The sequence below is a fragment of the Petaurus breviceps genome, unplaced genomic scaffold (assembly GCF_028583685.1).
Source record: "Petaurus breviceps papuanus isolate PSGF00001 unplaced genomic scaffold, PetGlider_PUasm1.0 179, whole genome shotgun sequence".
NCBI lineage: Eukaryota > Metazoa > Chordata > Mammalia > Diprotodontia > Petauridae > Petaurus > Petaurus breviceps.
Window position 1 is genome coordinate 12199467 of NW_027185779.1, and position 72089 is coordinate 12271555.

The window sequence follows — 72089 nt, forward strand, 5'->3', positions numbered from 1 at the left end:
AAACAGAACCACCATATATAAGGAGGAGCACAGCTAGGATAGAGAAGAACTGAGAAAGGGAACTATTATGGAGGCCAGGCACTCTGTCCATTCTGTTATGTTTGTGGTACTTTGTACAGATGCCTTGGGACCTTACTGGAAGCCCTGAAGAGGCTTTGTTTTTTTTTTTTATCTGTTTGCAGAAGTCCTGGGATTATACTAATGATTTGTGTTGAGTTCTCAGACCTTGTTTATGGGTTTGTATTGAGTTTTAAGACCTTTTTTGTGGGTCTGTGTTGATTTCACAGTCAGAGAGTGAATTGATGATGGTGCTAGCAATGTGTATGAATGTTATTTTGGCTCTGTTAAGCTTTGTCTGCCCAGAAACAGAAACAGCTAAGGACTTGAGGTGGACTGGACATTATGAGCTTCAATATGGAATGTGAAATGGGCAAGGAACTGCATGAGGAGCTCGATGAGGAGCTAGACAGACAAGGAGCTGGGTGAGGAGCTGAGAGCTGCCTGCCTGTGAATCCAGGGAGTTGGACTCATGGAAGGAGAACCATGGATTTTGGAAGTAGCATCATGCCAAGATAAAAAGACTTCTCCTTGGGTACTTAGTGCAGACTGAAAGATCACGATTTACTGTGATCTAGGAGTAGGAGAACTTTGTACTCAGCATCTTGTACCCCTTAAGGATGATTGAGTGAAGGATGATTGGAAACTAATCTCCAATCAGGAAGAAATAAGACTTTTTGACTGCGAGATTAACTCACTGTGATCCAAGGATGGGAAAACTTAGGCATCTGTACTTTGTGTCCCTTAAGAAGGACTCTCCTTAAGAATGACTGGGTTAAGGACTTACTGAATGATGTATGAAAACTATGTGGCCACTTTAGTGATGAGTTGTTATGTTATATCATTGTGAATGCTTTATTTTGGTTTCTGTGAATGTTTTGCTTTAGTTTACTGCTGAATAAATAGAGAGTTCACTATATTATGTGATCAGAAACTTAGAGCTATTCACAGCAGCAGTGCTCTGGAGAGCCACTCATGATTGGCTTTACAACACCCCAAAAATCATAGATGTTTCCCAAATATCTATATATTGCTTAATGGATGAAAAAACTTTGTTTCCAACAATATCTTTACAGAAACAAAAACTTGAAAAGCAATTTGTGTTTTGCAAATTGTACATTTATAACATGCAAAAGAGTGGCAAAGATGAGAGATTTAGAGTTAAAAGAGTTCTTCCAGATTATTTGGTTCAATCCCCTAATTTTACAATGAAGAAACTAATAGAAGTTAAGTGACTTGCTCAAAGTCATATTGATGGTACTGGTTAGTAGGAGAATTAAGGTCTCATCCTGATTACTCTGACTCAAAATCCACTTCTTATTTTGCTACATGATGTCAAATTATTGCTAGATATCTTTATGATAATTAACTGCAATGAAAATATTTTCACTCTTTATAACTATGAAAAATAACTTACTAGAGCTGTCTTCTCGTACTTCAATGCTGGCTTTCTTTGTGGCACGCATCTGAATATTATAACTATAGTCTGGCCATTTTTATATGTTCTTTTTCAACTTCATATCCTTAATTTTTTTTTTTTTTTGCTTTTTGAAAGGGGGAAGGTAGGGCAATTGGAGTTAAGTGACTTGTTCAAGGTCACATGGATAGCTTTTTTGTGTTAAGTTTCTGAGGCTGGATTTGAACTCAGGTACTCCTGACTCCAAGGCCGGTACTCTATTCACTGTGTCACCTAGCTGCCCCCTATCCTTAATTTTTTAAATTCATTTTATGTAACTTTGTTCTCTGGACTAATAAGGTTGATTTCTTTCTTCCTCATTTGATTGAGTGAACATGGATTTTATGTTATGTTCTTTCTAATTAGGCAAAGTTGAGACTCTTTCTTCATATGCCAAAATGCTCATAAGAAGTTATATACTATGAACTTAATTTTCTTTCTGTTCTGAGTAGCCAAAAATATGCATCATTATATTCATTTATCCTTTTTCTTTTTGGCAAATGTCCCAAATACCATCCATAAACTAAATCAAATTTGCATATGGAGTAACATGTTTATTTCTTTCTCAGATTTTAGAATTCTAAGTATAAATATGCTTTTTTGGATCACCATTAAGAATTCCTACTAAGTCAGATATGAATAATCAGAGCAATTCTAACTGCCAGCAAATCTCAAGTACCCTGTGGCCCTGTGGTGAGTAAAAAAAAATATGACAAAAATAATTTTTTTTAGAGAAATTATCTCTATATGCCTCCTAAATAGTATTCCTGTTACAATAGATGAAAATAAATGTAACAGTGTTATTAGGTACAGCAGAGGAAGAAGAATATATTCTAAGAGGAATAGAAACTCACAGTATGTAATAGCCAAGAAAAATCAGCAATAAAATCCTTGTCTGTACATAACTACATAAAACATTGGTAGTTACTTAAAATAACTAAGAAGGTAAAATCAACATTATATGTATAACTGATACTTGAAGGGTGGGAATTGTAAGAAATGTGAATATAATATTCCCATGAAAATATCATATTTAAAGGAACAGAATAAATTCTAAAAAAAGGAAGTGAAAGAACATCGGACATTGAGACATTCTTATGTGAGGAAATCCAAACCTTGAAATAAAGATTAGTGGGGACTATTTTGGACCAATGGAGGGAGAAACAAAAATAATGATATGGGGGAGGAAATTAGAGAAAACTCAGCAAGAATGCTCTTTCTTAAGATGAAGAAAAGCAGCATGGTATAGTATAAAAGTGTACTAGTCTTAGAGTCAGGAAGAATGATGTTCAAAGCCCATATCATGTGTGTAATAGTTCTTTGTCTCTGAGCTTTACTTCTCTGGTCTTCGGTATTATCATCAAAGTGAGGTGTTTGAAGTTTATGACCTCTAAGGTTTTTTCTAACTCTAAATCTTTGATATTCCTTTCTTTTTTAAGCAATTGGGGTTAAGTAACTTGTTCAAGGTTACATGGCCAGTTATTTCTGGGTGTGGTGCTAAGTATCAGAGCCCGGATTTGATTCCAGGTCATTCCGACTCTGGGGACGGTACTCTTACTCACTAAGCCACCTGGACACCCCTAAGCAATTGGGGTTAAGTAACTTGCTCAAGGTTACACAGCAAGGTGTTTCTGGGTGGGTGCTAAGTGTCTGAGCCCAAATTCAATCCCAGGTCATTCCGATTCTGGGGCCGGTGCTCTTACTCGCTGTGCTACCTGGCCGCCCCAAATCTCTGATATTCTGAAGGCTCTATGAATAAAGCAGATGCTTATTCTCTAAGAAATGATGTCAAAGGTTCCAGGTGTTATTATGTGGGAGACATTCATTAAGGCTTACAGTAAGAAGAAAAGAACACTAGTGGTTGATGACTTCATGTTATGGGGAACCAACATAGCTTTCTCAATTTGATGACAAATATTAAGAGGTCAACTGTCTTCCTAGAATTTATATCCAAAATATAACAGAGTACCTTCCAAGACCTTATGATGGATAATTACTGTGTACTTCTGGTAAATGACATAGGCAGAAAAGTGATACAAAAAGAATCATAGAAAACATTAGCAAAGATTATTTGAAAGGTCACAAAGAATAAAAGAACTTTCCCTCAGAGTGAGGAATTAATACCCCAATTTTCAAAAAAAAAGTTGGGGAAGAACAAAATCTGAATATTATAAGTCAATCAACTTAACTTCATATAATATATTGTTGTAAATGTTTAGCAAACATCTAGACCTCCACCTGGATCACTGCCTTGTCATAGCAGAGGGGTTTGTGTAGCTCAATGAAACTATGAGCTATACCATGCAGGGTTACGCAAGATGGATAGGTTATAGAGAAAGATCTTAATATCACCAATAACCATGATGGTCTAGTTACTGATCTAATTAAACATCTTAAAAATGAAATAAAATCATTCCTTCCTAACACAATCTCCAAAATATTTCCAAGGTTCCAGACTGAATTTGTCATGCCTTCCTCAAAACAAAACAAACAAAACTCTTATAACTCTTTTTGTTCTAGGATAAAACAGAAAATTTTCCAATTAACATTTTTTAAAATTTAATTTTTTCAATGAATAATAATCCATTTCCTCTTTCTCCCACCGTCAATGAAGTGAAGTCAAGAAGCCCTGCTGATAATAATGCTAGGGTAGATGATGGAATTTCAGCTGAGCTATTTAAAACTCTGAAGGACAATTCTGTTAAATTGTTGCACTCAATATGACAACAAGTTTGGAAAATTCAGCAGCGGCCACTGAGTCGTAAAAGATCAGTTTATGTCCTAGTCCTAAAGAAGCACAATGCTAAACACTGTTAAAGTTACCAATCAATTGCACTCATTTCATATGACAGCAAGGTTATGCTTAAGATTCTTTAAGCTAGGCTTCAACAATATAAGAATTGAGAATTACCGAAAGAGCAGACTGATTTTCAAAGAGGCTTAGTAACTAGAGACCAAATTGTCAACATTAGCTGGATTTTGTAGAAAACAAGGGAATTGGAGGGAAAAATACTATTTCATTGACTACACTAAAATCTTTGACTGGGTAGATCACAAAAAAATGTGGCAAGTCCTCAGAGATGGAATGACCAGGGCATCTTCTCCCCTGTGGAATCTGTATATGAGCCAAGAAGCAACAGTTAGAACCAAACATGGAACAACTGGTCAATTTCAGATGGAAAAGGAATAGAATGAGGCTGTATACTGTCACGTTGATTTAACTTATATTTGGAATACATCATATCAATTGCAAGACTGGATGGATCAAAAGCTAGAATTAAGGTTGCTAAAGGAAATATCAACAATCTTAGGTATGTAAATGATAAAAGAGTGTAAAAGCTGTCTTGAAGCTTAACATAAAACAACAACAACAAAAAAGGTATCTTGGCAACTGGTCCCATTGATTCCTGGTAAAAAGAGGGAGAAGAAATGGAAGCTGTTTTAGATTTTATATTCTTGGACTCAAAGATCGTTGTAGATGGAGACTGCAGCCATGAAACTAAAAGACACGTGTTCCTTGCAAAGAAAGTTATGAAAAATCTTCACAGCATACTAAAAAGCAAAGACATCACCTTGCTGACAAAAATCTATACAGTCAAAGCCATGGTTTTTCTAGTAATAATGTATAGTTATGAGAATTGGACTATAAGGGAAACTGAGCACCACAGAAGAGATGCTTTCAAATTGTGGTGCAGGAAAAGCCCTTTGAGAGTATTCTTGGACAGCAAGGAGATCAAATTAGTTGATACTTGATGTTGGGGAAGATTGAAGGCAAAAGGAAAAGGGAATGGCAGAATATGAGATGGATAAATAGTGTCATGGAAACAATGATCATGAACTTGGATAGAATTTGAGAGATAGTGGAGCATAGAAAGACATAGTGTGCTATGGTTCAGGGGGTCATGAAGAGTAGGACATAACTAAGGACTGAATAACTGCAAGGACCTAGAAAAAAGAAGTGGTGATCACAAAAAACCTGCTGGGTTTCACCATGATCAAGTCATTCCAGGTGAACTTTATTTGTGAAAGTGGTATTTCAGGGAATTCAGAAATGATTACCCCTAGATTACATAGTCAGTTGTATTCTCTCTCCTGTTTTCCTCCTACTGCATCATGAACTACTTATTAAATATTTTAAAATGGATGTTCCATAGGTGCTTCAAACTTAATATTTCTAAAGCAAAATTCATTTGTCATACAAAATTCTTTTTTAAAACTTGTTACTGTCTCTCTTTTTAGCATATACAGCTAATCATTTGCCACATCTTACTGATTCTCCCTCCACAAAATCTGCCATTATTCCTCTTCTCTAATAACATGGCAACCATCCAGGTTAAGATTCACATCATGTCTTACCTGAACTATTAGCATGAGCTCATAATTCATCTGTCCATTTCTGTTTTTTTTCTCCTTTTAAATCCATTTTCACAGTCTCCAAGATAATATTTCCCAAGTTCCAGAGTGAGTTTGTCATCCCTTCCTCAAAACAAAACAAAATAACCAAACAAAAAACTCTGGTAATTCTTTTAGTTCTAGGATAAAATGGAGATTTTTCATATTGACTTTTTAAAATATAATTTTTTCAATGAATAACAATACATTTTCTCCCTCCCAGCCTTTAAACTCTACTCACCTAGGGAAAGAAAAATAAAATCATTGTAAAAATATGTATAATTAAGCAATATGAATTCCCATATTGGTCATGTTCAAAAAATATATATAGTCTCATTTTGATCCCTGAGTCCATAATCTGTGTCTCAGAAAGTGGATATAATGCTTCCTCATGAGTCATATGGAGTCATGATTAGTTAGTGTGTGGATCAGAGTTCTTAAATGTTTCAAAGTTGCTTTCCTAAGACTGATATTTAAGGCCCCCTATGAACAGCTTCAACCTACTTTTCTAGTGCTATCTCACATTAAAATCTTTTACACACTCAATAACGTGGTGAATTGGTGGTCCTGCAATTTTGTATTCTGTTTCTTAGTTTTGCAGTTTCATCATCTCAAAAACCTTCTTCACTAGTAATAATTGTAATAGGATCATAGGACCATACATTTGGAATGTGAAAGGACCTTAAAGACCTTTGAGTCCACACTTTTTTTTAAGATGAGGAGACTGAGGCCCAGAGTGGTAAAATGATTCCCTAATGATTTCCCTAAGGATTCCCTGGAAGTGCTGGAAGCAGGATTCAAACCCTTATCTTCAAGTGCAACACCTTATCTATTGAACTATCTAACTGCCTATAATGATGGCTTTCATATGTAATTTCATTTATAAAAAATAAGTTCAGGGGAGGAGGGGAGGGAGGGAGAGAAAATTGGAAACTCAAGGAATTGTGAAATTGAATCTTGTAAACTAAAAGTAAACAAACAAATTAATAAAGAGCAAAAAATTTAAAAAAAAGAAAGTTCTATTTTCCATTTTAAATTTAAATAAGTATTCCCTGAACTTCTACTAAACTCCATTTTCAATGCTTGTTATATTCTATGAAGAAGAGGAAAAGAGAACAGAGGAAAATATAAATGTTTCAAGGGCAGGTACCATTTCATTTTTGTCATCATATCCCCAGTACCCATCAAATCTATCTTGTACATAGAGATAAGACTAGGAACTGGATTTGTGCTTTTATTGATCTAAGTAATTCCTATGTGAGGAAATTTCTTCTACTAATTCATTTCAGCATATTCTCTGCAATTTGTAGTCTTTGAGAGTTGAGTGAAGCATTGAGAGGCTACCCATGTTATACAAGCAGTATGATAGAGTTTTTAACACAAGTATTTGAAGCATTCCTTTCTTGAATTTTAGAATCTAACTTCAAGCCAGCTATACTTAATTTCAAGGACATCTCTCTACTACACCACACTGCTTCTTACATAGTAGGCCATTAATCAAAACTTATTGAATTGAAAGAAGACCTGTGTGGGATGAAAATTTTACCCAAATTTTTCTATTTCAACTGAATTATCTTCTAGGTAGGGCAGCTAACTAGTGCAGTGGATAGAGTGCCAGACTTAGAATCAGGAAGACTTCTCTTCATGTGTTCAAATCTGACTTTATAGACTTATTAACTATGTGACCTCGGGCAAGTTACTTAACGCTTTTTGTCTCAGTTCCTCTTCTGTAAAAATGAGCTGGAGAAGGAAATGACAAAGCACTGCATTATCTTTGCCAAGAAAATCTCAGATGAGGTCATGAAGAGTCAGAAGTGACTGAAAGAACTGAAAAACAACTACAAATCTCTTAAGAAAATCTCAGTGGGCATGAATTACTCAGCGTGTGTGTGTGTGAATGTGTTTCCAAAATATGTTTTATTCTGCTCTTGTCAGAAAATATCTGGAATATTGTGTCAAGTTCTAGGTTTCAAAGTTCAAGAACAATACTGATTAGCTGGAGAGTATACAGAAGAGAGAAACCAAGATGTTGATAGGATGAATATTAGTTGAAGGAACTGGTTATGTTTAGCCTGAAGAAGATAAGATTCCTGGGGAATGAGATGATTGTCTTCAAATATTTGAAGGGTCACTGTATGGAAGAGGGATTAGACTTGTTCTCTTTTGCCTCACAGATTAAGATCAGGAATAATGAAGGTAACTTTCAAAGAGGCCAGTTTAATATTGATGTCTGAAAAACTTCCTAACAATTGTTGTTTTTCAGTCATTTCCATTATGTCTGACTCCTCATGATCCCAATTTGAGATTTTCTTGGCAAAGATACAGGAGTTTGATATTTCCTTCTCCAGGTCATTTTTCAGAAGAAGAAAACAGAGGCAAACAAGGTTAAGTGACTTGCCCAGGTCACATAGCTAGTAAATGTCTGAGGTCAAATTTGAAGTCAGGAAGATAAGTCTTCCTAACTCCAGGCCTGGCACTCCATACACTGCACCACCTAGCTGCCCTTCTAACCATTACAATTGTTCACATATGATTGTTCACATATGGAATGGGATATCTCAAGAGTGGATGAATTCCCCCTTTGGAACTCTTCAAGTAGAGATCTGAGGTATTCAGAGATTATTAGAGATCTTCAAGTAGAGATACTTAGAGACCTAAGTATTTCAAGTGAGGATATCTTTCAGGTGTATATTAAGCTAAGATAGTGATCTCCAAAGTAGGTAGTATGAAACGCAAGAGAACCATGGTCTTCCCCCAAAGGATCACATACTCCAAGTGGTATGTGATTAACCAATTGAGGATGAGAAGATGGATTACATCCCACCCTTTCTTTGATAGCCAGTTGTAGAACTGGTTCCAAAACAACCACAGCCTCCAATATTCTCACACTTTACCCCTTCCTTCTATGAGAGAAGCCTCAAAACCTGGATTATTACAATAGCCTCTTATTTGGTCTCTCAACCTCAACACTCCCTCTATTTTGATCCACCCTCCACTTAATAGCAAAAATCATTTTCTTAAAGCACAGATCTGAAGTTTCTTAAAAGAGATAATGGCTGATATATCATTGTAAATAAATAATATGATTTTGGTAAAAAAAAATATTATGTAGGCAATTCCTCATCAAAGGTATTCACCACTATCATGAAAGATATCTAGTAGAGACTCTAAAGAATATGTGTTTATGCTATAATTGTTGACATATTTTAGACATTCCTGAATGATGACATTGGTTGATGACACTGTGCTGAATACAGTTTCCTAAATGAAATATAAAAGCCCTCCAAAGAATTTTGCTTAATTATTCACATAAAAACATCAATAATAAGTATATTAACAACATCTACTGTCTATTACCATCTATTAACACCAAACTGTTACATGCAATTGAATGGACAACCTATAGAACTTGTTTTATACACATACCCACAACCACCCACCGCCCCCCCACACACACAAACATACACATCTTGGTCAAAGACTATAAATGTATAATTTGGTCACAGAGTAAAGCAAGAGGAGGGAAATGGCCTAAATTGCCTTTGGCAAATTAACCTTTTAATGACCTCAGACCAGGGGTGGGGAACCTATGGCTTTGAGGCTACATGTAGTCCTCTAGGTCCTTAATTGCAGCACTTTGACTGAATCTAAACCTCAGGGAACAAATCCCCTTAAATGTGGCCTCAAGGCCACAGGTTCCCCACCCCTGCCCCAGAATTTTCTTTGAAATAAAGACCATTAAAATATGTCCAGTGTCTGGGGTGGCTAGGTGGCGCAGTGAGTAAAGCCCTGGTTTTGGAGTCAGGAAGACCTCAGAGTTCTGTTCCGGCCTCAGACACTTAACACCCACATGCACAAAAAACAACAACAAAAAAACAAAAACAAAAAAAAAAAAACAACTAGCCGTGTAACCTTCGGCAAGTTACTTAACCCCAACTGCCCTTCAAAAAAAAAAAGTAAAAAAAAAATATGTCCAGTGTCATTGTATTGTTTCAAGTTATGGAATAACAGATACTTTGAATAATTAAAATTGAAAATAACCTAAGTGCAATTGAAAGGAATAAAGTTAGTGTGAATAGGATATGAATAGGAATGGAGAAAGGATGGTATCACTTGAATGTACTATTTAAAAAAAAATTACCCTAGTTACATGACAATAGTGAGGACTAATCAGTGAACAACACTTATGCTTCATTGGTATCATTGCAATGTCAAGAGAAATGAACAAAGTTTCAAAGAATATTCAGTGGTCCCCCTTTTGTAAGGAAATAGACAAGAATTGCACAAGATGGACAGGCCTGGATGATTGATGATCTTTATTGCTGAAGCAACTACCACATTGATGAGATCACTGACCAATTTTAAAATTTAAGCAATTATAAATAGCCTTTCCAATCCATGAAGGAAAAACAAAAACATCCATATATATTTGAGATAGAAGAAATAACATTTTTGACTATGCCATTGATTAAAGGAATATTTAAAACTATATAGAATAGATTGTAATATATATTGAATAGGAATGAAAAAATTAATTGAAATTATCATAATAATCATTGTTGCACACTGGTTCACAAGGAAGTCTCATCAGTCTTTATAAGAAAAGACTAAGAAATGTTGAAGGGATAAGGTTTCTAATGTAGCTATGATATCCAGAAATCTGACAACCCAAAAACGTAATATTTATGAATTTGTGAGCTATCTTTCAACATTGGTTTTACTACCACAATCGTGTCAAATAGTATCTAGATATTCATCTGAAATAAACACTATGTCCCTCATCCTGTCTTGCTTTCATTTAATACTGACGTTTCATGAAGCAAAAAAGAAAGAATACAAATGTGAAAATGAAATTGGAAAGGAAGGATAGACAGAAAAGCAGCAGGGTATAATGACTTCCCATTTTAGAGACCATTTTCTATAATATATCTGGCTTCTTGGTAAACAGAAGTAACCACTCTTGCTGATGTCATGAGTTAATGTAGCATTTGAAGAGCATATTACAGAAGATTTCAGAATAAATTTCTGATTAGCTTGACAGAACAGGAGAGTGGTTTGATTTGTATGAGGTAGTGAACACCACTCAACCCCTCTCAGTTAAATTTCTCCATCTGTGAAATGGTGATGATAATAATTTTCACTTATCTTAGAGCCGTGTGAAGATTCGGGGCATTTTTTTTTCTTTTTGCCTCTGACTTGTACCAGTAGGTATGAGAGACTGGGCTAATAATCACATCAGATGACTCCCCTTCCCATGCCTTAGTAATCTTCTCAAATCGACTTCCTAGGAATTCCCTGAGTTTTCTTTCTGATTTTAAAACTTGGCTAAAAGGAGCAGCTAAGAATGTTATCTTTTCCTGACTTCTGTAAGAGTTGAAAATGTCTTCAAAGGGTGCAGTACAAACAGTTGTTTGTATTGAGAAAACATGATTCCAACTAAATATTCTATGTTGAAACCCAAACAAGATACTAGAGCATTATCTTCTTTAGTACAGACAAATAACCCAACTGGAGCCTGACTAGTCTCCCTTAAAGCTCTTTCCCTTTGGTCATTACACCATTCGGTGTTCCTTTCTTTTTGTTCTAGTGAAATAAGAGGTTTTTTATAAAAACGGCTTCATAACCACTCAGGGAAAATAAAAGCATCTTTGGATTATTGATCTTACTTGTCCAAAAAGGAAATTATCAATTCCCTGAAATACCTTATCTGAGACAGATTAGTGATCCTCAAAATAGTCATCTAGTAGTGAATAGCAAATATTTACTTTTTTGAAAGGTATAACATAAAGAGCATTGTGCTTTACAAAAATAAACAGATTAGTGCCCCCACACAGCCAATGTGTACAGGCTGGGCACTGACATAATAAGCTTATAAAGTTGGGGCCAAGCTCCAGGAACAGTACAAGAGATTGATTAAAGTGACTTTTCTACCATCTGTGGTCAGGTTCTGCCTGTGATAGTTCATATATCTGCAAGGGCAGCAGTAAAAGTTGCCAGTGCAGGGAGGTGGAGTCAAGATGGAGGAGTAGAAGCAGGAACTCTGCAAGGCTCCAGCTTCCACCTTCCCCAATTCATGTAAAAGGGGACTCTGAACAAACTCTGGAGCTGCAAAACCCACAAAATGACAGAGAGAAGCTAACGTTCCACTGAGGACAGCCTGGAAGTCCAGCAGGAATCAGCCAGTGCAGGGCTCTGGGAGCCAAGCCCAGGCCCTCTTGAGCCAGAGGTTTTGGCCCCAGGCTGGGCCTGACCAAACACCATCTGGAGGGATTCCAGATCACCAGCAGCTGTAGCCATTTCCGGATTTATCAACACATATATGTGAAGGACAAAGGGAGAGGTCAGTGCAGTGTGGATTTGGGAACAGTAGTTGGGAGTGTGTCGGCTTCTGCCCCCAGGGTGAGAAGCTGCTGAGGGCTGCCAGGCAGCCGGAGCCACATTACAGCTTCAGCTACTGGCCTGCAGACTGTAGGGGAACCAAGGGACCAGTCTGAGGGATAATTGCTCTTGCTTTAACCTGCTTTTCAGGTTAAAAAATTTTAAATCCTTTAACGTTGATTGCTGTATAAGGTGGAGGTCCTAGGGTGTGTGACCAGCCTGCCAGAGCATGTGGAGGCTTCAGAGAGGGCACTTAACTAATACCTCCAGCAGCTGAGAAAACCCCAGAGTTTGGGAGGGAAGCTCCCCTGTCTGGTGGCCAAGTCCTATTGTGGCAAAAAGACCAGGGGTCAAGAGACTGAGGGGTGACATGACTAGGCAAAGGAAACAAAGCAGACAGAAGATTCCAACATTAGACTCCTATTTTGGGGACAAAAATGAGCAAAGCATGGAACAGGAGGAAAACAGTGAAGTCAGAACTCCTGCACCAAAAGCTTCAAAGGAAAATACAAGGTGGTTACAGGCCATAGAGGACCTTAAGAAGCAGATAGGAGAAGTGGAGGAAAAATTGGGAAGTGAAATGAGAACAATACAAGAAAATTACAAAATAAGAGTATAGAGCCTTACTGAGGAAAATCACACCTTAAAAAACAGACTAACTCAAATGGCAAAAGAGGCTCAAAAAGGCAATGAGGAGAGGAATGCCTTAAAAAGCCAAATATGCCACATGCAAAAAGAATCTAAAAAGCTCACTGAGGAGAATCATTCCCTCAGATTTAGAAGGGACCAAAGGGAAGCTAGTGCCATTAAGAGAAATCAAGATGCTGTTAAACAGATCCAAAAAAATGAAAGAATAAAAGGCAATGTGAAATATCTCATGGGGAAAACCACTGACCTGGAAAATAGATCCAGGAGAGATAATTTTAAAATTATTGGACTATTTGAAAGCCATGATGAAAGAAAGAACCTAGAAATCATCCTCCAAAAAATTCTCAAGGAAAATTGCCCTGATCTTTTAGAACCAGAAGCCAAAATAGAGGTTGAAAGAATCCAGTGATCACCTTCTGAAAAAGATCCCAAAAAGCAAAGTCTTAGGAATATTATAGCCAGGTTCTGGAATTGCCAGATTAAGGAGAGAATATTACAAGCAGCCAGAAAGAAATAATTTGAATATTGTGGAAACACAATCAGGAAAACACAGGATCAGGCAGCTTCTACACTGAGGGATCAAATGGCCTGGAATATGATATTCCAGAGGTCAAAGGAGCTGGGATTAAAACCAAGAGTCACCTACCCAGCCAAACTGAGAATCATGTTTCAGGGGAAAATTGGTCATTCCATGGAATAGAGGACATTCAAGTATTCTTGATGAAAAAAACAGAGTTGAATAGAAAATTTTTCATTCAGATACAAGAAGGAAGAAAAGCTTGAGAAGGCAAACAGGGAAAAGAAATCAGAAGCCACTTATCAAAGTTGAACTATTAACATTCCTCCATGGAAAAATAATTGTAACTGATGAAACATTTCTTAGTATGAAAATAGTTGAAGGTAATATATATATATATATATATATGTATGTATATTTATATATATGTATATTTATATAGGAGGGTACACAGGTATATGAATACATATGTGAATATGTGTATATATGTTTACAGATATACATAGACAGAGGGCACAGGTCCAATTTAATAGGAAGGGGTGATACTTAAAAGGTGAAATTAAGAGGTGAGAGAGGAATACAATGAGAGGAGATGGGGAGAGAGAGAGTGGGGTAAACTATCTCATGTAGAAGAGGCAAGGGAAAATTGTTACAATGGAGGGGAAGAATAGGAAGGCAAAAGGGAATGGGTCTGCCTTATTCTCATTGAATTTGGCTTGGGGAGGGAATGAAATACATACTAAATAGGGTATCTCATAGCACAGGTGAGTAGTGGGGCAGGGGATGAGAGGGGGGTTGATGGAAGTGAGCGCAGGCTGGTTGGGAGGGAAGTTGGAAGCACCTACTTTGAAAAGGCACAGGATCAAGGGTGGCCAGGTGGCCCAGTGAGTAAGAGTGCTAGCCCCAGAGTCGGGAGATCTGGGATTGGTTCTGGGTTCAGATACTTAACACCCATACAAAGTAACTGGCCATGTAACCTTGAGCAAGTAACTTAACCCTTATTGCTTTAAAAAAAAAAAGGAAAGAAAAGGCATGGGATCAAAGTAGAGAATAGAACATGTGGGAGATGGGATAGGAGGGAGGGAAATATAGTCAGTCTTTTACTATGTATCTATTATGGTAATGTTTTGCATTAGCTACATGTGTACAACCTATACTGAATTGCTTATCTTCCCAGTAAAGGTGGGTGACAAGGGAGGAAGGGAATGAATCTCAAATTGAAAGTTTTAAAATCAAATGTTTAAAATTATATATATATATATGTGTGTGTGTGTGTGTGTGTGTATACTATTATTAATACTATTTTAAATGTAATTGTGAAATAAGATATACAGGCACTGGGGCATAGAGATCCACTGGAAAATTCGAAGGCAGTATGGGAGAAGATATGGGAGACAGCAGATTGGAGGAGGGGATATCCTGTGGGACTGCTATTTTGGGGTGGTGGGTAGGGGAACAATGGGGAGAAAATTTGTAATTCAAAATCTGGTGGAAATGAATGATGTAAACCAGAAGTTAATAAAGCATTTGAAAAATGACAAAAAAAAGTTTCCAGTGCAGCCAACAGGTTTGTTGGAGGCAGAAGAGAAGGTGAAGTCAATCAGGCTAAAGCTATAAGTTACCTTGATAGCAGAGGATTCATACAAAACAGCTGACTTGGGCATTCTGTGAGAAAAGGCCATCTAGAAGAGTTATGCTAGAAAGACACTTCTTATCTGGAAGATTAATGATCACAACTTGAATTCATTGTAATATTTGTCCAATTAAAACCGTCATAGACATTTTGGCTGAAAATCAACCTTTACATTAGCAAGGCAATATTTAAAAATGTGTTTGGCTGGAAACTGTGGTGTCTACTTGAATCTATTTCATTAGGTTGAGATAAAAAGGAAAAGGAAAATTTGGGAATACAAACATGAATGTATATATGTGTGTATACATACAGTGTATGTGTATAAAATATAACAATCAGAATGGTACATATTTATCTATCTTTGTTTTGTGCATGCTACATATGTGCTTACGTGTATGTGCACATCAACATACATGCCTGTTTTATGTATGTTGTTTCTGCAGACATGTGTATATACAGTGCATACACATGTAAACATAGACACATATGTATATAGATATTGATGTAGTAACTTGATAGGATCATTCTAGGATATTGGGACAAAGACAGGAGAAAGAATGATTCCTCCTCTCTCTTTCAATTTACAGACAAAGAAACTGTGACTCAGAGAGGTCAAATGATTTGCCCAAGACCTCACATATAGTAATCAGTAGAGCTGATATTTGAAACTAGATCTTCTGACTCCAAATCCAATGTTCTTCCCAGTGTACCATATTGAATCCTAGATAACGCTTTAGGATAGAGCAGCAAAAATGGCTTTTCTACTTAATTTGGAGATAAATCATCCCTCTGCTTCACAACTAGCACCTCAAATTCATCCTTATTGACAACTCCAAAACCATTTGACTTAAATATGTAAAAGGAACCATTGTTGGGCTATTCTGTCTAAGCTTAGTAGAGTACATTGATTTACAGAAGCTTAAGACCAATATTTTTATTAGCCATTGCCATACCAAATACTGCCAATTTTCCAACTGCATAGCATGGAAAGTTTTCAAACTATAGAGACATAGCAGAAGAAATCAAAATCATTTGGGAACAGGATAATGTTATTCCAATCATTTGTCCTCTACTGGATTTGTACCAGGTATGTTTTCATTGAGCCTAGAAAGTTGAACTTTCTTACCAGTTATTTAATTAAAAAAAAAAACCAGTTATCTTATACTGGCTAATTCTTCCAGTGGTCCCTGTTTTCCTTCACAACTAAACTCAATCTGTCTTTTGTATAAGGCCTTTCTTTATTCTTCTGCTCCCAATCCTTCTTTCCCTGGTAATTTCTGAAATTTCCTTCCATTTATCTCTTTATGTCATATATATATATATATATATATATATATATATATATATATATAACTCTATAACTATTTGTATGTTCTTTCTTTCATTAGAATGTATTCTTTCTGAAGATGAGGACTGTTTTTGCCTTTCTATTCTCATTACTTGGCAAAGATCCTTGCATACAGTAAGCAGTTAATAAATACTTCTTGATTGTTCAATTACATTAAGTATAAGTATTGCTTTAATCTTACAGCAGTACAATAAGATGATAACAATTATATAATATTACATATACCATTATAAACATTAAGATAGTATTAAATATAAGTAACAGCAATGCAAAATTTATTTTAGAATATCTATTTGAACTTCATCAGAAAAAGTGAATTATTTTAACAATAATAACACACTACCATCAATAATAATGAGTGCCCTTATTGTCCAATTGATCTTCTATGTCATGGGTTGGAAAGGTAATACTGAAGTAAGGCAGTGACACCCAGGATGATGAATAACGGGACTCTGATCAGAAAGTCAGGTGCAAAAATAGTGGAGACTTGGCAGGATCCTTGAGATGCATATTGGTCTCTGGCTATTCCACTGAGAGTTATTATGATGTTTACCATTCCTATCAATAGGCAGCTAGAAGGTGCAGTGGACAGAGAATTGGACTTAGAGTCAGGGAGACTTGAATCCACATTCAACCTCAGACTTAAGTTATTTAACCTTTCTGTGCTTCAGTTTTTACCACTGCAATATGAGAATAATAATAACACTTACCACCAAGGGTTGTTGTGAGGATCAAATGACATAAAAACAGCAAAATGTCAACCAGAGAACTTGATGTATAATAGGTGATAAATAAGTATTTATTCTTCCCCACACCCCACATGAAGTTAAGTAATAGTCAATATATTAACATTACAAGTTGTCTATATTTAGAACCATTGTGATAAATTGCTTGACAGAGAGGGTAGCATGGACTGTGATGTTCTTTTGTGTTCTGGTATCTAAAGGAGGTAAGATACATAGAATCTGAATGGAAGATGAGTTCTACAACCAGTGGGCTCTGGGGATTTAGACCACCAGTGTAAATTGCATTTGAGGAAGCAGCTCAAAGGAAAGTGCCATGTATCCATTCATTAATGCTGCAGATATTTATTAAATTTCTACTGGGCATAGAGTATAGGGATATGTGCTAGGGAAGATACAAAAGTTGGATAAGACACAGTCCTGGTGGTTTTAAAACTTACAGTCTAGTAAGTTATAAGCCACAATCACAGATAATTATAAAATATGCAAAAAAAATAAAATAAAATATTACACCATACCTTTAATATATAAGTACAAGAAAAAATATGATGTGACATGTGAAGGGGGTAAGTATATAATAAAAAACTAGTTTTGCCATGTGGTGGATTATTTGTTTTCATTATGTTACTCTAATCCTGGATGGATGTTAATTGAGAGATAGAACCAAATAGAACCTGAGGAAGTTTTGGGTAAGTGAATAACTGGGAAATTTAAACATCCATAGGAACTTGGGCAACATTTACAAAAATGCAAAATTAATAATATAGTTAGATCAGTCAGGAAAATGAACAATGGTCCATATCAATACAATGGAGGTGAATATAGAGCTTTCCAAGAAATAAACAGGGGACCTTTAGATGACACAGTGGATAGAGTGCTGGGCTTAAAATCATGAAGACTCATCTTCATGAGTTCAGATCTGGTCTCAGACACTTATTAGCTGTGTGACCCTGGAGAAGTCACCTGATTCTGTTTGCCTTAGTTTTTCATCTATAAAATGAACTGGAGAAGGAAATGGCAAGCAATTCTTCTATCTTGGTACAGAAAACCCCAAATGGGGTCACAAAAAGTTGGACACAACTGAAATGACTCAACAACAGAAATAAACAGATATCAAATGTAATAATATTTACTTTTATACAGTTTTCACTTTTATTTTTTTTAATAGAATTCTTTGATGGGAACATAGGAGTAATTGTGATGGAGTGGATAAACATTCAGTTGATAGTTGGAAGTAATGCTAGATAGCTAAAAGATGATCATAAAACTTAGATGGTAAATGTGAGCTGTGTGTTATAGACCTTTGTTTCTACTATTGAAATTGTATATTGTTTTCTTTTTATTTTTTTTTTATTAAATTTAACATTGTGGTACCAGTGTGGTGGATGGTGGTTAGAATTCAGAAGATAAAGAGAAGCTTTATGGTTTTCAATAATTTTTTTAGAACAAAAAGAAAACATTTTATGTTAGGTGAAAGTGAATTTCCATTTATTGGAAAGAGCTGAATATATGAAATTATAGCATAAAATATTTTATTTTCTGTGCAGATTTGTCTAAGCTTAAAATTTTCTTAGAATCTAACTTCTCATGTACTTAATGGACATAATTTGGCTAAAAAATTTTTCACATTATTTAGAGAATAATTTATTAGATTCTTTAATCAAATCTATGTAAATAAGACCAAATATGTTTCATACAGTAAACTGTTTCTGTAAAGTTGAAAAAAAGTTAATATATCTAGACCAATATGGCTGTTAATTTATCTACAATGCCAACTCAACACAGTCCAAGTGTAATTCTTTAAAATCTGTTTTAATAATTATCTTAAAATGTACAACATTCTATAAACTTTTGAAAATTTCAAAAATTTTACAATATTTTACAAGACAAAGTGATTTGTTAAACTTATAAAATGTCTAGAACATGTTTGTGTAAGATGAGAGTGTCAGTCTCCTTATGTTCTCCACCTTTCAGAAACCATATTATAGGAAGATTTTCTGGCAAAATTTTGTACAACTAGTATTATCTTGACCCTACCTGATACTGTGAAAAATCTCCTTAATTGAATGTCAGTTTTTCTACTTTTCCTCTGGTCTTTCCAAGTTTGTCCAAGGTCTAACAACATATTGAGAAAGTTGCTGCTAATCCTATTGGGTTTTATTTTATTTTACTAATGCTTTTAAAATTATCCTTATCAAACCGGCATAAGATAAAGGGAGATATGGTGAATAAAAGGAACAGCATGTGAGTTTTAAAGATTGTGGCATATAAAGAAAATGGGTAGGTGGAGATTTCAGTAGAAGAGAAATCATAATAATAGCTAACAAAAGGTAACATTTACATAGCACTTTCAATGTGCCAGGCACTGTGTTAAGCATTTTACTTTTATTAAGTCAGTGGGAGTGAAAGAATGAAACATGGATGAATGGGACAGCAAAGATATGTTGATATGAAAGAAGAGGGAATATGACACAGAAGCAATCAAATCCCTGTTGAAATTCTACCATCCCACTGTGGTAGGTGAAAGATGAAATGACTGAGGAAACAAAGGTCCAAAATTTTGAGCATAAAACTTTTTTAAGTAATATATGCCAATTGCTCAACAAATTGGGACCAGGCCTTCCTCAGCTTTGGCACTGTACCCCCAGAACAAGGGAAGACAAACTTTTATACATCAAAACCAATAAATGACACAAGACCAATTAATAAAAAGAAAACAGAATTAGATAATCTGATTTCTAATTGGAGGAAAGATTAAGGACTTTCAATGTTGGGAGGGGGAGAGCAAATAGGTGCAACTCCCTGAAATCAGAAAAAGAGTTGTCCCATTCCCCCCAAGTGTCTGTACACAGTCAAAGGAACATGGAAATAATAACTAGTTGATCAATATGGGGTCAGTTTTCAGATATGAAAAATGGGTTTCTTGAAATTTATAATTATGACAAAACTCCTTGCATCAATATTTGGATAGGAATGGGTTTCTGGTTGGCATAATCTAGGTTCTTAGGGGGATTTAAGCAGCAGGTAGAGATGGTCCAGCTTTCTACCTATGGTAGGTTAAAAAATGCAATAAACTTTTCTCCCAATTCCCATAATTGAATAAAGTTTTCTCACAAGACAGGAATTGAATTAGACTCAGAAGAGAAAAGGAACTGAGCTAGATCCAGAACTAAGTCAAAAGATGGTCAGTGTGGTTCTTTCAATTCTCACTATCATTTGGTGTACTAATCCCTCAGTTTCCTCAATTCCTCCTTTTGATTCATGGGAGGAGTGTAGAATGAACTACTCCCAAGGAACACTTATTTGTAAGCCAAGTCTGTAAGACTTTTCACAAATTCACAATCAGAATTACGTAAATCAAGTTACAGATCAATCTATTTAGAAGTCTCACACTGGACTAATTTTGAGAAAGGAGATTTATATGTAACCGAGGTAACCATGAGAACTTAAACATAAACACCATGAAACAAATAGACAAAGTGACGTAATAATTATCATTAATATTAACATCAAGTCTCCTTTTATCCTAGTAACCTACTCCCAATATCCATTTAGTCATTACACTTTATCCTTAGTCATGGATGTACCATGTAGTCCTTTGGTCCTTGAATATCTTCTCTTGGACTTTCTAGAATAGGTCTTATTCTCAGGACATCTCTGAAAGGGACTTTACTTCTCTGGTTCCAAATCACTTGTAGAGATTCCTAGGAAATTCTATTAAAATCTTAAAATTTAACTCAGTCTCTAATATTTGATTTTCCAATCCTACATCTTTGAAAATTTCATTTTCTATATACTTTTTTGTCTTTATCTAAGCCTTTTATCTTACATAAGAATCTTTTTATTAATATTAAGCAAGGAATCTTCAACTGTTCATTAAGATAGGCAGCCTGTCCCTGTATCTTAATTATAGATACATCACAGAATATTTCCTGCAGTATTGATGTTACAGTATATACACTGGGGCTTCTTTTTCCAATGGAGTTGGCCAATTCTATAAGAATCTTTAAAAAAATGATTGTCTAACTTGTAAAACAAAATTTTCACCTTTTTAAATATCAGACACTAAAAATGCTTAAATAATTTTACTTTCTTTACAATAATCAATATAATTTGGAGAACTTGTTACTAAAATATACTCAAAGTCAAAACTGAGGAAGGCTAGTGGTCATGATCTGTTGGGCAAATGGCATGAATTGTTTAATAAATCAGTATCCTCAGGAGCTTGAATCATTATTTCCTTAGTCATTTCATCATTTACCTGCCACACTGCTTAGCCCCTGAAGCTCTGACCAGCATACTGAAAAGTTTTGGGTTTATTGGGATTTTTTTTGTATATTTCCTGAGGAGATAAAACTATTTTAGTTGCAGTCCAATTATTTTATTTCCAAAGGATGATTTATTCAAATTTTATGCCCTATTCAAAAGTCTGAGTAATCTATTTACTTCCATTAACAAGGCAAACATTTGAGTTCCTTTTTTACTACCTCAAGTCCAGCTAAATTTCCATGGTTTATATTTGTAGATTTTCATCTTTTCGTGTTTTGGTTCCTTTTATCTACCTATTTCTGAGTCTCTTGTCCTTTTTCATTCCTTGTCTTCTTCCAAAATGTAGTGGGATCTCTTACTGCTGAGGCAAAAGTTAAATATTAAATTCCATTCTTGACATAAATATTTATCATCCCTGTTATTCCTTTAAGTCATTGTCCTTCAGCCTCCTTTTTTCCAAACTAGAAAAAATTGTCTTTACTTCTTGCCTCTACTTCCTCACTATACCAGGCTTCTTAACCCATCACGTTCTTCTCACTTCAATGAGAATCCCATCTTCAAGGTTGACATTAATCTTCTAATTAATCTTCTAAACTGAAGGGCTTTTTCCCAGTCTGTGCCTTTATTTAGCAAAGTGGACTATCCTCCTTTCCAATATGCCTATTTTCCCAGGATTTTCATAATACAGCACTTTTAAAAATTCTCTCCTACCTCTGTTTCAAATTATTTCATAATTGTGCATGGGTTCAATTGTAATCTTTGCATAGAAGACACCCAAATCTATATATTTAGTCCTAGTTTCCTTCTAGAGGTCAAGTCATTCATTGCAAACTGTTTTCTTGGTTCTTCTACCTGGATCATAGGTTCATAGGGCATAAGTAGAAAACTGAAATGCACTTTGGGGGTAAGTATCTCATAGACAGCTCAAAATCATCCTGCCCAAAATGGAAATAATTATCTTATCCTGAAAGCTGCTCTTCTTCCTAACTTCCCATTTACCTTTGAGAGAATCAACCTTTCTCTGGTCACCCAGATTTGCAACTCTGCACTTTTCCTTGACTCTTCACTCTGTCATTTGTTTCATCAGTTCTATCCATGAGGAATCTCTTACATCTATCTCCTCTTCAGTCATCAATACCCTAGAACAGACCGTCATCACTTCTTGTTTCTTTTTTTTAATCCTATTTAGTTCCCTTGCATCCACTCATTCTCCTCTCCAATTCATCTTCCACAGAGCTCTTAAGGTGGTTTTTCTAATGCATAAATCAGACAATGTCATTCCCCCTGCACAAGAGGTTTTAGTGATTTCTTATGATTTCTCCTCATTGTTTTAATGATTTTAAGGATAAAATACAAACTCTTTGACATTTAACATCTTCTACCTTCCAGCCCTAACTTTTCTTTCAAGACTAATGGAACATAGTCAATGTTCATGTAGCTGTTATTTTTCCTGTTAGCATGTAAGTCCCTTAAAGGAAAAACTGTTGAATTTTTGTTTTTGTATCCCCTCTGGAGGATACTAGGTGGCTCAGGGGCTAGATCATTGGACCTGGAGTCAAAACACCTAAGTTCAATTTCAGTCTCAGATATTTAATAGCTGGACAAGTCACTTAAGCTTTGTTTGCCTGTTTCCTTATCTGTAAAATGGGGATAATACCACCTACAATCATAAAGTTGTTGTTAGGATCAAACAAGATAATATCTGTAAAGCATTTAGCACCATGCCTGGCATAAAGTAAAATAAAATATTTTTCATTTTATTTCATTTCTTCTTCATTCCTTTCTCTCTCTCTCTCTCTCTCTTTCTCTCTCTCTCTCTCTCTCTCTCTCTCTCTCTCTCTCTCTCTCTCTCTCTCTTTCTTTTTCTTTTCTTCTTTCTTTCTTTTTCTAAATCTGTATTTATTACAATGTCCAACATATAGTAGATCAATGCTTGGTGCTTGCTTGCCTGACTCATGCTAAGATAGGTTACTTGCTCTTCCTTTTACAGGAAATTCTATCTCTAGGTCATTGCACAGGCTGAATACTACACCTAGACCTAGACCTCTCCTCAGCTCTTCTCCTTGGACTCCTTAGTCCTTCAAGACTACATTAAAATATTTCCGCCTGTAAGAGCTCTTTCTTGATTCTCCCAGTTGTAAGTACTTGCATATATTACCAGTTTATTTTACACATATTTTATATATAATCATCTGTGTACTTACCATCCCCCACCAGAAGAACGGAAGCTCCTAGAGGGAAAGGATTGTCCTATTTTCATTTTTTTTAAGCCAGTCATTGAGACTAGTGCCTAGTACATAGAATAGTTATCCTTTCTACATTGCAGGGGTTAGGGGTGCCCCTGTAATCTGAAAATCCGTGTAAAATTTTTTGGCCCTCCTTTCATACCTATGAAGTCAGAATTTTATTCTTTTTCATTTATGGCATGTTTGTAGTACCTTATATAAAAATTTGAGTTAAGTATTTGGTCATAGACTCTGTGTCATCTTCTGCCCTTCATTGTGATCTGTGGCTTTCACAAAACTACCCCAAATTTCCCATTTAATTTCTTACACCAACCCCCGCTATAGATATATAGAAAACTTCTTCCTTTTGCTATTTACCATATTCTTATGTAAAGAAAACATGGGCATCTACTGACCTTTATAAATATTAATTAAAAGGGAATTATAAAAGAGAGGTGAAATATAATAAATTAGTCTTAAGCCTTTACACCCTTTCTTATTGGTCTCACTATCCAGGCCTAGACTTTTTTTTTTTTTTAAGCAATCAGGGTTAAGTAACTTGCTCAAGGTTACATGGCCAGTTATTTCTGGGTGTGGTGCTGAGTGTCTGAGCCCAGGATTCGATCTCCAGGTCATCCAAACACTGGAGCCGGTACTCTTACTCGCTGAGCCACCTGGCTGCCCCTAAGCAATTGGGGTTAAGTAACTTGCTCAAGGTTACACGGCCAGGTGTTTCTGGGTGGGTGCTAAGTGTCTGAGCCTGGGATTCGATTTCCAGGTCTTCTCAACACTGGAGCCAGTGCTCTTACTTGCTGTGCTACCTGGCCGCCCCCCTAGACTTTATTAAACTAGCTCCTCAGTGATATTAGCAATTCCTCAATAGATGGACCTAATGGGCAGTTATATTATACCGTATACAGGGAAAAAATGAATTTCTATATTTCGTGCAAAAAAAATTTCCCTATCTCTGTCTAAACTCCACATATCAGAGGTTTCAATTTGCCAACATCTATTAATTACCTACCTGATCATTTCTTTACTACCTAGAATTCTGGCTTAGTTTATGTTGAATTATGAATACAAAAAAATGTCCCAAAAAATCTTATTTAGTATATAGTATATGAGGCGTTCTTTAAGTCTTTCTTGTTCCATGACGAAGTCCAAAATACTTTTAATTCCTTCTGTAAATGTTAATACCCTGTCTTAAGTGGCATGTCCTTACACACTCCACTTCTCCTCCTCTCCAAAGGAAGGTAAATTTTGGTGACCAGAAGCTGCCCACTTAACTTGGAGTTTACTGGTTGGATTTCTTCCTTCCTTCCCCCCTTTCTTTCTTTTCATTCTTTCTTTCTTCCTTCTTTCTTTCTTTTTTTCTTTCTTTCTCTTCCTTCCTTCCTTCATACCTCTCTCTTTCTTTTGTTCTTCTTTCACAAAACCTTAAACCCAGTTCACTCTGAAGCTCATAAATTGCACCACAGAAGGTCTCTGTCCAAGATACATTTAACGACTGTATTTTGGACCATCCTGGCTTTGTCAGTTGTCACTGTTTCTCCTCAGAACAGCATCCCTGAGGGTCATCCCCTCCCAGTTTGATTTGTTTTCTTTTTTTTTCTAATTAAACAAGCCATCTCTGGACTCACTTCTTAAAGAGGCCTATTTGCTGAATGGGCATTACTTCACTCTGAGTATGTGAAAACGCCTTGGCCTAAATGCCAAGGTCTCCCATTATATCTTGGGTCATCTCTAGTCATCCTGATGAATATCTGGTCATTGGATCCAGATGGCTCTGGAGGAGAAAGTGAGGTTGATGACCTTGTACAGCCCTCCCTCACTCAAATCACAGTCAACTGAAACTCCTGATGCCATCTTCAAAAATGAAGGACAAACACAAATTTATTCAACTCTTTACATACACACACACACACACATCTGTAGCCTACCCAAGGACTTATAGTTTTCACTGATGATGTTTATAAATGCAAAATAAGTTATCATAATTCAATTAACTTTCATTTTTACATGTCTCAGCAAGGTTCTACTTAACTTTTATGCTAAAGGTCTACATTCCAAAGCCAAAATAATTAACACATGAATATTCTTGTTTTATATTCTTCTTTTCTAATTAAATAGGTCATCAAAGCTTATTAATGATGATTTCTAAAAGGTACATTAACTCTTTCAGAACAATAATATCTGGTATTATTATGTTACTCTCTTAATGCACTGGTGATAACCTTGTCACATCAAATAGTTAATATAACTAGAAATGATTATTTTAGGTTCTTTGATTATTTAGTTTAAATTTAAGTAATGGTCTCAATGGTTCTTATGTCCTTCTTTGACCTTAATCATGAGATAGAGATCTGTATGAGGATCTCAAAAAATAATAATAGTAGCAATCTGATTGATTTCCTTAACTTTAGGTAAGTTGCATTTAAATCAAAGGAAATAGTGTTTTCTTCTGTTTGTTTTGTTGTAAAGAAAAAAAAAACCTACCAATCTCTAGAAGAGTTCATCAATAACTTTCTCTGGTAATGTTATTTAAGTCAAGACATTTTTTTTCTGGTATCTTAAATTTTTCCTATGCTTCTTTTAGTATATTAGTCAATGCCAGTTTAGTTTTCTGTGCTAGTTTTAGTTAATTCCCCCTTGTGAAAGGTTCAATAGAAATGAACAACTAGTGTCAGCAGAAGTTCAAGAATATTTGATATGGATTAAAAAAACCCAGTTCCCTTATAAAACCTATTTCCCATGGTGTGTGTGTGTGTGTGTGTGTGTATGTGTGTCCTTATGCAAACATATACACACATATAGATCATCATTCATATATATAATATAAATGCATATATGTATATACACATATTATGCATATATACCATAATATATTCAGTTTTAGATACAATAAATAAATACAATAAATCCAGGTGCTCTCTCCAAGTTACCTAACCTTTTGGGGGTAGCTAGGTGGTTCCACTGATAGAATACTGGCCCTGGAATTAGGAAGCTCTTGTTATTGCTGTGAGAGACATCCTTAGTCTAGGAATAAACAATATTAGCTGGAAAGCCAGGAAGGCTTTCATTACATTTATTGTTTCTGAATAAATAGGTGACTCCCTTAATGGAGTACAGGGACTCAAATAAACGCTGCCCTAATTCCAATTTTCCACCTTGTTCTTCATTGGCTAGGCACGTTACATACCCCCTACCCCCCACACCCCAAACACTCATTAAGCATGCTTACAAGCTTCTAACCTTTCACCTCACCAGGAGCCTGGTTCTGCTAGATCGCAGCTCTGATTAGAACCAGTCACCTTTGACTTATATTCTGACTATCACTCAGAGATAGGAGAAGTGCTTTTAATCCTGTGGAAACAAAATTCCTCCCATTTTTTCCCCATATTACTAAGTTGGTTTCAGTCATGTCTGACTCTTTGTGACTCCATTTAGGATTTTCAAGCAAGGATATTGGAATGATTTGCCATTTCCTTCTCCAACTCATTTTACAGATGAGGAAACTGAGACGAAGAAAGTTAATTACTTGCCCAGGGTCACATAGCTTGTGAGTGTCTGGGACTAGATCATGTAATTTCTATTTGTCTCAATTCCTCATCTGTAAAATGGGGACACACTGGAAAAGAAAATGGTAAACTACTTCAGTATCTTTGCCAAGAAAATCCCATAGACAAACTCCATGGGGCTATACAAAATTGGACTAACTGAACAACAACAAATGTATATACAGTTTATGAAAGTATACACACACATATATAATATGTATGTATATATATACACAAATCTCTATAATATGCATATCTAAGTGTGGATACAAATATATGTATATATGTATGTGTGTGTAGGCTTGGTATTATATATAAATATGTATATCTGTATGCTTGTATGCAGATATACACTATATAGATATAGATATATAGATATATCGATATATATGCACACAATACACATCTGTGTGTGCATACTTGTCAGTATAGTGGCTGGATCTGTGATTTCATTGGTAATAGGGAGCTCCCATCAAAAACCCCACTAATGCAGATGAGCAACTTCTCTTTCACCTATAATCTTAGAACATTGCCTAGAGCACTGAGATATTCAATAACTTGGCCAAGGTCACACAACTTGTATGTCTCAGAAGTAGAAGTTGAAATTATCTCTAGTAATTAGGTCTTCCTGGCTTAGGGGACAGCTTTCTATACACTAACTCTGTTATGCTGCCTTTCACTGAATTTAAAACTGAATATATTATTTCAATTAAAACCTTACCAAAGTTAAGTTTAGAAGAAAAGATTATCTTTTGATGTTTCATTCTAGTTATGTATTTTAGCAACATGATTATCTAATAGGTGTTTGGATAATGACTGACATGGGATTTATAGTTCAAAGGAACAAATGTTGCCCCTCCTTACTATTAATGATTTTGACTGGTCAGCTCTCCCTCCCTTGAGACACCTCTCATTGTTGCTCATAGAATCTTTCAACATGGGTTTATTGTGTATTTTGATTGCCAACTTTTTTTTTAAATGATCGTGAAAAGCTTTTAAATTTGTCAAGTTTTTTTTAACTTTAAAATTTTAGGGATCCATGTTTTCATGGTGAGGATTCCTTCTAACAAGAGATCATAACACTCCCAGGACCCTAGGACCCTAAAAGTGTCTCCTGAATGAGAGAATGGAGAAGATACATTGCCCAGTCTACAAAAGAGGACATAGATGATAAGGGTTCAGAACCATCCAATTATCACATCCTTCAGTTCCTATAATTTCCCCAGGAGATTTTTCCCCCTGGGGAAGAGTTCACCCAATGCATGCCAGCTTTCAAGGGTGAACTAGAAGTTAATATGAATAACAGCATCCAGTTTGTGAACAGAGTCCAGGAGTAGGATCCCAGGATAGAGGGGGCCTTCACAGAAAACCTTTTTTTGATCTTTAAATACCTAAGAGCAACCTACAGCTTCAAAGAGCAACAGAAAATATTGTTGCTGCTTTATCAGTTTTGTGGGATGGTCCTGAAAGCTGGATAACTAGCCAGGATAATATTTTTTCAGTTGTCCATCAGTCAGAAAGTCACTGATTCATTGTATGTCACCACATCTAGGCATCTGCATTCTTCTTCACATAGGAATTGGTGCATTTTTACATATTCTCCTCTAATCAGTTTTTTTTCACATAACTTGTCTTTGAAGGCTTAAGTTCCTTGAATTCCTTGAATTTCTTTATCAGATGAGGTAGGGTGTCTTGGAGTTTCTCCTTGCAGTTCAGATCAGACTCTTCAATGGGAGAAGGCTGTGGGCCACATCCTCCTGAACTTTAATATAGGGTGTACAGAGGGAGGTCTGATGCTGGTGCTTCTGACAGGGGCTTTGTCCCACAGGGTCCTGCAAATTTGGGGGGCTGAGCTTCGTGCAGATGACAACCAGCCTTGACAGGTGCACTTTGAGGTCAAAGAAATTCTGGGAGACTTCTCTGCATTCAAGGCAAAAGAAATGTGTGGCCCCAGCTTCCTTGCTACTGGTCAGACAAAATTGGCAAAAATTGTGTCCACAGTTGAGGGTGATAGGATTTGAGAAGAATGTCAAAAAGATGCTGCAGGGTGTCTCTTGCTAGAGACTTTGGACTCATGTGACAACATCTATGTTCTTTTTCTTGAGGATTTTGTTCAGCTTGGAACTCCTTAACTTGGAGCCAAGGACTATCTTCAGGAAACAGTTCCTTTCTCTGGAGATCTCAAAGTCCTTTCATGGGTTCTGGTTTGCTCCAACACCATAAATCCAGAAGCTCAGAATTTTTCTTGTTGCCAGTGTTTCTAATGCATAAGATGATCCATAAACTTTAAAGAGCAAAAAAAGTTATCATTATTGTTATTGTTTTTATTTGCCCAATATGGAAGAACTAGGACTTTTGTGTAGAGCTCATAATGATGCAAATTAGAGGAGAAAATTGCTAACAATGAATATTATCCAGGACTGGAATTGAACATCTCATTTGATATCAAGTCTCTTTTAAGTGAATGTTTTCATGTAGAATCTAGATCCCTTCCTTTTAGCCATTATAGTGGAGAGGTTATAATAGATCACCTCTGAGATCTCTTGCAACTCTACAATTCAAAGATGCTATTATTGATTAAAGGACCAACCTGTGCCAAGCTGCTCAACATTATTGGCAAAATTTAGCCAAAAGAGAATACAAAAATCACCTTCTTTGTCATCAGTGTATTGATATCCTAACCTTGTACTAACTTGTAATTAACTTCAATATTACTTGAAAATGAGAATTTTTGTGTTAGACACAGCAAGATCTTGCTTTTTTGCTTGAAATGAATAATTCCCTTCAGTCTTGATAGTTATGCATGGACTAAAATGCAACTGATGCTTCACTTGCCTACTGGATTAACTTTAGAAAAATATTTAATTGAAAGATCTTTGAGTTCCAGAAATGTGTTAATTTTCGTTTTGTATAATCATGATACATAGGAAGCATTTAATCAATATTTGTTGAATTTTTATTTACAAATTAGACTTTTAACCTTTATTCTAGGTATTTAAAAAAGGAGTCAAAATGTAAAATGATGTAAATTATAGCTACTTAAAGGACATTAATTCAGAAATTAAATCATATACTGTTGTGACCTTCAGGGAACAGAACATATTTCTATTTTTTGATTAGGACAAATGTTCATAATAAATGCATATGTGTGTGTTTGTTTTGAAGGTGTAAAGCCATGCGTGAACAGCTTTCCAGAGGACTGTTGCTATGAACAGCTTTCAAGGTTCTGATTACATAATATAGTGAGCTCTCTATTCAATAACAAATCAGAGCAAAACATTCATAGAAAATCAAAATACAGCATTCACAATGTTACAACTTATCACAGAAAATCAAAATACAGCATTCACCATTTCACAACTCAACTTATCACTAAAATGGTGACAAAGTTTTCACTAAAGTGGTCACATAGTTTTCAACAAAGTATATTCATTTAGTTGATCACAAAATCCTTAATTCAATGACAAAGTACAAGCAAATAATAATCTTCTCAGTCAGTACACAATATCAAGTAAATTCTTCTTTCAGTTTAACTCGAGGCTGGTCTCAGCTACCATGGTTCCTTTTCCATGGTCCCAGCTCCAACTGTCAGCTGGGTTCAAATTTAGGCACCCTCCAATTCCTTGTCCAGTTCTTTGCTCAGTTCCCATTCCATATTGAAGTTCACAGTATCTAATCCACCTCAAGTCCTTCACAGTTCCTGTTTCTGGGAAGACAAAGATTGACAGACCCACAATGATATTCATAGACATTGCCAGCACCATCAACAATTCACTATCTGCCTATGAAATCAACTCAGACCCACCAACAAGGTCTAAGAACTTAACACAAATCATCAATACAGAAATCAATACAGACCCACAAACAAGGTCCAAGAGGTCAGCAAAAATCATCAATATAGAAATCAACACAGACCCACAAACATGGTCCAAGAAGTCAGCCCAAATCATCAGTAAAGTCCCAGGACCTCCAAAACCCTACTCCAGGACTTCTATAAACATACAACCAGAAAATCCTCTTTCAGAGCTTCCAGTAAGGTCCCAGGACTTCTGTACAAAGTATCACAAACAAATATCAACACAAACAGAATAGACAAACAGAGTGCTGGGATACCACAAATTTTCTCCTTCTTGACTCTCCCACCACAAGAGTCCTCTTCTCAGTTCTGCTGTCTCTAGACTGGGCGTCTCCTTACATGTGGTCATTAGCTCCTCTCCTTCCTATTGCAGGAGTTCATGAGTTCTAGGGTTCACAATTTTGGGGTTCACATGTTCTGTTTCTTAACAGACTGGATAAAAAGCTCAAAAGAAACTTGAACTAAAACAAATTGTTATTTCAATAGCTGAAACAAGGTGTGAACTACTTCTGTGCTTTCCATTGTAGAAGGATATTGATACCCCACAAACCTTAGATAATTAGTTATTTTCCTCTGTCCTCAGTTTCCTCATGTATTAAAGTAAAATATTCTAGATGGTTTTCCAATTTCTCTGCAACTCTAAAATTCTATAATTCTTTAATATTTTTTGAATAAATAAACAAATGTGGGTTGGGGTATCACTACAAGGCTTATTTCTACTCCTCATCTTTCAAAAAATCAGTCAGTAAAACTTTAATAAGTGCCTACTATGTGACAGGACATGTGCTGAGTCCCATAGATACAAAATGAAGCAAAAAAAATCACTGTATTCAAGGAGTTCATAATCTAATGGGAGGGTCAAGTGAACAAATCTGGGCAAACATGGCATATACAGGATAAATGGGGGTGGGAGGGAGAAGAAGGAAAGGAATTAAATTAAAAAGAGTTGGGAGAAACTTCTAAGAGAAGATAGGATTTTAACTGGACTTGAAGGAAGACAGGAAGTTGGTAGGTCAGATAAGGTGGGAGATTATTCCAGGCATGGGGGTCAGCCAGTGAAAATGCCCTGGCCAAGAGTTAGAGTATCTTGTAAATGGAACAGTGAAGAGCTTAGTATCTTGGATCCAACAGAAGATGGTGAGGAGCAAGGTTTGTGTTTGTGTGTGTGTGTGTGTGTGTGTGTGTGTGTGTGTGTGTGTGTGTATTACAAAAGACTTTGAATTCTAAATAGAAACTTTTGTATTTGATCCTGGTGGTAATTGGGAATCAATTTTATTGATTTTTTTGAGTTTATTGAATAGGAGGGTGACATGATGATACCTGTACTTTTGAAAAATCACTTTGGTGGCCGAATGGAAGATGAATTGGAGTGGGAAGAGACCTGAGGCAGGAAGATCTACCAATCAGCAAGCTATTGCAATAGTCCAAGTGGGTGGTGATGAAGACTGGTATTAGGGTTATGACAGTGTCAAAGGGAGGAAAGATATGTGTATAAAGTGAAATCAATAGGTTTGGGAAATAGATTAAGTGATACATAGTGAAGAGGCAAGGATGACAGTGAGGTTGTGAGTTTGAGGAATCAGGATAGTGGTTTTTTTTTTTACAATATTATGAAAGTTAAGAAGTGGAAAGTGTTTAGGGGAGAAGATAAGAAGTTTAGTTTTGGACATTTTGAATTCAAGAAGTCTTCTGGATATTCAAATTGAGATGTCTGAAAGGCAGTAGGAGATGGGATATGTAAGGTCAGTGGATAGATTTTGGCAGAGGAGGTAGATTTGAGAATCATCATCACAGAGATGCTAAATATATAGGGGTTGAAGAGGTTACCAAGTGAAGTAGTATGAAGGAAGAAGAGAAACCATAATAGAATTCTGAGAAGTACTTTTGGTGAGTATGACATGATGGAGGATCCAACAAAGGAAATTGAGAAAGAGCTTTAAGAGGTAGGAGAGCTAGAAGAGAATGGTATTTAAAAAACAAACTATGGAACACTAATTCATTGTTGGTGGAACTGTGAGCTGATCCAACCATTCTGGAGATTAATTTGGAACTATGCCCAAAGAGGTATAAAAATGTGCCTACCCTTTGATCCAGCAATACCATTTCTAGGGCTGAATCCCAAAGAGATCATAAAAATGGTAAGAGGGTCCACATGTACAAAAACATTTATAGCAGTTCTTTTTGTGGTGGCCAAGAATTAGAAATTGAGGGTATACCCATCAATTGGGTAATGGCTAAACAAGTTGTGGTATATGAATCTAATGGAATACTGTTGTGCTATGAGAAAAGATGAACAGACAGACTTCAGAAAAACATGGAAAAACTTATATGAACTGACACTGAGTGAAGTGAGCAGAACCAGGAGACCATTGTACACAGTAACAATCACAGTGGGCAATGACTGATTTTGATAGACTTAGCCCTTCTCAGCAATGCAAGGACTCAAAACAATACCAAAGAACTCATGATGGAAATTCCATTCACATGCAGAGAAAGAATTATGAAGTCAGAATGCAGAGGAAAGCAGACTATTTTCTTTTATAAAACATGACTAATATGAAAATATGTTTAATAGGAATTTATATGTAGACCATATATCAGATTGCAAGCTGTCTTGGGGAGGGAAGAGGGAAGGAGGGGGAGAAAATTTAAAACTTATGGAAATGAATGTTGAAAACTAAAAATAAATAAACTAAAAAAAAAACCTAGAGAGAAGAGGGTATCAAGGAAATGGTTATCAACACTGTCAAAGGCCAAAGAAAAGTCAAGAAGGATGAGGATTGAGAAAAGATCATTGAATTTGGTGATCAAATCATTAGTGATTGAAAAAATCAGTTTCAGTGGAATAATGAGTTTGGAAGCTGTATTGAAGGGGATTAAGAAGGGAGTGAGAGAAGAAGAGGAGAAAAGAATCCTAGATGGTCTTTTCAAGTTTAGTCCTTCTGCACTTTAGGAAAATCACTTTGGTGGCTGAATGGAAGATGAATTGGAATGGAAAGACACCTGAAGGAGGAATGTCTAAAACCAGCAGGCTATTTCAATAATCCAAGTGGGTGGTGATGAAGACTTTTATTAGGGTTATGACAGTATTAGAGGGGGGAAGGATATGGAAATTGAGGTGATACCCATCAATTGAGGAATGACTTAACAAGTTGTGGTAGATGAAGGGCAGAAAATATACAAGATGATAGCAGAGATGGAAGAATAAAGTGAGGAATTTTTGAGAATAAAAGAGGCATGGGCATGTTTGTAGGCAATAGAGAGTCAATTGAAAGAGAGAGAATGAAGATGCATAATAAAGGAGTAATGATAGAGGGAGCATTCTGTTGGGAGAGATGAGATGAAATGAAATTGCTTTTGCAGGGAAAGAGGTAAAGAGTCAGGCTTCTTCACATGATACAGGGATAAAGGAGGTGGCAGAAGGCACCTAACAGATATGAGATGAGAAAGAGGGGAGAATAGGGAACTTACAAGGAATGAGTGGCTTTGATGTAACAATGTCTGCAACAAATGTGGCAAGGATCTTAGCTGAGCAGGTGGGGGAAAGAGCCATGGGAGATTTGAGGAGAAATAAAAAAAATTTGGAACAGCCAATATGGAGAATGGGACACTGACAAGAGAACTATAGAAGGATTGCCTAGAATCACTGGGCTGTAAAACATAAATTTGTAATGGACCCAATAAGAATGGTCGCATAATTTCCCTCACCTTATTTCAGATGTAAGTGTATAGAAAATACTGGAAAGGTATTTTACCTTATGTATTTATCTATTCATTCATTCTTTATTTATTTGTTCATTCATTCATTTATTTGTCCAAAACAGGATTCAATACAGTTATTAAAATGGATCTGAAAACACACATTAATGGGAAGTAATGAGAAACAGTACAGTGTGGTTGTGAATCACCTCAGTTCAGTTTTAACTTTGCAGAAAGCTTAGGGGAATCTCTAACCTAAGAAGCAGATCCAAGCTCTTGTTTTCACTCCATCAGGCCTTTGTTCTTATACCTCTGGTCACTTTCACAGAGGACGTTATTCTGGATAGCTCATTCTGAATAGAGTACCTAATAGTTAAGGCTTAAAATAAGAACTACAAATAACAGTTAATCAGCTAAAATTATTTTAAAGAAGGTCAATAGGTATCAGGTGATAACACCCTAAAACAATAATCCTTTTGAAGTTGCAAAATCGTAACTTATGTATTCTAACTAACCATGTCTGCTGCTCTCTCTTACTTTATCTTCTTAACTTTGATTCTCTCTTTTTATGCCACTTCATCCTTACCTTTTTTTTCCTTTCTCTATAAGCATGTGTCCCCACATCTGTTTTTCTTTATTTTAGTCACTGATAAAAATGTTTAATAGCTCAGGGCTAAGGACATATCCCTAAGTAAGTTCACTAGGCACCTTGACCCAACTTTACATTGACCCATTATTAATGACTACTCTCTAGCTTTGATCATTAAATCATTGAACCAACATAATCTATATGCCTCTCTTCAACTTATCTTCATGGTTACTATTAAAGAAGTTGTTCAGTGTTCTGCTGACCCCTAAATATACTATGGTCTATAAAATTCCTCTAATTCAGGGCTTCTTAAACTGTTTTCCAATTGAGATCCCGTTTTGCCCAAGAAATTTTTATTCAGCCTCTGGTATATAAGTATATTAAGTAGTATGCAAATAAAATATTTACTGATAATAATTCAAAAAGAAATTTATATTAAAACAATTCCTTGGTATACATAATTTTACCATATATTAAAAACAAGACCAAATTTGCATACTAATGAGATGAATGTGCTTATTTATTTTTACATGAAAAATAAATTTTGGTGGAATATTTGATTCTACAGGATGTAGAACATCTTCAACATTTTTTAGAGTTGATTGATATTTTGATTTTATAATTGTCAATGCTGAGAATGTCATTTCATATAAATACACAGCACAAAATGGCAGAAGTATATTTAGGACCATTTCAGAAATTGTTGGAAATTCTGTCCTAATCCCAAGCCAAAATTCATTTAACAATTTTTTTTTAGGAAACTCAAGTTATAAGGCTTGAACTTTTAATGGCACATTACTGACATTTTTAAAAATTTCAGCTGAGTATGGTTTATGAACCCAATGTAGTTGTTTAGAATCAAGATTTGAAGGAAAATATTTCTGAAACTGTGTCCCAAGGCACTTCAGATGGTCAATTATAACTCAAATATAACTCTTACAATTAAATCTTTGGGAAGGTTATTTTCAATTATGAAATCATCTGTAGTTGCAACATTCCTAAAGAATCATTTTCCACCCTATACTTCCATATGTCAATTTTTTAGTAAAACTATCAATTTCATCTTTTAACAAAAATGTCACTTTTTTTTGCTTGAAGCAATGTACTTAAGTCACTGAAATTTTTGACAATAACCAACAAATACCAGAGTTTTGAAAGCCATAAGTCATTATGAAAAAAAAAAAAACTGGATTTCTGCTCAGTAAAAAATATTCCAACTTAATGTTTCAGTTTCAATAATCTGTTTAAACTTCTCCTGCTTGAGAGCCACCTTACCTCTGCATGTAGTAATAGGCTTTGGTTTGAAAGGAAAAGACCATTAAATGCATGACTTTTAATGAAGTTAATTATTTTAATATTTTCTCTAAGTACAACATTTAACTCTAGTGACATTTTAAGTGTTCCCCAGTGTATTGCACAGTGAGAAAAAGTGAAATGTTCATTGTCACCAGCTTTACCTTTCGCTACAAATCAACATTCTACCCCATCATTGCTGCAATACTGTCTGTACAGAATCCAATGCAATTTTTCCACTTTAAACCTTCATGTGGGAAAATTTTTCCTATTTTAATATATCTCTCCCTCTTGTATGCCCTCCCAAATGGTGACAAAAGACTAATTCCACATGTATGCTTCCTTCATAAGCATATCTTACATAAAGCAACAAGTGTGATATGTTAGAAATGTCTTTTGTTTCACCAAACTGAATTGCAAAATTTGAGTTGCCCTTAAGCCTGGTAATAAACTTCTGGAATTGGTCCATTACTAATTTCAAAAATTCTTTTGGGAACAGTATCATTTGATAAAGGAATTTTATGAATTTCATTCCCATACTTTTTCTCATGAACTATTTCTGACGTGTTAATAGCAGTAGGTAACATGAAATCTTCTATATCATAGGTATACATAAACTTTTTAGTTGTTACAATTAAATAAGAAGTTTCATAAGATGCAAGTAAATACATTTTGCTGACAGTAACAAATTTCTCAAAACATTGCTTTTCCTTATTTGAAGATTTTAAAAGTTGATCAAAATTATACCTTTAATTTAGTGCAGTATGATGCATACTTGCTATTAAGATATTATTTTAGTTTGACTGGTTCCATGCTCTATACAACCAAAATTTCATTACAAATTAAGCAAAGATGTTTTTTCCACACCCTCATCAATATTAGAAGTAAACTCAGACTGCAAAAATCATTCAACATATTTTCTTTTTCTCATCAATTTAGGTGTACTACAATCTGGTAGTGAAGACTCCACCATATTGCCATTAGTATTTCTACTCTTTTGTCTAAATTTAACAGCTTATCAATAACCAAAAAGAATATTTTTGTTCTAAATATAAATAAATATCACTAACAATTTCTCAAATAGTTACTAGTTTTAGTTAAAGAAATTACATTTGTTTGTGCTTAATTTTTAAAAAATCCTGTTGATGCTTTGTAATGCCAAGGAAAGGCAACTTCCCAAGGTTAAAAATACCAGCATAGGTGCTCTCCATTTTATTCAGTGACAAATTAAGAACACAGAGAAACAAAATATAGCATAATTCAAAATATAGCATTTACCAAGTGTAATTCAATCAAGTACTACCCCACCCCTGGACATTACATTCATTTAATCAATCACAAAATCCCTCTTCTAAATACTTCTCCACCTCTAGGCTGTACATTCATTTAGTCCATCACAAAGACCCTTTTCTCAAATGGAGATTAGTTTCCCATCATAAGTAAAGTACATTCATTTGTTCAATCACAGAGCACAAAAAAGTAAAAAGTTCCCCACCCTTTGATTACAACTGAATAGGCCATCTACCCCAGAGTTACAATAAGCTTAAGCACAGCATTTAATACCCAAAGAGAGGTCTTTTCTTCATCTTGACCAAGTTCTCAGCAATCTTTGTTCCTGGGGAAACAAAGCTTAGCAAGGCCACAAGATACATTTCCAGTGTCTTCTTTAATTCATTGTCTGTCTGCAGAACAGTCTCAGGAGCTCTGAACCAACAGCCAGGTTCCGAGACTTCTGCAACAATAGCACTGTCCTTCACCAGTGAATAGAATTCACTCTCTGTCTGCAGAACAGTCTCAGGAGCTCTGAAGCAACAGCAAGGCTCCAGAACCTCTGCAACAACAGGACTGTCTTTCAACAGTGGACAAATTTGGCAAAACAACATCAAAACAGACAGACAAAGTATATAACAGCCATGTCTCCTCAGTCCTTGGCAGCTCTGGCTGGCAGCTCTCAAAAGTCCTGGGCAATTCAAACTGGCCCTCAGCAATCCTCTCTGTCTCTCTCTGCCTCCAAGATGCTGCTTCCAAAAAGTTCTTCTGCCTCTCTCTTTTCTTGTGTCTCTCTAAATTTATGTCACCAGCTCCTCCCAGTTCAGCACTCTCTTTTCACATCAACAAGTGCATACCACAAGTGGGATTTACAAGCTCTGGGTTTTAACGCAATCAATCAGAAAACCAAGCCAATACAGGGAGATCTTTAAATTCCATTACTATTACATGCTTAGATACACATGCAGCAATGATGATGGAAAAATATTGCTAAAGGACTTTTGTCTTTACTTGCTACAATTAAACACGTACGTCTATGTAAAAGAAGTAGAAAACAGTAATTTAAAAATCAAAGATTGTAACACCATGTAATCCAAAGATATGCTAATTTTATGCTTATATGAGGAATGATGGTAGGAAATATTAAAATTCTTCATTTTCTTCAATTAAGCTATTATGTTTCTATGAAAGATGAAAACGTTGTATGTACAGTAAAAAGAAAGAGATTCAGAACATACAAGAGTCTTGAATCTGAGCAGAGGTGTTTCTGACAGCATTCCTTGGAGGTGCAAGGTGTGATGGCAAACACAGTACAAAGTCTGCATAGTGTGTGTTCAGAACCAATGGTACAGTAAAGTTGTGCAATGCAACATGGGCAAGTGCTGCCAGAAACACCTCATATTAATTATGCATTTGATTTTGAATAAATTTTTAGTTGTGTATTCAGAAACCTTTTACTGATGCCAAAATTTTTGCAAACCTCACATTCAGTTACATGATTTCATATGGGGTCAAGACCCATAGTTTAAAAAGCATCACTTTAATCTACCAGTTTAGTTACCTTACCAAAAAAATGAAGGGAATTGATATGAACTGGTTTTGATGAGATCATTCTGATGTTTATTGATGATTGTACCCCTTTTATAAGGGTTTACAAACATTTGTGTTGTATTCCAGAATTTTGTCAGTTGTAGAAGGCAGGATCATCAGTATTTAGGTATCGCTTTGAGTTGAAGAATCAAGACTATTTTAGGTGAGGTTGGGGATTATGGGCTTTGCCTAGGTGGAAATTAGGGACATCAGTACAAAGTTCTTCCTTTTGCTGGGAGAGAAGGGAATAAATATTTATACAGCACCTAATATGTTCTGGGCACTACACTAAACACTATTTATAAATCTCATCTCACTTGATCCCTACAACAGTCCTGCAAGGTGGGTGTTATCATTATCACTATTTTATAGTTGAGGAAACTGAGAAAAATAGGATGAGTGATTGCCCAGAGTCACACAGCTAGTAAATGGATAAGACCATATTTGAACTCAGGTCTTCCTTTGTCAAGGCACAGTGCTCTATCCATTGTACCACCAGCTTCCTCAATACTGTAACTGTAGATTTGCCAAAGAAATATAATGTCACCATAGAGCTAGAGAGAATATCATTCAGACTAGCCTGAAAGTGGGACACCTGTTGAGCCAATGCACCTCAAGGACAAACTACCAATGGAGATACTGATTGTTATGGAGTGTCAGTGGGTCACCAAACAAGTTCCTAAATTTCTTAGTCAGAGATGAGACTGACATATGATGCAGCCTTGTGGTACACAGTCATATACATGATCTTTGGGGAAGGACAACACATGGTTAAAAATGAAGATAATATCTATTGTGCGTAACACTGATACGTCATGCTTCATAATAGGTACTTATATGGGATCACATGTCTGATGAACTGCTTGTAACTGTGATGTACAATGTGAACCTATATATGGCATATGAATATTTCATGCAATTTATCACTGTGCTATGGTGTTATGTGTAACTTAATATATACAATAGGTTGTCAGTTTTCTTGTTATAGATGATATTGGAACCATTAAAGAAAATGAGATAATCAGAGCAGAGAGTGGAGTGAAGAAAAAATAAAAAAGAAGAAAAATTAGAATAGAAAGAACCTTGCCCATACCCATAATTATGAGCTGGGATAAGTACAGTAAAAAAAAAAAAGGGAAACTGAGGACATGTCAGGTATGTAAGAGAAGCTTCAGAAAAGAAGAGTTCCATGAATGCCATGAGGTGAGTATTCCAGGAGATGGAAATGATGGGAAACAGTGGTAAATATTTCAGAAAAATCAAATATGATAAAGATTCAGTAAAGACTCTTGAGTCTAACAATGCTTCTCTATGTAGCTAAAATGTTATAATTTGCTAGGTTAGCTAAGTTTATTCTCTTTACTTTAATTAATGAGTATAGTTATCTATGAATTGATGAATTAATAGGTACCTCTTTCTGACTTCTAGCACATAACTGAAAAGACTCATCTGTCAACATTCAGCAGGAATTATGAAGCACAGCAGTGTGTATCAATGGTCATTTTTTTGTCTACAATTTCTGTGCTTTGCCTAGCTTATCCTTTACCTGCCTGGAAGTGGTGAAATCGGAAAAGTACTATCTTTGGAGGGAAAAGAATTGAACTTAAATTCTGTCTCTGCTACTTAATAGATATGTGACTTTAGCCAAGTCACTTAACGTCTCACACTTAGGGCCATGGTAACCTTATCTATAAAATGATGGAGTTAAACTAGAAGAGAATACAGGTTTTACCCAGATCTAAATCTATGATCCTTTGACTTTCATGCTTATTTGATATCTTTTCTGAATGATGATAATTCATTTTTACATTTTAAAGGTTTATGGCAACTTTGCTCTAAACAAGTCTTTCAGTGCTATTTTTCCAACAGCATTTGTTCACGTCATGTCTCTGTGGCACATTTTGGTGATTCTCAAAATATTTTAAATATTTTTATATTATTATTATTATAAAATCTGTTTTGGTGGTCAATGACCAGTGATTTTAGATGTTTCTATTGTAATTATTTTGGTTCACCATGTACCACACCTATATAAGAAGGTAAAGTTAATTGATAAATGTCGTGTGTGCTCTGATTGCTCTACCAACCAGCTGTTCTCCTGTCTCTCTCCCTCTTCTCAGGTCTCCCTATTCCCTGACTCACAGCAACATTGAAATTATGTGAATGAATAACGTACAATGGTCTTCAAGAATTCAAGTGAAAGGAAAAATTAATTGATAAGTCAAACTTCATTGTTGCCTTATTTTTAAAAATTGCCACAGTCACTAGAACCTTCAGAAAACACTGCCCTGATCAGTCAGCAGTCATTAACATCAAGGCAAGACCCTCAATCAACAAAAAGATTATGACTTGCTAAACGTTAAGATAATGGTTAGCAATTTTTATCACTAAAATATTTTTAACTAAGGTATATACAGTTTTTTTTAAGACTTCATAGTATTGTTGTTGTTTGTCCTTTGTTCTAAAAGAGAACCATAATGCCAGAGAGGGGCTGCCATGGCATGCAAGTGAAGTGGATTTAAGTGAGGGAGAGCTATGCAGAGTCACCAGCCTCACTTTCTCCTGCTAAGTTATTTGGAATCAGTGGTGAGAAATAGAGCAGAATGACTAGAAATAACCCTGGATCCAGTGGGAGATCTTGACCTTTTTAAGGTAAAGCCTTTAACAGGTCTTAGTTTGACTGAGGCAATGCCCTTTCAATAATTAAGTTTAGGTAAGAAATGAGGCAGAGAATGGTCTCTACCTAGTCAAAAAAAATTAATCTGGCAGGTAAGGGCCCTCAGGTTTTCTGGCTAAAACGGAAACAATGACTATTTACATTCACTCTGAGTGAGTCAGGGCCCAAACAGTGACCAAGTGGGGCTTGGTCTGGGATCCATTATTGATGGATCAATCAATGAGATTCAGAATGGTTTGATTTTAAGGTGGTATCCTTAAGCAAAATAAAGGACTTTAAAAATAAAAATTTACACTCCTTTGTGTACAGCACCTGAAGGTAAGGAATCTAGACAGTAAACCCCAAGTTAAATGGGCAGCTTCTTGATATCAAAATTTATCTTCCTTTGGAGAGGAGGAGACGGAGAGGGAGAAGAGGAAGAGGATGAGTTGAGTTACCCAACAAGCTGGGTTCCCATTCGGGCAGCCTGGTCTACTCACAGGTTGTGTTTGCCCTTTGTTTTGGAAGAGGACCATGGGACCAAGGAAATGATGACATGACTTGCACTTGACTTTGATTTGAGTGAGGGAGGGCTTTGCAAGGTTACCAGCTTCACCTTCTCCTCCAGAGCCATCTGGATACAGTGACCAGATATTCTTCAAGATGGCTGGAGATGACGCAGGATGCAATGGGAGACCCTGACCCTTTTAGGCCAAGGCCTTTTCAAGTACTCACTTAGAGTGAGGTAACTGCCATTCATTGAATAATCCTGGCCCCCTTAATTAGAAAAAAAGAAAAAAAATCAAGCTGAGAGAGGAAGACCCTCAGGGTTGCTGTTCCTAAGTGAAACGGTTACCTTTGACATTCACTGTAATCCAGGAGGACCCAAAATACAGTCATTAAATGGATCTTGGGCAGGGGCTTATTGTTATCCTATCTGTGAGCTTCAGAGTGAACTGTGTGTAAGGTTTTGTGAAAGAAAATGAAAGAAATAAAGGAAGAAAAAAGAAAGAAGGAAAGAATGAAAGAAAGAAGGAAAGAAAGGAAGAAAGAAAGAAGGAAAAAAAGGAAGAAAGAAAGAAAGAAAGAAAGAAAGAAAGAAAGAAAGAAAGAAAGAAAGAAAGAAAGAAAGAAAGGAAGGAAGGAAGGAAGGAAGGAAGGAAGGAAGGAAGGAAGGAAGAGAAAGAAAGAAACCTTACACCCAGTTCACTCTGAAGCTTATAGATGGGATCACAATAGGCTCCTGCCGAAGCTCCATCTAACTGCCATATTTTGGACCCTCCTGGGTTACAGTGAATGTCAAAGGTAACTGTTTCTCTAGGGAACAGCAACCCTGAGGGTCTTCCTCTCCCAGCTTGATTTTTTTTCTTTTTTTCTAATTAAGGAGGCCAGGCTCATTCAATGAATGGGGGCTACCTCACTCTAAGTGAGCACTTGAAAAGGCCTTAGCCTAAAATGGCCAGGGACTCCCATTGCATTCTGGCTCATCTTCAGTCATCCTGATGAATATCTGGTCACTGGATCCAGACGGCTCTGGAGGAGAAAATCAGGCAGGTGACCTTCCACAGCCCTCCCTCACTCAAATCAAAGTCCACTGCAAGTCATGTCATCATTTCCCTAATTGCCATGGTTCTTTTCGAGAACAAGGGACAAAAAACAACCTGCAGGTAAGGGTATGATACCATATGTGGACACTCAATAGACTACTATATAATTGTAAACATAATTTTCATATGCATTGGGGAGCCAAAAAATTTGTGTCACTTGCTTTCTTGTGATATTCATTTTATTTTGGTAGTCTGAAACAGATTCCACAATATATCTGAGGTATTCCTGTATTTTGAACCTACTTTAAAGGAATTCTCTCTTGATTTAATGTTATTTTTTACATGTCCTGTCTGTATTACAAATCACAACTTGAAATTCATCATACCTGCTGCCTATCCAGTCCTTTTGTACTTCCACACAGAAGTCAGACTTGAAAATATCCGTAGGAAAAAAAGAAAATTAGACCCCATGGCAATATTAGGTATATCAATAATACAAAGTAATGTGATAAAATTACATAATTGCTTAGGATGAAAACATTCTTTTCTCTCACATATTAGCTTTAAGTGAAAATAAAGCAAAATGTCCTCAGTTATAGGTCCCTGTAAAGCCAAGCGCTAGCAGCTTTCCAGAAGAATGCTATTGTGAACAGATTTTTAAGTTTCTGATTACACAGTATAGTGAACACTCTATTCCATAACAAATACGAGCAAAACATTCACAGAAATCAAGGTAAAGCATTTACAATATTACAACTTATCACAGATAATCAAAATATAGCATTCACAACAACTTATCACAGAAAATGGTCACATAGTTTACACTACAGTGGTCACAAAGTTTTGAACAAAGAACAATCATTTAGTAACTCTATCATTCAATCATCTTAACCGTTCAATCATCCTTAGGGAGGTTTGCCTCCTCAAAGATCACAAAGTACAATAGTCAAAGTCCTCCACTCATGGGGCACACTAAGTTAACTCAGTCAATTATTCAGTCATCTCTAAGTACAATCATTTAGTCAATCAATTATCCTTCATCATTCACTATTTAATTATCAGAAAATACACAGACCCTCCACCACTAGGTCACTAGTAAATTACAATTCCTCAGTCAGTACTGAGTATCCAAGTAAAATCTTCTTTCAGCTTGACTCAGGGTGGTTTCTCAGATTCCCTGGATCCCCTTTCAAGGTCCCAGATCCTACCTGAATTCACCAAACTGTCCCCTGGGTTCAAAGGCAGACAGTTCCCAGGTCCTTGTCCAGCTCTCCATGCAGTCTCTGTTCCCTGCTGAAGCCACAGCACCCAGTCCATGTTAAATCCTCCACAGTCTCTGCTCCTGGAAAGTCAAGGCTCCACAAAGCCACAAACAAGCTCATTCAAAATACTGGCATCACAGTCATGCTTCCTCAGTCCCCTGGCAGCTCTGGCTGGTCCTCAGACTCAGCAGAAGTCTCAGCTGGCTGCCTGAATCAAAACCACTCCATCCAGGTTTTCAAAATCAAAATCATTCTCTTCAGCCTGGGAGGGGCTTTCCTCTTCAGCCCCTTGGGCTCCTCTTCAGCCTCCCCAGCAGCAGCAGCTTCTGCCTCCATGAAGCCTGTTCCAAGAAGATCTATCTCAGTTACCAATTCTCATTTTTCTTCTCAATTCTCAGTCCAGCAGTAGCAGCCCAGGCTCCAGATGCTGCTGAGAGAAATGCTCTCTTTTTCCAGTGGCAGTAGCTTGTGCCTCCAGATCCTTGTCCCAAGAAATTCTGCCTCTCCTTCTCTGGGGCTTTTCCTTATATACACACAGCATTAGCTTCCTGTTTCAGCCAATCCCTTACTGTTATGTCAGCAACAGGAGACAGGAGTTCATACTTTCTGTTTCTTTCACAGAGGCCTAATCTGAGCTAGGTGCTAAGTACCTCTTAGCTTAGCAATATGAAGGAACTTCAAATCTCATTATTGTTATAATCCTTGAAAACATAATTACTGATTTATAAATTGGCAAATGCATCTTTTTTTAAATTCAGAGTGATTTAAGTTTAAAGAATGAACAATGTTCTTGAGTACTGCTTCAATAATATAGTTTTCTTTTACTGAGGATTCATCTCACAAGTTATGATAGCAATGCCATTATTCTACACTGCTAACTCAGCAATAATTTGCTTTATTACCTTCAAAAATTTGCCTTCTTTTTGCCAGAGTAAACTATTAGTATTGTTCAAATAACAACTTTATTTTGCTGGCTGCATGATTCCACACAAGTCATTTAACATTTCTCTGCACTAGGCAACTTCTTAAGATTAAAAGTTGCAAAGAAGCTGCCAGAATTGTATGTTTAGAGGCTGTGTCCTTACCTGAACATTCTATAATGAAATCATAGATTTAATTCTTATCCCTAATCCTAAGAATATGCAAATTGGCATGTGAGTTAATTACTTTGTCCTTGTCTAAATAGTACTTCCACTTATATTGGGACCCCCAAAAACTTTAGAGTTAAAAAACAAAACACTTTATTATGTCCTACTCAGTTTTGATATGAATAATATGATAAAACTAGTAGGTTTCTCCCTGTTTACTTGCGAACAAAAACCTTTGTTCGTATTGAACATAAAAAGACAACTTTGCTGTCTAAGTCAGCACCATTCTTTTGAAAATAACAATACAAAGAAAAAATCAAGAATATAAAAAGTGTAGAGGAGTTGAAAACCAATAGCCCTTTATTTTCTCTTTGATGCTTCTTGTGTATAAAATATACATTACAGGTGGAGACTTTAAAGCCCATCACGCTCTTTCTTTAGCGTTTTTGAGAAATAGATTTTTCTTCTGATAAAAGAAGTGCTTCCACAGGGATTTGTCAGTTAGTAAATCATCAGATGAAGTGAAAATGAGTTAATTACATCATTTTTGTTCTAAAAGAAATAGCTTTCAGCAAATTCCAGATCTGTTATCAGAGATCACTACTCTGGAGGAAACATAGCTTTATTCAGTCCTGTGAACATTGTGCTTCAAGGTCATTTTTTCTTTGTTAGCAGAGAGAAAAGACATTTGCCATACATTGCAAAAAAAACTTTTTAAAAATTATATTTTAAAGGAGCTTATACAGACTCTTCACTAGTCAGTTCTGTGGCTATTTTTGCTGATGTAAGACCATTAACTTACATATATAGTAGTGGATTCCTGGTAGGAATAGGTGGTAAAATTAGGACAAAGTAATTTTTTAATATATATTTTCTTTAGTTTAAGACATTTTAAAAATTAAGTTGTATTTTTTAATTACTAAGAATTCATTTTTATCCCCTCTACTTCCTCCCAAAACAAAACAAAAGTAAAGTTCAAGTAACAAATACTTATAATCAAACAAAAGAAATTCCCACACTGCCCAAGTCCAAAAATGTATGTTGCATTCTTCATTACTTTTCTGTCAGGAGGTGGGGCCTAGCATTATTCATCATTGGTCCTCTGGAATCATGGTCTATCAAAGTTCTTAAGACTTTCAAAACTGTTTGTTTTTAAGATGTTGCTATAGTATAAATTGTTTTACCTGGTTCAGCTCTTTTCTGTCTCTATTCAAATATATGGGAATATGTTTATAATGAGTCTTATAGCTTCAGAAAATGATTCAAAATTAATTAAAATATATTATTTTATTACAAATTACAACTGAAACACACACACACACACGCACACATGAATATTGCTCTCTATTGTATCAACAGAATAACACCTTGTCATCTTGTGTTCTGTTTGTCGGTCCTGCAATGAAGCCTCCGCTACCCAAGTCTTGCTAATCAACCCCTTTGCTTGATGCTGCAGTCTGTACTTCTTATTTGGAGACTCACTTGAAAACCCCTTTGGCTACTGCAGAGCACAAATTGTTCCCTAGTCACTTCCACTTAAAACGTTTTGCCATATATTTTGTTTCTTTTTGTTCTCGTTAGATTGCTTTTGTTCTTTAGGGAATGTATCCTGAGAATATTAAAAGGCCTTTTACAGTCTGTTAGATATTTTCTACTTTTAAAAGGTCTTCAAATCCACCCTGACACGCTGAAGCAAAGTTAATAAAAAGATTTATGTATGCACTACAAGCACACACACATACACACACACACACACACACACAGACATACACACTGAACATATTTGACTTAAAAGTAATCCTTCCCTGCTTGGACAATGAAAACATATGAGAAAGTGAATTTTTCTGATTTAAAACTATTCTTCCTTCAGAGTACTATTGTAAATCCTGCATGTGATATTAAATTTTAAAAAAGTAATAATGTTGGCAAAAGGACCACATTTCCATGTTATCAAGGAGGATTTATGTACAATACCCTTATATGAGCTAGCCTATGCATTCCTGAGCTGCATTTCCATAGCTATATCTTTCATATTGGATGACTATTAGGATAACCTACCAACTATAGTTACTCTCATCTGGTGTCCTTTCATGTCCTTTTTTGGACAATTTGTGAGATTTTTGTACTCAGTTTGGAGACAATCATTATTGAGGGGAACTTACAGCTACTCAAAGTGTCCAAAATGTTTTTTATTAGTTATTATTTTTTGAAAGATGGTTAAAGAGTTGAGAAGGGTCAGGTAGGTGGTGCATTGGATACAGTTCTGGGCCTGGAGTAAGGAAGACTCATATTTGTGAGTTTAAATTTGGCCTCACACACTTAACCTAGCTGTGTGACCCTGAGCAACTCACTTAATTTTCCTCAGTTTCCTCATCTGTAAAATGAGTTGGAGAAGGAAATGGCAACCTACTCCAGTATCTGCCAAGAAAATCCTAAATGGGGTTACAAAGAGTCAGACATGACTGAAAATTATTCAACAATAACAACAAAAACAGTTGAAAATGTTTAAATACTTCAGGCATTCCTGATTTTACTGGTGAATGTATATGAATATACCTGGCAAACACTTTACATTTTAGGAGCTATGCTTCATGAGTTGCTGTATATTCCAAAAATCATTACAGATACCTGACTTCTGAGCATGAGCATTTCCAAGCTTAGTTTCAGATAGTAGACATACTGACCATGAATAGCCCTGTGCTCAAACTGTTTCCATTTTGATAGGTGACTGACTCTACAAGATCTCATGCTGCTCACATTTCCATTGTGAATCCCCAGGTCATTTCCATGCCAAAATGAGTCATTAGAATAAAAGTATGGAGATGGAAATCTATGTCCGATTAATGTGAATGCAGAAAGTCTAAACTTCTCAAATGATCAAAGTTGTATACTATGTACAAGCAAATCTTCAGTCAATTTGAGAGTAATTGAAGTTCTTGATCTCTTAATAAAAATAGATGATGTCACATTGTAATTATATTGAGACTAGTTGAAAGAAACAGATACACTTCTATGCCTATGCATATTAAATTGGCAAATTCCTGCCAGAGCATTCTGGTCAGTCTGGCTGAAGTAACTTAGGTAGGGGAGGAGCATATTAAGTTCTCTTGTTCATCTCCTTCATCAGAGAACAACCCTGTAAGTTTCAAAAAAGTCTGATTTTGATGTGGACTTCCAATCCCTGGAGTAGGAGTAGCTGATGATATATTCTGCATCTGCATCTGAAGCTGAGAGAAATGCTGAAGATAAACAAAAGAAAGGCATCTCCAGGATTATCAGGCGCCTTTGGTTTACCTTTTGGCTAAGTGTATTCTTTCAGATGAAGTCCATTTTCCCTAGGCATCTTTTTGGAGAGCAATTGGGGTTAAGAGACTTGCCCAAGACTTGCCCAAGGTCACAAGGCTAGTTTTTGTGTTAAGTATCTGAGGTTATATTTGAATTCAGGTCCTCCTGACTCCAGGGCCTGTGCTCTATTCACTGCACAATCTAGCCACCCTTTCCCTAGGGATCTTGTATGTGGTAGAGAGTACTTTGGCTTTAATGAGTGGGAGTGGTGTTTTTACTGCCTATTCTTATTATGTTTTGTTAGTAAATACCTTTTGTTAAAGCTAATTATCTCTTGCTGGCTAATTGATAGTAATTAGCATACTGTATTGAGGCTCCTACAAATAGCCTCCCCCTTAGGTTATCTCTAGAAACTTGAGGGGAAGAACATTCAGCTGTTTTTTCGGAGCCAAGCCTGATAATGCTAGTGGGAGTTGGGCAAAGTAGTATAGGGTAGGACATGCTATGGGATTATAATGTAATCTTTTAGAGAGGCTGAGTGACTTCTCCAAGGCCACACAGTTAGTGACAGAACTGATAATTGAACACAAATCTTCTTGCATCAGATTTGACACTTTTTTTCCTCTCTGCTATTTCATCTCCTCACAGATCTGCATAAACCTTCCTGGTAATAGATAAGAATATAGTGTTTATTTATTAACCCATGATTTCTGATGTGAGTAAGGTACCTAAATTGTATTCCTCATCTTTGTTTCTTTCCTTTTTTTTTTTTAATTTTGAAACAGAAGGTAAGCTCCCTAGCGTATTGTATGTCTGAATCTGAATGCAAAAAGATCAGGAAATGTTAAAATATTGTACTAAAGTTAAAAAGATAAAATTTATTAGACTACATAAAACTATGTAGTTTTACATTTGGATCAAGGAAATCATCTTTGCAAACACAAAGTATAAAAACTACCTGGATAGTTGCATCCTAGTTGCCTTTCTCAGAAAGAGAACTGAGTTGCCCACAATTCAATTTGCCTTGGATATAGGAATCCCTTCTTATATTTCTGCACCTATTTGTGAGAGGAAATGGTTGTGCACATAATTCACGCATAAATGACCAAAGGCAGCATAGAGCCACGAGAGGGGTTGCCACTTGTCATGGCATGCCTTTCTGATATGGGATAGAAAGTCTGAAAATAACTGAAGTTCAACAGTTCCTTTACTATTCTGGACAATGTAAACCCAAAAAATTAACAGTGTCGAAAGTTATAAGAATCTGGATAAAAAACTGAAATTGCTGATATGCAGGACATCCCTCAAGGCAGTGTACAAACTTCCATTTAACCACTATATGAAGTGGGCAAGATTTAAAATTAATATGTTCAAGGGAAACAAAAGCAAACAAACACTTTTGTAGTTTAAGTTATTTGGTATTCAATCAAATTTTAGTTGATTGAGCCTGGGTGGTATTTCTTTCTATGGTCCTTTAAAATTTTATAAGGGGACAAATTATGCATCATGGTGAGCTCAAAGGAAAACAAAGAAAAAATATTTGGATTGGTGAGAAAACTGGGTTAACCCATAGCAAGAGAAAAAGCTTAGCATTCAGGGAAGTTGTACTTATTAGGCTATGTCAAAGAAAGGTAATGTAAATTGGTAATATCTTATCTTCAAGTTTGCATTTATTAGAAGTAAAGGATAGTCTAGATTATATCCTTAATTTAAGAAGAGAAGATTTTAATAGTTGTAGAGGAAGTTGGTTTGCAACTCTGAAAAGTCATAGTAAAAGAATGAGGTAGTTCTAAACAGTATAATTTTAAAGACAAAATACCAAAGAATTTCACTAAGGAAGGAGATAAAGAGGTGTTTAAAGGTGATATTCCTCCACAGAAAGCCTATTAGTGATGTTTTTAAAGGACATGTACAAAAGATGGAAGCAAGGGCAGGTAACTGAAGATCAGGAAAAAAAAAAAAACCGAAGATAGGAAATAGTGGAAAGGCCCTGTATGAATATCAGGAAGGATAAAGAAATATGGAATATAAGATGAAGTTTGAGAAAAATACTAATGGAAGGAAGAAAGTGTTTTTTTTTTTCATTTAGAACTATGTTGAAGGAAGAAAAAAATAAATTAATAAATAAGTAAAAAAAGATAGACCCACAGCTCAGAATGAATGGGATGATGATAAAAGATGACAGAAAGAAAGTAGAACTATTTACTTCTCATTTTGTTTCTATTTTCTCTATCAGAAAGAATGATCTTCAGATTGGAATAGATAGAAGAAAATGGTTAGCAGGGAATTGAAACCCTAGATAATTGAGGAAGTGGTTTGAGAGCACCCACTTGCTCTAAATGACTTCATGTCACCTATCCTAGACAAGTAGCATTCCAGGATCCTGAAAGAACTTGTGAATGTGATTACTGGACTACTGCTTATGATCTCTGAGCAAGTGATTGTGAAAAATGGGAAAGATGTCACAAGTTTGGAGACAGGTGACAACCTGATATTTCAAAAGGAGTAAGGAGGTGTATTCTCAAAATCACAGGTTTCAGAGTTTGATGATGATTCCCCCTCAAAAAATTTCTAGAATAGGTTATTAAGGTAATAGTATACTGGTATTTAGAGAAATTAGTATTGATAACTATATACCATCATGAATTCTGCCAGGCTTACCTCCTTTAGATGATGACTTAGCTAATTGGCAGATGAAAGATGAGGGAAAATTCAGAGTAGATAATCATGTAGAAATAACTGATGTTATAGCAGATAGAATGCTGGAAGTGGGGTCAGAAAGACCTGAGTTCAAATCTGGTTTCAGACACTATCTGTGTGATGCTGAACAAGTCATTTAAACTGTTCAACTCAGTTTGCTAGACTGTAAAATGGGGATAATAGCACCTACATCACAATGTTGTTGTAAGGATAAAATAAAATAATATTTGTAAAAAACACTGAGAATAGAGTCTTGTACATAGTAGACATTTTATAAATTATTATCCCTTCTGCTGTCATATTTTCCCTGTGAACAAGATGGTGAGTAGGTAATTATATATTTCTACTATTGTGATGAATTTTGTATTGATTTAATTTGTTTTAATTTTCTTCATCATAAATTTAACAACCATCAACAACTCTGATCATTTCAATAGGCAAAGTCCTGAAAATATAGGCACATTCAAACTTTTTGCTTAGGGTTTTATTTTAATGAATAAATTAAAATCAGCATGATAATAACAGAACTTCCCTGCTTTTCTTCTTCTGAGGTTTTTACTGTAAGTTTTTACATGTAAACCACGATATGCTACATAAATTCAGCAATGATTATTAAAACACCCCATCTAATTTCTTTTCTAATCATATATTCTATGGATTTAATATTTCATATGATTTCTTAGATGCAAGTAATCATCAGAATAATATTTGCCTACTTTTGTCCAACAGTAAGATTTGCAAGATGCTTTGTTCTTCTTTTCCTTTGGGTCACCCACAGTTTTGATTCTTCAGAATTTGTGATCTTATATAATTCATGCCTATATAGAATCACTGCAAGAATTTTACTGTTTAAAAGATTATAGAAAGAAGTATAAAGACCTCCTTTGTAAAAATAAAAATCAACCGTAGAATAGGATCAGGGAAACATGAATCAAAAAAGGTTTAATATTTAAAAGGCCTGGGGGTTTTCATTGACTACTTAAATGTTCAATAGTACATCAACAATGTACAATTGAATACAAAAAGAAAACAAAACTTAGTGATGTGCCTTACTAAGCTAAAAAGAGAAAGTAGTGAAGCTAGATTGGACTAGTCAGAAAGCTGCAATTGTATTAAGAAATGGACTGATTTTCCTCCTTTTTGTGTTGCCTTCAACCAATGGAGAAAGATAGATTACAATTCACACATTTGTAAATGAATTCATCTGTAATTACTCCTTTTAGAGTTATTTTACATCCCCCCTACTCCCACCCTTACCCCTCCAAAAAAAAAAAAATCCAATACTTTACACTGGAAGATTTTACATCCAGTGGCAACTACCTCAGGGTTAAGGTACTCTTTGAATCTGAACTCTGAAAACTATAGTTCATGAGTACCAACTGGTATATTTACCTTGAATAGTCAGCTAATAAAAAAAAATAACCCAAAGGAAAAGTATTTACTAAAGTGGCATAGCAAAGGCAGTAGCTATAAAAGATAAAACAAAGAGAGAGCTACATGGTCCAGTGAATAAAGCACTGTGCCTGGAGTCAGGAAAACCTGAGTTCAAATCTGTCCACAGGCAGTGTGACCTTGGGAAAGTCACTTAAACCTCTTCTTGCCTCCCTTTCCTCATATGTAAAATGGAAATGTTTTGCTGACACAATGAATGAGATAATCGTTATAAAGTACTTGGCATAGTTTCTGGCACACTGTAGGCACTATATAAATGTATAAATTTATACACTAAATATAAATTATTATCATTAATTTTAAATTAGTGTATTCTCCCACAAATGTATGCAGAGTCATTGGAAAGAGTTCATTGAATTCATGGGTAGTTATGCCACACATAGTGAAGGTAGGCAACATATGCAGCTGTTTTTCCAGTCCACCATTCCCTTTTTCTTCATGTTATTGTTGTAATTGTTGTATCCAACTCTCTATGACCCCATAGACCATATTGTCCTTGGAGTTTTCTCAGCAAAGATACTGGAGCAGTTTTCCATTTCCTTCTCCACTGGATTAAGTCAAATGCAGGTCTTCCTAATTCTAGGCCAGGTGCTTTATCCACTGCACCAACTAGTTGCCTTTATTTTCTTGGTGGGTCTTTATGAAACTTTCTCAAAGGCTTAAGAAATTTAGCTTCGATATATTCCCTGATATATCTCTCCATAGCTCAACTCCAGAGTGCCATGACTAATTCTGTTTTTACTCAAAATTCCTCTCTTTTCTTCTGTTGAATGACAGGGACCTGTACCCTGCTGTGTATGGTATGTACTCCTGGACCAGCAGGTCCACTGCAATATGTCATGGCTGATGGGGTCAGGAGAGAAGAGAAGAATTCTCTCTTTACTTCCTCCACTCTGGTAGAGGCAAAAGGGGTGTGGCAAATAGTAATCCTCTTTCAACAAATAAAATTCTTCCTTCATAGGTTTCTCTTTTCTTTGTTTCCAGAGGTCACTCTTCTAAGAATTCTGCTGCCTTGATGAGGCTTCCTTAGAAAATACATCTTGCTTTTTAAATGTTACCAGGGACATGATCTTTGGACATCCAATAGCTGTTTTCTAATTCCATTGAAGAGAACTCCTTCATGGGTTTAGACACACCTTTTCATTTATTTTAAACCATTCACATCTTCTTGTCTCTGTTATTTGTGCCTTCTGGAATTTCATAAATTTGACTGGTGTTGGTAGGAACAACGGCTAATTGATTTGGTATATCATAATCTATTCCTTCTATCATTAACATGTGAGTTGTCTTTTGTCTTAGGTGCTCAAGTCTTTTGGAATTCTTTTTGTGTTACTGTTCTTTGTTGATTGCACCATTAGAAGATAGTCAGGAATATGTGCTTTCCTTAAACCTGACTTATCTTCCATTGGTCCAATTGAGGTGCTGTTTTAGGACATTTATGTAGCTAGCAACATTAGGCATTGATTTGTGATGACAATATCCTTTCAGGTTTAATAAATAATGAATTCAATATAATTCTTGATTAAGACAACTCCTAATTTTAGACTAGGATGACAGGGAAATTATAAGTACAATTTTCAGAAAAAAAGTATTGTAGCTTCATTGTATTCAATGCTGTTTAGAACAGTTCCATAGCATTGTAATCAATTCTGGGTGTCATTTTAGGAAGGATGAATAGAATGTCTTTCAGAGGAGGGACTTAAACATTGGAATCTATTAATCATAGAATCTATTAAAGGAAATGAAGATGATATTTTCAGAGATGTGGGTGGGGGTGTAATGATTACTGTCTTCATATATATGTAATTATGGTCTTCATATATATATATATATGTATGCATTGTGTATATATGTATTTACACACACATACATATGTGTATGTGTATATATCTATATGTGTGTGTATGTATGTATGTTTACCAACTGGAAGATGGAATGGGTTTGTTTTATTTGGGGACAGAGAACCCTTTAGAATCAATGGTTGAAAGTCACATGCAGGTAAATTTTGACCAGATATTAGGAAGAACTTCTAAACATTTGTCGCTATCTGCATTTAGAATGGGCTACCTTAGGAGGAAGTTTTTAAGATGATTTTAGACAAACACTTTTTTTGGATGTTATGGAAGTAGTGCATGCTTCAGGGTGGAATAGATTAAATTTAACATCTGTTTCAATTCTAATATTAAGTAAGATAATGAATTTAAAGCACTTTGTAAACTTAAAATTTCTATATAAACATATTAGTATTACAATTATTGATTATACTTTTATTTAATATTATATTAGGAAGAACAATTAATTAATTCTGTTTAAAAAAGTCATCACAGTAATAACAATCACACTTGGGCCAATAGAACACTGGAGCCTCTACTGCCTACTGGGAAGGAGAAGTTAGAGATCATTTTATGTAATACTTCCTTTTACAAATTCAGAGTCCTATAGTCAAAAAGATACTGTGCTGAGATACTGCAGTGATTATTTGTGTGATCTTTGACAAGTGACTTCACCTCTTAAAGGGTTCATTTATTCACCTATAAAATGTGTAGATTAAAGCACTATATAAACCTTAAAATACTATACAAACGTGAGTTTGTGAAAAGTTGACTGAAACCCAGAAAAGTGAAATAACTTCTCCAAGTTTAAACAGCCAATTTGTGGCATGGCAGACACTAGGCTTCAGTTCTCCCAACTCCTACCCCAGTGAACTTTGAGAAAAAAAATAAACACACACATATAATATAAATAAAATCACATATATGTGTATATGCACTATGTTATGTATATATATAGTGTGTATCCACATATATGTGATTTTATTTCTAAATTAAGTTAATTTTATTTCAATAATTAGAAATATATTTTCTCTCCCTTTCTCTTCTACTCCATTTTTAAAAAAGGGAAAAAAATAAACTTGTTATAAATACACATAAATACATTCTAGTCCAAAAATTAGTTGTTTCTTCCCTCTTTTTAAGCAATTGCACCCTACTATGAGGTCAACTTCAGCAGCTGAGTTAGTTCATGAACTAGATAATCCTAGTCTAGATTACTGAAAATTAATGATGAAAGACTAAAATCTTTAATTGTTTTATTACTTATAACAATTTGACTTTTCCAAGGAGATAGAACTATATATATCTTAGAAGTATTGAAAGCATTATATATGTAGGGCTGGTTCAATATTGTGAAAATTATCTGCATAATTGATCATATCAATAACAAAATTAATAGAAATCATATAATTATTTCAATAGATGCAGAAAAAAAACCTTTGACAAAATTCAACATTCATTCCTATTAAAAACACTAGAGAGCATAGGAATAGATGGAGATTTCCTTAAAATGATAAGTGACATCCATCTAAAACCATCAGCAAGCATTCGCTGTAATGGGGATAAGTTAGAAACATTGCAAAGAATATCAGGGGTGAAAACAAGGATGTCCATTATCCCCACTGTTATTCAATATTTCATTACAAATGTTAGTTTTAGTAATAAGAGAAGAAAAAGAAATGAAAGGAATTAAAATAGGCAGTGAAGAAACAAAACTATCACTCTTTGTAGATGATATGATGGTACATTTATAGAATGTATAAAAAAACTAAAAATAGGGGCACCCAGGTAGCACAGTGAGTAAGAGCACTGGCCCCAGTGTTGGGATGATCTGGGGATCAAATCCAGGCTCAGGCATTTAGCACCTATCCAGAAACACCTGGCTGTGTAAACTTGAGCAAGTTACTCAACCCCAATTGCTTAAAAAAAAACCTTTAAAATAATTAACAACTTTAGCAAAGCTTCAGGATATAAAATAAACCTATATAAATAATTGGTATTTCTTTATATTACTAACAAAGACCAGCAGCAAGAGACAGAAAGAGAAATTTCACTTAAAATAACTGTAGACAATATAAAATATTTGGGAGTCTACCCATATGAAAAAAAAATTATGAACCTTTTTTTTCACACAAATAAAGTTAGATCGAAATAATTGGGAAAATATCAGTTGTTTGTGGATAGGCCAAGCTAATGTAATAAAAATGACAATTTTACCTTAATTAATATACTTATTCAATGCCAGACCAGTCAAAATACCAAAAATTGTTTCATAGACCTAGAAAAAATAATAACAAAATTCATCCAGAAGAACAAAAGATTCAGAATATCAAAGAAATTAATGAAAAGAAATGGAAGGGAGGTGGCCTACATGTACCAGATTTAAAACTACAAGGCATCCATCATCAAACCTACTTGGTGCTGGCTAAGAAATTGAGTGGTGGATCTATGGAGGAATACGTTAGATACAAAAAACACAGTAGTCAATCACTATAGCAATCTACTGTTTGATAAACCCAAAGACTCTAGCTTCTCAGATAAGATCTCACTATTTGACAAAAACTACTGGGAAAGCTGGAACATAGCACGGCAGAAACTAAGTACAGACCAACATCTTAACATTGTATACCAAAATGGGTACATGATCTAGTCATAAAGTGTGATACCATAATCAAATTAGAAGTTCAAGGAATAGTTTGCCTGTCAGATCAGTGGAGAACAGAATAATTTATGATCAAAAAAGAGATAGAAAACATTAACGAATGCAAAAAGAATAATTTTGATTGCATTAAATTAAATATTTTTACAAGAAGCCAATGCAACCAAGATTAGAAGGGAAGCAGAAATCTGGAAACAATTTTTTTTTTTACAGCTAGCCTCTCTGATAAAGGCTCATTTGTGAAATATAGAGAGAACTGTATCTGATTTATAAGATACAAGTCATTCCCTGATTAATCAGTGTTCAAAGGATATGAATAGGCAGTTTTCAGATGAAGAAATTAAAACTGTCTATAGTCATATTAAAAAAATACTCTTTCACTATTGATTAGAGAAATGCAAATTGAAACAACTCTGGGGGACCACCTCACACCTATCAGACTGGCTAACATAAAAAAAGTGATAAATGTTGGAGAAGATGTGGGAAAATTGGAACACTAAAGCATTTTTGGTGGAGTTGATCCAGCAATACCACTACTATGTCTATATCTCAAAGATATCATATAAAAGGGAACAGGACCCACATGTGCAAAAATATTTATAGCAATTCTTTTTGTGGGGGCAAATAGTTGGACATTGAATGGATGCCCATCAATTGAGGAATGGCTGAACAAGTTGTAGTATATGAATACAATGGAATACTATTATTGCATAAGAATTGATAATCAAGTGGATTTCAGAAAAAAACCTGGAAAGATTTGCATGAACTGTTCCTGAATGAAGTGAGCAGAACCAGAACATTATACACAGCAATAGCAACCTTGTGCAATGATCAACTTTGATAGATTTAGCTCTTCTCAGCAGTGCAATGATCTAAGATAATTTCAAAGGACTCATGATGGAAAAGGCTATCCTCTTCCAGAGAAAGAACTATGAAATCTGACAGCAGATTGAAGCATAATATCTTCTCTCTCTTTCTTTTTTTCTTTCTCTTCATTTTCCATTTTGTTCTGATTACTCTTTCACAACATCTCTAATGTGGAAATATATTTAATATGATTGTACATGTATAGCCTATATCAAATTGCATGCATCTTTAGGGGAGGGAGCAGGAAAATATAGAACTTGAAATCTTATAAAAGTGAATGTTGAAAACTAAAAATTAATTAATTGACAAAATAAGAGCAGTTTATATATGCATCATCTTGTTTGATCCTCACAACAATCCTGGAAACTATATTCTATTATCTCCATTTTACAGATGAAGAAAGTAAAGCTGAGGGGGGATAAAGTGACTAGCCCAAAATCATAAAGTAAATAAATATTTCAGGTATAAATACAATTCAAATCTCTCTAATTCTAGCCTCTCCACTACTACACCAAGTTTCTCTAGTAATATCATATACAAAATGAAATGACTTGATTTTTATGGTAGTAAAAAATCTGGATCCAAGATTCTCTCAAGAGCAGTCACAGTGGAAAGAAAATTTTTAAAAGGCTCATTTAGCTAGTGCTCTTCTTCTTAGATATGTGTGAGAGATTATGCTATTCTACTTTAACCTTTTTGTCATATTGATTCTTGAAGTTAGTTGAACAATTTTGCAGATCTGTCATATTTCATGTTGGACAAAGTTTCCATGAAATGCTTTCTCCTTCTTTGCCTTATGAATATTGACACTTTAAATATTGCTTTGGTAATGGAAATGGGTGTTTCCTAAAATTAAATGAGTCTTACTTGTCATTTTAAAATTGGTCCATGCAGAAGTCCTCAAGAATGTCATTCTAATAGTGTCTTTATGATTAAGAGCTAAATCTTATAGTTTTAGAATCATCATAGAATCCTCATGTTTGTTCTACATGTGCACAAAAATTAAACCCAGAATAAATGAAATAATTTACTCAAGATAACCTAGCAGATAAGTGGTAAAAATAGAAACAAGAACTCAGCTTCTTGTATCTTCTAACCTAACCTAGTATTTCAGATATTATACTTTTCAGGGAGCACCTTTTCTCCTAAAAAGCAATATTTGGCTAACATTATTGCTATTCTGAAGGTATAAATGGAATATAATCTACATTGATGTAGATACCAACATCATAAATATTATAAATTCATTGAAATATTTAAAAAGGGTCTAGTGAGAATGAAACAAGCATTTGAAAAAGATAACTCCTTGTGTATAAATAGAAAAATAGCCAAATTTTTTCCTTTCTATAGACCCTAAAACTTTTTATTCTCTGGTTTTGATTACACATAGTAACAATACAATGATTGCATTTAAAAAATTTTGTATATCCAGCAGCAAGTCTTATGCCATAATAAAAACAATAGTGATGATAACTAATATATAACATTTCAGAGTTTTCAAAGTCTTACATGTGCATTATCCTACTAGAATAAGTGCTTTATGAAAGTTTGTTGACATGAAATGAATTATTCATGAATGAAGAGTTTTGTTTAGAGGATGAAAATATACAAATTTGTATTTTTGAGTTTTTTTTGCTTCTCCCTTATTTCTTTTCCTAAAGAAAATCAGATATGAAACTCCATTCTTCTAAGTGATACAGGTAGTATGCAGTCCCAAAACCCTGGTATAATAAAGTAAGGGCTGTGTACTAAAGTGATAACACTTGAGATGCATATAATTATCAACCTTCTGGACATAGAAGGATCAATATCCTAGTGGATGAATAGAAAGGATGGGATTTTTTTTAAGTATTGGCCTGAAGCAACTGAAAACCTAAAAAGGATGCAGTGGAAATGATTCTTCCTGATGTATTTCAACATGTAAGGCTTTTCAGAGATGCTTTCTCAGCACTAACTGCTGCTCACAGTGTAATTGCTAGAAAAAGAAACAAAGACCCTAGTAGAGAATTCATTCAAACATTCTCAGTAAGAAACAGAAATTGCCTCCCTTTTTTTCCCAATTTTGCTTTCATATTTTATAGACAAAAATTTTCATTGCTTTAGAGGATTAAATGCATTTTATATATTTTATGTCTTTTAGAAGTGAGCTCAAAGTTGAATTTTTCTAGTACCTTTGAGAATATTTGTTTTCTATCACCAAAGTGGCTTGATTTATGGAGGAAATGATACACAGTAAGGGATTTGTGTGTCATAATGCAAAGCAGCTGAGATGATGCTATTCATTGAAGATTCAGATTCTTATTTTAATAGGATATTATGAAGAGAAGCAACCCAAGATGGTGCCCATATCTTATATTAACAAAAACATAAAATGTTTTATTTCATATTAGTGGAAAGGTGTTTTCTACTATTATTGGCAAAGTATTAGTGACTTTATTCATATTAGGATGCTGAGGAATTCTTTGAGGCTTATAATTGCCACATATTTTGCTTTGTATCTATTTTGGGAGCACACAATTAAATGGAATGCATAACAGTATAAAAAGGAATATACAAATGTAAAGCAACAACAGCAGCAGCACCAACAAAAACACAGTAACACCCCCACCAAGCCTCCTGAACATATTCCCAGTCCTTTTTTTGACCATGTTCTCATCCTAACTTTCATAGCAATCTTCCTTCTCCCTTTCTCTCTTCCAACCCCATTAAGTCATAAATGAAAGTAACCATTGGCCAGTTTCCTAAGATTGAATGTAGTTGGTTTAATCATTTGACAAAAGGACTAATTTTCTGTAACAAGCTTTAGGTGGACAGTGGAATTGGTGGGACAGAGTAGGAGGGTAGAAAGCCTGAAGGAGTTTGATTTACTTTCCGTCTTTGGTGAAATGGTATTGCCTTAAAGAAGTAAGACAGTACCTTAAATTAAAGCAAGTCTACTAATTACTTTTATTCTCCTAGTACAAGTAACTATGCTTCTATGGAAGACCTTGATTCAAAATTTTTTGTAACTCCAGTATGATAGAATAAAAGGAAAAACAGAAAATGAGGTAAAAAGACTTCCATTGAGGCACCTGAGCAGTTGAAGGTCTCTGGGGACAGAGTTCCACAGCTAAAGTCAGTAATACCTGAGTTTAAATATGGCATTAGACACTTGAAAGCTCTGTGACCCTGAGTAAGCCACTTAACCTTCTGTCAGTTTCAGTTTCCTCATCTGTAAAATGGGGATAATAATGTACAAACACCGTAGAGTTGTGAAAATCAAATGGGATACTCCTTATAAATCACTTAGCACAGTGCCTGGCACATGGTAGGCATTTAATAAGTGCTAATTGTATATTATTACCATTATTATTATTTTATTTAAGCAATCAGGGTTAAGTAACTTGCTCAAGGTTACACGGCCAGTTATTTTTGGATGTGGTGCTGAGTGTCTGACCCCAGGATTCGATCTCCAGGTCGTCCCAACACTGGAGCCGGTGCTCTTACTCGCTGAGCCACCTGGCCGCCCCTAAGCAATTGGGGTTAAGTAACTTGCTCAAGGTTACACGGCCAGGTGTTTCTGGGTGGGTGCTAAGTGTCTGAGCCCGGGATTCAATCTCCAGGTCTTCTCAACGCTGGAGCCGGTACTCTTACTCGCTGTGCTACCTGGCCGCCCCGATTACCATTATTATTGCTGTTGTTGTTGTTAATATCCAGGCCAAGTGTCAATCATTTATTCGTTGCATAGACATGGGTCAAGTCACTCAGCGTCTCTGGGTCTCATTTCTTGAAAGGGGACAGGAATTTCATGGATCTGTGATTTCATTGCTAAAGGAAACTGTCCTGTAAGGGGATTCCCTTTGCTAATCCAGGATGTCACATTATTTGGAATTTATAGTCTTAAATAGCTTCCTGAAACATGGGAAGCTCAGTGTCTTATCTATATGTGTAAGAGGAATCCAATTCTTCCTGACTTCAAGGCCACTTGTCTGTGAAAAGGAAAAACAAATACAAAAATAAACAGTAAGCAAACATAATACAGTTTCATGGGATTGTTCTGAGGAAAGTCCATTGTAAATCTTAGAGACCTATATAAATATTAATTATTATTATCTTTCCATCTTTGTGCCTATGTCACTGGGCCTGTGATTTTATTGATATGAGGAACTTCTAATGAGGAAATTCCTAGTGCCTTAAAAAGTTTCCTAAGGAACACTGAGAAACTAAATAACTTGTCTAAGGTAGCATGGCTAGTGAGAGTGTTGAAGTAGGACCTGAGCCCATGTCCTCCTCTCTCTAAGTATTAAACTGTGCTACCACTACAAAAGATCATCGGACTTATGTTTGAAGTAAGCACTTAATATTTTTTGACTTTGGGTTTTTGTTCTTTTTCTAGATGGGGCATGTTTATCTTTCTTTCCTTTGTACATTTATTATTTGAAAAGAAAGAGCTAAGAGTTTGTATAAAATATATTATTCAACAGCACTCAATGTATTAGGAACCCAGATTGTACCCACTCCCACACCTACATGTTTCTAGATGAAACAGTGGATAAAAGCATGGAGTCTGGAGTCAGGAAACCTTGAGATGAAATCCAGGTTTTAGATACTTAACAAATATGTGACCCTGAGTAAGACATTTAACCTCTGTTTGCCACAGTTTCCTCAGATGTAAAATGGGATAATAAAAATATCTACCTCCCAGGGTTATTATGAAGATCAAATGAGATAATAAATGTGAAGCCTTTAGCATAATGCCTAACACATAGTAAGAACTATATAAATGTTAGCTACTATTAATACCCAAACACACTCTCTCTCTCTCATTTCTCAGTGGACTTATTTCCCTAGGAAGAATAATCATGGAATTGCATTTTCTACTCCCAATTGATTCAAAATGATAAAAAAAAAAAACTTCTTACACATTAAATTGAGATTTATTAAAAAGATATCTTATTTTAAATTTTTATTTATACTAATATATATTTTAATTAATTATTTTCCCGTTACACACACGCACACACACACAAATTTTTAGCATTTGTTTATAAAATTTTGAGTTCAAAATTCTTTCTTTTGCTCCATCCCCAAGCCCTCATTGAGAAAGCAAACAGTTCAATACAGGTTGTACATGTATAGTCATGCAATACATATCCACAATAGTCATGTTGTGAAGGAATACATAGCCAAAAATAATAAAACAAAAAAAAAAGTTTAAAAAAAAAGTATGCTTCAATCTGTATCCAGATACCAGCAGTTCTTTTCTCTGGGGATGGATGGGATTTTCATCATAGGTCCTTCAGAATTGTCATGGATTGTTGTATTGCTGAGAATAACTAAGTCATTCACAGCTGATCATATTGCAATATTGCTGTCACTTTGTAAACAGCACATTTCGCTTTGTATCAGTCCATGTAAGTCTTTCCAGGTTTTTCTGAGAGCAACCTACTCATCATTTCTTATAGTAAAATATGTACAGGGAGAAAGATCATAATAACATACCACAATTTTTTCAGCCCTTCCCCAGTTGATGAGCACCCCTTTAATTTCTAATTTTTTGCCACCAGAAATGAGCTGCTATAAATATTTTTGTACTTACAGGTTCTTCCCCCCTCCTTTTTTTTTGGGATACAGACCTAGTCGTGATGTTGCTAAGGCAAAGAGTATGCATGATTTTATAGTCCTTTGGGCATAGTTTCAAATTGCTCTGCAGAATGGTTGAATCAGTTCACAACTCCACCAACAGTACATCAATGTCTAATTTTTCCAACATCTCCTCCACCATTTATCATTTACCTTTTTTTCTCCTATTAGCCAATATAATAGTATAGTAATAGTAATGAGTAGCTCAGAAAAATTTACAGAAATTTACATTTCCTCAATAAATAGTGTTAGACTTTTTTAATATGACTATAGATATATCACCTGTGCCCTCTGTCTAGATATACTTCTTCTAACTACTCTAATAATGAGAAAGGTCTTATGAGTTACAAATATCATTTGCCAATGTAGGAATGTAAACAGCTTACACTTATCAAGTGCCTTATTATTTCCCTTTGCTGTTTACCTTCTTATGCTTCTTTTGAATCTTGTATTTAAAAGTCAAATTTTCTATTCAGCTCTGGTCTTTTCATCAAATTTGAAAATTCTCCATGGTAAAGAAAATTCACTTTTTCCCTTGATGGATTATACTCAGTTTTGCTAGGTAGGTGATTGTTGGCTGTAATCCTAGCTCTTTTGCCCTCCAGAATATCACATTCCAAGCCCTCTGATGATTTAATGAAGAACATACTAAATCATGTGTTATCCTGACTGTGGCTCCATGATACTTAAATTGTTTCTTCTGGCTGCTTGCGATATTTTCTCCTTAAATTGCAAACTCTGGAATATGGCTATAATATTCCTGGAAGGTTTCATTTTGGAATTTCTTTCAGGAAGTGATTGGTGGATTCTTTCCATTCCATTTTTCCCTCTGGTTCTAGAATATCATGGCCATTTTCCTTGGTAATTTCTTGAATTATGATGCCTAGGCTCCTTTTTAGATAGTGATTTTCAGGTAATCCAGTAATTTCTAAATTATCTCTCCTGGATCTATTTTCCAGGTCAGTTGTTTTCCAATGGGATATTTCACATTATCTTCCATTTTCCCCCCATTCTTGTGGTATTTTTTGTTTCTTGAATTCTAATATGTCATTAGTTTCCACTTGTTCCATTCTAATTTTTACAAAATTATTTTCTTCATTAAGCCTTTGGACTTCCTTTTTCATTTAACCAACTCTGCTTTTTAACGCATTCTTCTCCTTATTGACCTTTTGGACCTCTATTATCATTTGGCCTAATCTGATATTTAAGGTATTATTTTCTTTAGTATTTTTTTGTGTATCTACTTTACAAAGCTCTTGACCTGGTTTTCATCATTTTCTTGCATAACTCTCACTTCTCTTCCCAATTTTTCCTCTGCCTCTCTTACTTGATTTTTGAAGTCATTTTTAAAGCTCTTCTATAGCCTGTGACCAATCCGTATTTTCTTGGAGGCTTTGGATATTGGAGCTTTGACTTTGTTGTCTTTTTCTGAATGTGTATTTTTATCTTCCTTTACCTTCCTTGTTAATAGTAACTTTCAATAGTCAGAGTTTTTTGTTTTTTTTTTCCCTGATCTAAGTACTGGCAAAGCAAAAGAGTTTACAGGGCCTTGCTTCAGTGCTAGCACAAAGACCCGTGTAATTTCCTTCTGACCAGTTGTTTGACTCCCCTTACGATCTATGGATTGAGAGTTCCTGAAGCAGCAGTTGCCACTACTAATTCAGTTAAATCCAAGATCTGCTTCTGGTTTGCTTGGGTCAGGGCTGTGCTCATGTGGCCCATGCTAGACTGTGCTCTACTTATACCCATGTGGGCCAAATCCTTCCTGCTGACCTTGCAAATTGTCTTTGGTATCTGTGGATCAAGAGATCTGGAAACCACCACTGCTGCCAGAGTTCAGTCACCCAGAGGCCTGCTCAGGGTTTGCTGGAGCTAGGTCTACATTGGCTTCTCTCTCACTCTGGTGCAACAGGCCTTTCCTGCTGACCTTTCAAGTATTCTTGGGATGAAAATTTATTTTATTTCATCTTTTTGTGGATTCTGCTGCTCTAGAATTTGTTTATAGTCATTTTTTAATGGTATTTGGAGTGTTTTGAGGGAGATCTCTGGCAAATCTTTGCCTTTACTCTGCCATCTTGGCTCCACCTCCTTGAAATTTCTTTTTTACTTCATGAAAAAATATAGTTATTATAAAGTAAAGTAAGAAACATTAAAATTATCTTTCATGTAATAAATGTTTGCTATTCACTTTCTTTATAAAAAAGAAATGTAAAAAACAACAACTAATAAAATCCTAGGCCTATTTTTACCATCAACAGTGAAAATCCCTTTTACTTCATTATAGGATTTTGTTGAGATTGGAGAACATGTAGGGTATCTCCAGTCTTTGCAAAATTCAGATCACAAGTTTGTACATTCAGCACTCTCTTCTTGTTTCAGACATTTTTCAGGATCCACTGATTTCTGAGCAGAGTTCCCCTGTCCTTTGGAGATAATGGGGAATTTTCCCTCTCCAGGGATTATCATCATCATTGTCCTCCATAATACTAAAATTTCACCACTGTGATTTGTTGCAAAAGTACCCTGTCACCTTGAAGTCACAGAGATACCCATGGACCAGTGTACATTCTTTCCTGTTTCCCCTACCATTCTGAAAGCCACAGTCAAGTTGCTGAAGATACTTTGGATATCCATATCCTAAATCTGTCTCACTGGTACTCAGAAGTGACTTAGGCTTTGCTTTTACTTATTTTTACTAATTTCAAGCACTTTAGTGTGTCCCATCTAGTCAGACTCAACTCATATGCTCTGTGCTTCTCTCATGCTCACTTTTATCCCATGCTCTGACTGGTAGGTACATTGACCATACCTACACACTGTGCTTTCTGAGCAACTTTTCCATCTCAATGGGGCAAGTAGGGGCAGAAGTCAATAAAAGGAAGCAGAAAGTCTTATAGTAACATCAGCTCAATACAGTAACCATTGGCTCAGAATTATTCTGATTTCTTTTTCATGGATCAGAAGATAATCAAAGATAGTGAACAACTGTTCACAAACTTAAACTTTTAGTCAGAACTATGATATTTAACTATGATACTTAAATAACATCTCTTTAGTCCTTTCTGCAGAACTCATGTTAAATTGAGAGGTTATTTATTAACAAGTTCTTTCACGTGTTCATATTTTTGCTTAGCACACACAGGAATCAAGAATAAAGATTATGAAATAACTACAATATAATTCAATCATCCTTTGACCTTGTTGATTATTGAAGCATCCTTTCATAGTGATTATACCTTGCTTCAAATCCATTAATGCATTTTGAGACAGACAATCAGTAAAAAAAAAAAAATACCTGATAAGAACCTTTGGGAAAGAATGTGAAAATTGTCCCTCATTGAGGTGGTACCTGCAGATGAAGCAGGAATAAATCAATCACCATTGAAAAATGATGCCTGGAAAATGATCCACATTCCATATAGGTTACCTTGAATTTGTTGGTGGTAGTATGTGAGTTGTTTCAGTGGAATTTTAGTATTGAGTAAACTAGAAGCAAATTTATTTTTCTCCATTGTTTTTAATACTAATTGAGGCCTATTAAAATCAAGTTCATTTTGTTTTCCTATTCAGTCATGTTTCTCAGATTACTCAATGAATGTCTCGGAAAAAAATTATGTTCTTATTTCTTGGTGTACAGCTTTTCTTCACATTGTACTTGTTACATATTTATCTTGGATTCAAACTTTTTCACTTGAATTTTCTTTACATCAGTTCATCTGAAGCAGTATACAAAATTTCTTTATAGCATTATTTCTGTCTTGTTATGTTCTTAGTCTTGATAGTATCCTTTTATAATTAGTGATGTACACAATTCCTGCCTTAACATCCAATTCCATGCCCAATAGTTTAATAGTTTGGCTTTAAATTTCATTGTGACTTTAACCCTGCATACCACTGATACCCTCTATTAGCCATCCCTACAAAATTTATTTTTACTCTGCTTATTTTATTAGACATCTGTCTCTAGGAAGACCACATTGAATTTTTCGCAAAGCATAGTTTCACAGAGGAATCATGTTAAAAAATATATATTATAAATTTGTGATGATAACTAGAACACCTCATATCTCTTACACACTATCATTCATTTGATTTTTAGAAACTCAAATATAATTGACAATAATTTAATTCAATGAGTATTTTTAAAAACATACTTTGTTCTAGGTAATGTGCTATATATTGGGAATACACAGAAACATTGACATCCTGTCAAGGGCTTAAATTCTATTTTACAAGGGTTGGGGGATTTTGGAGAAAAACTACATTGTATGTATGTAAATAATACAAATTAAATACAAGTTCTTTTCCAGGGCATAATGAGAAGGGCAGAGTAGAAGGTTATTGGAGGGACAATGGAAGCTCACTGAAAACTTCATAATTTCAAAAGCAGGAAAGAAGAGTAGGGGAGAAATGTAGCATGAATGGCACTAACATGGATGAATTCCTCCAGTGGTGACTAGTATTAATGGGAGTGGAACAGCAGAACAGATGTTTGGACCTGCTCAGTCGAATACTGGGGCCAGGACAATTATAGAGGGGTTAAAAAAAAAAAAGCACACCTGAGTTAACCTCAATCAAGTCAGTTCTACCCCAGGACTCACTCCAATGTTGAATACATTATCTTCCCTAGAATAGAGAATGGGATCAGCAGAATATTTCTTCCTGGACTGGTGGCTGTTGTGGAGTGGGAGATTGTAGCAAGGCAAATATACACATGTAGTCCTGCCATTTTGCCAAAGCAAATTTAGTGGAATCCTGGGGCTGGACTGATTTATAGAGGGGAAAGGCAGTTGCTATGGACAAGAAAAGAATATAGTAACAACTGATAATGAAAAAAAAAGAATTTATGACTGGATGATAAATAATGAAAATCACATCTTAATTTGTGAAGGAAAGGAATTTCTATGATGTCTAACATTCTGTGAAAAAGAATTCACCACTGCTTGACAAGTCAGCAGGTAATGATGCATTATATTTGGAACTGGTAAGTGTATGGCAAGTCAGAAAATAGGTAAATTTATAATCTTGGCAAAATGGTCATTAATTTAATAGACTTAATATTATTGACTAAAATTGCTTAGAGCAACATTTTCCAGATTTTAGAGTCAGGTTGTAAAAATTGGACTTCAGGACTATCTGCCATATGCCAAAATGCATTTAAAAAATATCTGGCAACAACTAACCACATAAAAATAGTTACTGAAGGGTTTAGGTAGAAGTCATTTTTATTTTCTTCCTCTATTGTACTATTATCAGGTTAAGTTCCATTTACCATCTGCCCACCCAGATTTCTATCCACCCTACTAAAATTGATTTTTTTTTTTTACCTGATGAAGGGGAGACTGTTTTCATTTTCAGAAAATGCTTTTACTATGGAGAATTCTTCAGCAGAGGCAATGTGGCAGTTCAATATCACAAGCTAATTTAAAGAATTTCCTCAGGGGATTTTGATTTCCTCCAGGGGAAAATGACTTCAGAGAATGACCTTTTGCTTGCATCAAAAAGATCTGGAATCTTCTTACACATTGAATTGATAATTTTGATTTTGTATAAATTTGATTGTTATACAGATAACATGGAAATCTTGAAACTATCTTGGATGCAATAAATGCCTGCCATCCCAATCTATATTAAAAGAAATGTAGAAAGAACTTATTTTTATAATTGTATCTGCAAAACAAACCACATTTTTTCTTTATAGGTTCATATTGACATGAGACTATGAAGAATTATCACCATTTTTATATAATCCTCTTATTAATAATTAATTTTCCAGGATTTATTTACAAAGGAGAAGATAATATATGAGTTCATATATGCACCATGGTGTAGTAATTAGAAGTATTGATTTTTAAAATCTACCTGACCCAGACAAAAGTAACCCCATATTTCTCAAGAAAGTTATATTGAAGTTGCCTCAAGGCCTTATTTGACCATTTTAATTTCTTCTTAATGAGAAGTGGTTTCCTATTTTAGTAGTTGCACTTGGGAACATAAGCAATAACAGTGTATTCCTGTTATGAATTTGTTGTTTGTCCATCTGGACTATGGATTGAAATTATCCATCCAATCTTCTAAATGTTGGTTTACTCCCAGATAATCAGGATAGTCAATGATGGCATTGTTGGTCTATTTTAATTTTCCCACAATACTTTTAAATTTCTTTTCAGCCAGGAACTGTTCTAATTTTTGTTCTGTGATAGGTGAACACTTGTCACAATTTCAGGGTCAAGTTTTGATAAGGTTGAGTCAAATAGGAAAGTAACAAAAACAAAGAAAAGCACTAAATAGATAATAGGAAAAAAAAACAGATAACAAAAAAGGAACCCAAAAAACTGATGAGTACAACTTTTCAGGTTTCCCTTATTTCCCTATGAAGACACATCTATGTGGGCAGTAACAGTCTTCTACATGGGGAATGGGAGTCTGTCTCCTTTACCCTGTTCTTGTAACTGGCATACATACAATTCATTAAATCACAAAAATTAAGCCTTAGTGACTACAGCCAATCAATGAATGGTGTAGACTTTTATTGCCTAATTTGGAACTTTATCTGTATATGCGACTAAAGGACAATATTCTGCTACTTATATACTTTTCCAAAGTCTCTATTTTATATACCATTACTAAAGACTGTATATGAGCCTTGAATTCCTAATTTCTAATGGATCTTATCAGTCACTTAATCTCCCAGAATGGGGAGAATGTGTGGTACTGGTTATAATGGTGTTAGATTTTCTTGTGGCCATAGTCAAGAATAGAGATTTCCCTTCAGAACATACTTGAAGCAAATGCTGGATTTGCCCATTTTGACTCTCTAGACTTAATTCAGTAATTCATATCTGTAATCCCAAATATGATTGCAGGTGTTCAGAATTCATCCTAAGGCCATAGAAACCTAATTATAATCCTCCTAATCATTTACTTAATTAAATGTCATACTGTATTTTTTTTTTTTTTTGATCTAGGAATAGGCAAGAAAATACAAACATGCATCTAAGATTGTTGTCATGACTTAGTAACCAGAATGCATTCCAATGAAAGGTCAAGTTCAAAGTTTTCAAAAGATAATTCTATTACATACAATAGTATCTCTACTTACTGACTCCTGAGGATTTCAGTATACTTACTCATGTAATGTATAGACTTTACGATATATTCTAACATTCCATTAATATCTGTGTTGCTCTCTATATATGTATATGCATAAAAGAAAATTTAGAATTTTTATCTGTATACTCACATATATGTGTACATATATTTATGTATTTCTTATGTAATCTTGGACAAATTACATTAATTTTTTTCGTTTCATTTTCATCATTTGGAAAATGAAAGAGTTGGGATAGATGATCCATAAGGTTCATTCTAATTCTAAATTTTTATTTTTGACCCAATTGATCCATATTGTTAAGTCATGAGCCTCCAATAACTAGTAAATGTTTTTAGGGCCGAGAATCTACATATTTTCCTTCAAATTTGTCTTTGCAAAATACCTAGTGCTGTGATGAGTAAATAGAAAATGCCAAATAAATATTGATTATTTGATATATTGAAGGAACATTTATATTCAGCAATACTTTCACTGGATTACATAGAA

General features: G+C 35.2%; 1 long non-coding RNA gene across 1 annotated transcript; it reads left to right on the forward strand.

The window, feature by feature from the left end:
* The first annotated feature begins 1876 nt into the window (after positions 1 to 1876).
* On the forward strand, positions 1877 to 31768 carry LOC138160066 (uncharacterized). Its single transcript, XR_011168068.1, has 3 exons — positions 1877 to 2206; positions 23432 to 23578; positions 28257 to 31768. It is a non-coding gene; the product is annotated as an uncharacterized lncRNA (long non-coding RNA).
* Positions 31769 to 72089: the final 40321 nt, after the last annotated feature.